General features: G+C 35.2%; 2 protein-coding genes and 1 long non-coding RNA gene across 12 annotated transcripts in view; all 3 read left to right on the forward strand.

Annotated features, from left to right (window-relative positions):
* The first annotated feature begins 19,821 nt into the window (after positions 1-19,821).
* LOC18424292 (O-fucosyltransferase 16) lies at positions 19,822-36,174 on the forward strand. Of its 5 annotated transcripts, none has more exons than XR_016039982.1 (10): positions 19,822-20,649; positions 20,754-20,810; positions 21,019-21,109; positions 25,240-25,316; positions 31,614-31,702; positions 31,788-31,996; positions 33,907-34,088; positions 34,302-34,404; positions 34,718-35,049; positions 35,362-36,174. XR_016039982.1 is itself a non-coding variant. In XM_006828881.4 (10 exons), exons 1-10 carry the CDS (start codon positions 20,467-20,469, stop codon positions 35,825-35,827), a joined length of 1,767 nt encoding a protein of 588 aa, XP_006828944.1. In that variant the 5' UTR covers positions 19,822-20,466; the 3' UTR covers positions 35,828-36,174. The 5 variants fall into 5 exon arrangements, 4 of the variants coding, with proteins under 4 accessions (XP_006828944.1, XP_020517370.1, XP_088701889.1 ...); XM_006828881.4 differs by having other exon boundaries at positions 31,788-31,974; XM_020661711.2 differs by lacking the exon at positions 20,754-20,810 and having other exon boundaries at positions 19,840-20,649; positions 31,788-31,974.
* An 11,439-nt stretch (positions 36,175-47,613) lies between these two features.
* On the forward strand, positions 47,614-48,361 carry LOC148780374 (uncharacterized). Its single transcript, XR_016039983.1, has 3 exons — positions 47,614-47,781; positions 47,943-48,028; positions 48,153-48,361. It is a non-coding gene; the product is annotated as an uncharacterized LOC148780374 (long non-coding RNA).
* An 18,675-nt stretch (positions 48,362-67,036) lies between these two features.
* LOC18424293 (3-phosphoinositide-dependent protein kinase 2) overlaps positions 67,037-72,089 on the forward strand; it is a 20,531-nt gene continuing 15,478 nt past the window's right edge. For 4 of the 6 annotated variants that reach the window (XM_088845766.1, XM_088845768.1, XM_088845765.1 and 1 more), the window contains exon 1: positions 67,037-67,665. Coding sequence is in view for 2 of the 6 variants with exons in the window: in XM_088845765.1 (XP_088701891.1) it covers positions 67,471-67,665 (195 nt within the window). In the remaining 4 variants the exon portion in view is untranslated. Of the gene's footprint in view, positions 67,666-70,594; positions 70,665-72,089 lie in introns of those variants that run through there. The other 2 variants (XM_088845769.1, XM_088845767.1) reach the window with 2 other exon arrangements.

Below are 72,089 nucleotides of genomic sequence, written 5' to 3' on the forward strand. Positions count from 1 at the left end.
AATCCGGATTGGAAATCGGCTAAATCGGTCAGATTAAAGCTTCAAAAAAATTCGAAAAAATTATTAAAATTCATCATAAATATTGTTTTTTAGGAATTCAATAAGAAATGCGGGTACTTCATTAAGAATTTTTTTTCCTTTGCATGAATATACGAATATTGATATATTCTTTCCCTGCAAGAACTACTATTTACCATTTAATTTACATCACACAAAAGGATAAACAAATAATTATCATGGAATAAGTATATCAACATATATGGACTACAATAAAACATACAATTAGTAACATACGATCTAAAAATAAAATGACATACGACGTCGTTCTTCTTCTTGGTTACGCTGGTGCCATTGATTGAATTCGTTTGACAATTCATTGATTTGATCTAAAAACGAATCATCAATATTAGCAGGCGTCTGACTATACCCAAATACCTGAGTATTAGTGTGCTATTGTGTTCCCAATCCAAAATCCCCGAAGTTTGTCCATCCTTCATGCTCACCTACAGTGTCATACTCATCCCTACCATGTTGCTATTGGGACTCGATATGTGAATAATATGGCTGAGATAGGGTGGCATCAGAATCATCATCTCTCTTATTTTCCCTTAGACCCCCTTTCCACTCTCCCTCATTAGGTGTAATATCAGCAACATCTCCGACGAATTGTGGATACGTTAGCTGGCTGCTTCCTCTTTCATGCTGCTCATCACCTTCTTCAAGATCTTCCTCACCGATAGCCTCAATGAACGCTCTCTTGTGCAACACTGGCTCCTCCTCTTCTACTACCCATTTGGTCTGCTGTGTCTGTGACAAATATTGTGTCTACGTCTATCGGCCCATAGTCCTCAAGTTTCCTTCTTATTTGTCGCTTTCGGAGGTTTAAGTTGTAATGAACATAAACTAGTTTATGAACCTTCTTCAAAGCGAGTCGATTCCTCCTAGTAGTGTGCAACCATTGGAACGTACTCCAGTTGCGCTCACAACCAATAACAGAATATGTCTGGGAGAGCACATTGATTGCTATCCTCTTTAAGTGAGGTGCATTAGTACCATATATCTCCTACCATTCTGCTGGATTAAAATGTAAAAAGTATTGTAAGGGCAAGAACAATTCATAAGATTAAATATATGAATGAACAAAATATTAGCTAGGGGATAACCTGGATCCATGTTAGTTTGAGATTTCCTGGCAAGTCTAGTTCCGAAGGATCCTATAGCATCCCTATACATAGCAAGCTAAAACAAATATATTTCGTTTTGGTGCATTATTCCTCACAAATATAACAACTCAATAAAGTTTTACCCAAACATTAAATAATACCTCTTGTATTGCTGCTACTTGGTTTCGATGGTTTCTCTCCAACCTTGCAATAATGTATCTGACCCATTCCATAATCTTGTAGGGATGTTCAGGTGTCAAATAGAAAAATTTTGGGTTGAAGTAGTAACTTAGAAATTATATAGATAGAAAAATGTCATTTACAATTTCATAAAAAAATGATTTAACCTGAAACATTCTAATGATATAAATATATATTTACCAACATAATGAATTGGACGGACGTCCAAATTTGGTGTGCCACCTCCTTTCTATAATCTCAATCACTATGCTAGCAAAACTACATTTCTCTCCAATAGCTGATTTCGCCCTCTCGATACCTTCATAAAGGATACCCATGGTAGTTTTTTTGTCAGCATCCACCATTCTTAACACCGTGACCAAAGGGGCAATGGCCTCTACGACACTGGAACATCGAGACCATAACCTCTTATTTGAGACTATGACATCCACTTTTATACCGATACTGGACTTCGAGAAGCGGTCATGTAACCACTCTTCACAGGTAAACAATCTCTTTAATGCACATTCAGATTCCCGAATGGAGTCCACAACTAAGTAATCGGTCGCAAATCGAGTTATGGCAGGCCTAATTATCTCTTTTTTCTTAGAGTGTTCTCTAAACAGAATTAAAATTTTAGAGTGGTTGTATATAAATCTCGACACCAACCTTGCTTCTTCTAGAGTCTCCTTCACAATTTTAATCTCACCGATCTCCTCTAACATAAGATCGATGCTGTGTGCAGCACACGGGGTCCATACTATATGTTTCGTCTTATCCATCAACTTACCGCCCCCAGAAATACACGTACGCGCATTGTCCGTAATAAACTGGACTACATGTTTATCTCCCACCTCCCCCACTATCTGATCATATAGTCGTACCAAGAAGTTTGCGTCCTTTTTTATCCCTGATACGTCTTTGCTAGACAAAAATGTTGTACCTTTTGGAGAATAGGCCAAGAAGTTTAAAAACTCCTTTTTGCTAACTTTATTTAACCAACCATCACTCATGAGAGTAATGCCTGTCCTTAGCCAACTCTGTTTATATTCTTCAATCTACTTTGTAACTTCCTCTATCTTCATCTAATATTGGCCCACTGAGCTCATATGTCGTCGGGGGTTTTACCCCAGGCCTGGCTTTCTGGATTGCAAATATGGGCTATTGGCTGCATCAAACGGAATCCTTTTATCATATAATCATTTACCAACATATCTCCCCAACATGTTTCTTGTACCTTTAACCATGCATTTTAGGGTCATCTGTTGTGACTTAAGCATTGAGAAAAATGGGTCTATACGATCATGACATGCAATACTGGTATTCCTAGATAAGCTAGGAACTATTTCTTCAACGTTTGATTCTTGTTGACACATACTGCCACCAACCCCTCCATACATATTTGAGCTAGGCCCGCCATACATGCTCGACCTGGGCCCACCATGCATGTCTAAGCAGGGCCCACCATACATGTCTGAGCTAGACCCACCATGCATGTTTGAGCTAGACCCACCATGCATGCCTATGTCATAACCACCGAGCACTCTAAACCCACGTTCCCTCTGATATTGTTCATGTAAACTCATTATTGTGGCCATCTCCAGGTCATTATTATATTGCTCTTCTGGATCATTCATGCTTGATTAGCCTTAAGAAATGTCGCCATCTGTTTTTTTACATTATTAAGGACACTACTGCATGCAGAAACATCTCCTTAAATCCCTGCCAAGTGTTGCTTGAACCTATGTACCTCACTACTTATCACTCTTTGGCAGTAATTACAAATAATTTTGTCTTTTTTGTTGGGATCAAGTCTGACCCCATGTTGCCATGCAGGGTCTTCTGCAGATTTTGACATGATTCAACTATTTTAATATGTAAAAAGTTAAAAATTAACCTGACAGTTCAACAAGAAAAATAATCACCATGTGTAGTGATAATATGTTGAGGTAGTTCATATAATTACATTTGTTGTTACTTGTTATTGCAAAATACTTCTATTGACAATAATATTTTCGTAACATATCAATTACAAACATACAGGATAATATAATAGTAAATGCAAGCTCCAAACATGGCTACAACTCAATTATCAAGAACATACATTTTTTGTATTAAAAATTTAATAATAAAATTGAAAAAATGCAAGATAATATAATTGTCATATATGCCACGATTTTTTTACAATGATATTCACTTTAATTCCTCACGTTAATACAATTTAACAACATGTATTTTTTGCGTTCAAAATTTAAAAAATTGAAAATACATTTTTAATACAAAACTACATTAAAAATATAATACAGTTTTGCATTAGAAATATAATAACATGTTTTTGCATAAATAATCTATCAACATACAATTTTTTCAACAAAAACTTTAACAATAAAAATTAAAACTATGGTTTAATACCTCATGATAATCAAAATCTGGTCACGATTTTCACATCTTTTAGGAAAATCATCATTTTTCAAACAATTTGATCATGGATAAAAAAAAAGGAAAAAAAGTACAGCAAACTCAAACAATAAAAATTAAAAATATGGTTTAATACCTCAAGCTAATCAAAACCTTGTCACGATTTTTACATCTTTTCAAAAAATCACAAATTTTCAAAAAAATTGATCATGGATTATAAAAAATAAAAAAATAAAAATAAATAAAAATAAAAATAATAATAATAATAATTTGTTCATCACAGAGCAACCTTACATCAGCCATTTCAACTAAAAAATCCACCTCCAAACGAATAAATTACATCCAATTGAGTACATGTTTTGATAAACAACACTATAAGGAATCAAAACCCTAAATTATGAACACATTACCATCAATAAATCAAATCAAATTGATTAAATTGAGCAAAAAAAAAAAAAACGCAGTTCTTCACTGACAATAATCATTGAATCTAAAAAATGAAGCTCAAATTGAATAAATCAGATCAAATTGAATACATCTGATTATAAACAAGACTATAATGCTTAATAACCCTAGAAATCTAACATATTATTTGTAATATATCGTGAACAATAGATCGAAAGGCAGAAAAAAAAAAAAAAAAAACAGTAGAATTTTTTTTTTTCACAGACATCACTGTGTTCTTCTAAAAACTCAGGCTATAATTGAGTAAATTAAATAAAATTGAATATGGTAAATGATAGAAGACACGATAAAGATTTAAAACCCTACAAATTTAACTGATTAGTTTTAAAATATGGATTGAAATTGATCAAATGGCGGAAAAGCAGAGTTCTTACATGGTTTTGTGAATCCGTGGCTTCAATCTCCAAATTAATCTGTTTTTCTCAAAGATAATCACAAATTTGTAACAGAAATTTCTAATGAACACATTTACGATCAATATGCCTCAAACTTTTTACAGATTCATGCCCTATTTGGCACAAAACAAAACGAAAAGCGGAAACCCTAAAACCCGCAACTTTCATGATCCAAAAAATTGAAATTTTTTCACCATTTAATGGATGAAAAGGCTGAAAAAAGCTGCATAAAGCCTGAATATTCGATCACATGGCAAAAAAAATAAAAAAACTGATAAAAAAAAGAAAAAAATTGAAGAAACCCGTGAAGAACACTGTGCAGCCCGTGTTCTTCACGAGACTCGCCGATTCGGTACAGTGAATCGGAGATTCACTATACAGAATCGCCCGGTTCTCTCTGGAATCGGGCTATTCCGTGTAAAATACTAGAACCGGCACGGATTGTGCTGATTCTCAAATCGAACCGGACGAGTTTGGTTCGACTCGGCGTTTTTTAAAACATTGGAAGAAACTAATACCAAAGGTGGGCAAGAACTCAATCACATAGATTTAGGTTATTGAATTTCCTGCACAATTGCCATCGTGGTTATAATCTATAATTTATGATGACTTTTTGCATAAATCTTTATTGGGTGTTCCATCATCCTAGAAAAAGAGAGATTCCATAATAGAAAATTTGTAGCAACTCAAGATGCAAAATTTTGGATTGCGTTGGAAGATCCACCTAACCGCAATGAACAGTTCAAAATTCAGATTTAAACTCACAATCAGTAGGGATGGGATAAACTCAAACCAGCACATCTTCCTTCTAACAAAGAAGCATCATTGGATTAGAAGATCAAGTAGTAAGGATTATTAGAGTTGTGGAACAAGTTCATTTGCTCGAACGAGTATCAAATGGCAATAAAAGCCACACTTCAATCTGAACAACAGAGATTGAGAGTAGAAGGACCAAGACTGTGCCAATATCTTACATCAAATGAAACAAAAATCAAAGTCGAACTGCATCAATCATTATGTTATCAAAGAACACCTCACATTTATCTTGGTAGCTGCGCCATTTTGAGTTCTTTATTGACTTTTCCCGATGTCGTTGGTAAAAGGTGTTTCAAATTTGTAAAAATAAATCAAATTTTACAAAACCATCTAAAATTATCCATATGGAACATACACATTAGTAAGACACCATCTAAAATTATCCATAGAGTTCTCCTCAATTAGGTTTTACAAAACTTTTTTAATTACTCCTCCATTAGGTTGCAGTCGGACTAAAGTATTATGGATGGTGCATAACGTGAACAGTGAGGCAGTGCATTTTAAGGGAACATGTTGTTTTTGGCTTTGCTTTTACTATATGCATTTTGACGGTTTGACCCGCTGTCATGGTGGCGTGTTGTTCATGCACGTCGATGTCTCGGGCTCAAAGCCCTGCTTGACTGACTCCGAGGACGGCCCACCTTCTCTATTAGTGGAAGTACCACTACACACTTTGTCTTGGACCTTGCTTGTTGGTCTTTTTCCCAATTTGAGATGTTTGGGACATGCAACTTGTAACCATCTGATTTTTTATTTTTCCATCTCATGCGGATTGCAGGCCCTTTCAGCATTTGTTAAAGGGTTGCCAGCCAGTGGTCTCTTGTGTAGTTTAGGTACGGGTCATACTCATATGGTTAAAGCTTTTTTTTAAGGAAAAAGTTGATACGCGGGCATGCCCCCATATAAACTCGACCCAACTACCGTGAGTGAAAGACTCTCTCTCAATCACCATCTTTTAATCACCACGGTCTAAGTTGGAAGGTGGGTAGCTCGTACTGGCATGTGGGCACATGTCGGCATGGTAGCTGCATCTTTTTTATTATCGTCAGAGTTCCAACTGTGTATCAATGTAAGTAATTGTAAACTGCAGATACAATTACTATAACTATCGAGTGTAAAATTTTGATAGTTTGGGTATATGTCAAAAAGTTTAAAAAACTTGTTTTTGAACTTTGAATGGTTGATGGTTTGGGTATGTGTCAAAAAGTTTAAAAAACTTTTTTTGAACTTTGAACGTAGTTATTAGAAAAGCTTATATGAATTAGCATGAAAAGATTATATGAATTAACATGCACAAGAGCCTGCTGACCCACAAACATCCATCTTAACGTTTCGGAAAGTGCACCGCACCAAAATGTTATATCGACACTGTAAAATAAAATCCCTAAAAAACACATTTTAAATTTAAAACTTCTATTTACTTTTATATATTCATGATCATCTTGGCTTAGGTCACGAATCACTAAAAATCTGGATAAAAATCCATCTTTATGTTGTGTTTTAGAAGGGGGACGCATGTGTATATATGAGTGCTAACTCATAAACCCGTCCATAGAACAAATACAGCCACCCAATTTCAAATCTTATAGTCAAGATTAATTGTAACTTCCATGTACCAAATATAGACGACCTCATTACATATTTTTCTTTTTACTATTCCCCCCAAATGAGGGAATATTAAAAACAGTGTGGGAAAAGTTGTCTCGGGCCAACTACTTAGCCCATGCCCCCAGTCAAGTACTCGCCCAAGTCCAGGTAACTCAGCCCGAGTAGGGCCTCGTACTGTAGCGCCTAAAAATTATTAAAAAATATAAATATAAAAAATCCCAAAAAAGGAAAAATACATTTAAAGTAAATTTTGACAAAACACAATTAATTGGGGTTAAAAAAGGGGCAAAAAATAGATTTAAAAAAATTAGTTTATAACGGGGTTATTTTTGAAATTTTTAGAATATGATAAAATATAAAAATAAGTATTTATAGCCAAATTATTTTTCAATCTTTACCAAAATGATAGAAAATATAAATAAACATATTACACATATATTATTTTTCATAATTTTTTTAAATTCTTTTTGAAGTCCTCAAGGACCTCTAAGTCAAGACAACTTGGGCTCCTCAAAGGCCGAAGTCCTAGTAACCCAGCCGAGGAGAAACTGCACAGTTGACTTTGCAAACGCTGATCGCGAACACTGCAACCTAGAATTGTTCCCATTTACATGGATATAGAGTGCAAATAGCATTTTGATGGGTTTATGTGGCCTTTAAAGGCCTTATGAGTGCTTGTAAAATGAAATGATATAGTCGAACATGTACTCAATGGGAGTGTGGTTCCTCATGGACCATACTAAGTAAACGATGGTTTGCTGATACCGATCTGTGCTTAACAATCTAGGCCAGTCGATTAGGAAAACCCATGTTACCTGGGCATGAAAAAGAAACCGATGAGGGTTGATGGGTTAGCCCTTGATGAGGTCGGAGAACATGCTCTGATGATTGAGCCGAGGGACTGTGTGACCCTTGTATATGATGGTGACCTACTGAGACGGCGGCCAAAACCTCATCCATGTTCCATCACACGGCATGCATATTGATAGATTGTTCGGGAAAGCCAGATATCCACCTTTGGGTGAAGCGTATACATGTGCGAGAGATACCCTTATGTGTCATAAAGCTATGGTCGCATTAGGTCGTAGTGACCTTAACTCGTCTCTAGGGGAGGACTTGTAATCCACAGAATGGGATTGCGACCCCTTGATTCAGCAACCTGACTTTGGTGACCTACTAAGCCCTTGCTTGGACTGTAAGTCATGGGAAATACTGGGTCGGTTCGATAAAGCTAGTATGGTCTGTAGTCCACAGTTGAAGGTGGAGTACCCTGTTATTACATATTGGATTCCTAAAACCATATGGATAATTTTCCCATCATATTAATTTAATTGTGTTCATTTTATTATTAAAATGATTTTAGCTTTATTATTTGAATTTTTATAAATCTCTCAATATTTTATTTGTGAATTTTGAACTTATAAAAATACAGTTATTGTTCTTATAAAGTTATAAAAATTCAAATATATATTTTAAATTATTTTATTCAATTTTAAAACTAATATTTTTTATATAATATTCCATGGGGCCCATAGTGGGCATGGGCCCACCATGTGGCATGTGGGTGGGGGCCAACATGTGCCACAAAAGGTGGTACGCCCCACCCTCTTTGGATTCTCTTATTTGCTTTTAAGATAAGGTTAGTTTGATTTGTGGCATGTGGTCAAATCTTAAAATGAATATATTGATCATGGCTTTATATATTTTGTAGCAAGTTTGTTTTAAAAAGATATGGTCAATTTGAATTGATATGAATCTTATCTTATTTATATTTGGTAGTATTTATCTACTTGATGTTAGTTGACATATCCTTATGGAATATGTGACACGGATCGTGCAATTTTATATAATGCATGATATTTATCTTATTTAAATATATTGATGGGAAAATGGTTTAGGAAAGTGTTCATGCACTTTCCATAATATTGATGGCCGATCTATGGAATGGATGGTTCAGATCTCTCACCCCACAAGTCACCATTGATCGACGGTCTATTGCCAATCGCACAAGAAGAGGCAAGCTAAGGAAAACTCTAAGAAACCCTAATCTTTTTCAAAGCCTATAAAAAGGGATCGTCTCTACCCAAAAATCTGTACCTTATCTCTTGTACCTAATTCCCATCTTTCTCTCTCATATCCCAAAAAGGGGGCACGCACCACTCTCTCATGTTTGATCTCTCTCTCACATTGTAAAAGAACTTAAGGGTTTAGGTTATGGAGTTCTTCTTTCATATCTCTTAAATATGGAATTACAGCTAAGGGTTTTAGGGTTTAGCAAAAAGAAAATCCATCTCTCTCAAACTAGGTTGCTAAGAGAATTCACTTAGGGTTTGAGTTTGTGATCAAAGGGGTTTATGTTCCATTGGTGTGGCTTGGCTGAAATTTGTTTTCCCGGTTCGAGATTAAAGCTAGAACGTTGATCCCACGCCATCGGATGGTGGTGATTCGGTGTGAGGTGTAATAAGCCTGATTGAGGTAATCTCCGACACTATTCTTTTTTTGTTTATTGCAATCCTATCTTTTATTTTCAAGCATAGTGTATTGTTGTTTCAATAACATCAAGTTGTTAAGATCTTGGTTTTATTGTTATGTTGATTTTATTTTGAATTTTATCTTATTATAATAAAGACCACCTGCAAGTGATCTTTTGCCAAAAAAAAAGGGGTGAAAAAAAAATAAAAATGTATTCCCCAGTAAAAGATCACATAGGTCTTTCTTTCATTGGTATTAGAGCTATTGATACTTAATGTCATTAGTTATCTTTTCTCTTTATTGAGTTTAGATGAAGTTTGAAAATGAGATATAAGAAAGCTAATGACGTTTGTGGTCAAGAAATACACTCACGATTAAGAATTATTGAAATACTCCAACACCGAAAAGGCACTCTACAGAATAAGTATTTTGGGCTATTTTGGAGTAGTGATATGAATAAGACAATGATGTATTTTTCTATTACATACTTAAGTGATATTTTGTGTCTTTAAGAGTACGATCTACTTGAAAAATTTCAGTAAGAGATCCTAAGGGAATTGATAGTTATGGAATCATCAATGAAGGGTGTCAGTTCGACCCTTAAAAATCCAGGAACTGTCCATTGAGTTATGTGATTTTTTCCACCAATCATATGATTTTATTTCTTGCTGAAATTTTACTGTAACTTACAAAATTGAGGCTACTTTCAAGCAAAAAACGTTCATCAAGAAATTCCTTGTGGTTTGAAAGATATTTGGTGCGCAAGTGTTGTTTTCTGCAACGAAAACTACTTTCATGACTTGGAAGTCATGATTTTATTTCTATACTTAACAAAATGTTTTATGGTCCACACTAATTTTTAGATTTCCATTCTGAGTCTATTTTCTAATAAAATTTATTTGAAAGAGAAATATCTACGGGAATAGAGGAATAAAAATTTTGGATTGAAGAAAGGTCATCTTGAATTTTCTGCCATTTGGTATGTTAGTCATTGAAGACATGAATATCTATATTTATGAAGCCTACTTAACATAATGATATAAAGCTTGTGAAAATATATGTGTTACTATTATGTGTCTAAGTTCAAACAAAATTGGTTTGAAAGAGAAACTTCATGATGGTAGAGAGAAAAGACAATTTTACTAGATAGTGTTCATCTTAGAATTCTGTAGTAGGATTTATTTTGTGACGTGAATGTCACTTATTTATTTCTCCAAAGGAAAGTATTATTTGGGATTCAAACTATAATGTTATGATTTGATTTTGAGTCTAGTTTTCAACACAAAATATTTCAAGAAGAAATTATTTGAGAATTGAGAGAAACAATTTTTTATTGAGAGGTGCTCAATCTGATTTTCTGCTGAAAAAATTGCATTGTGACCTAAATGTCACTGAAACGAAGACTCATTATATGGTATGATTTAAGAATGGAACTAATCATTATTTATATTTTTGAGTCTATTTCAATACTCAAAAGGATTCGGAGATAAACTTTTTTTGAGTTGACAGATATCATATTTTTATCATGAGATGCTCATGTTCTATGCTGCAGTAAATTAAAAGATATGGCATGTTAAGGCACATTCTTGAATTCCCAATTATGGAGACTTTTAAGACTCATTTTAAAAGGCTTTATAGTGTGCCGTGAGTATGGTTTATTATAGTACAACTTCAGAGAGATGTAATACAGAGTTAGCAAGATAAGAGACTATATGTAAAGAGTATTCAATCTGGAAATAGCGGAAATAAGAAGAAATACAATACTTATAAAAGCATCTTAGTTTCTTCGAAATAAAGGGATATATATAGAGACTTGGTGGTAGCATAGAATCGCTAAAGATCAGTGGGAGAATCGAAATTGTGATATTTGAAATAATGGGATGAAGAATATATTTTTTTCAAGGTGTAAGACAAGAGAATCCAAGTGCCGAATAGATGGACACTTCGTGACATATGAAACCGATGACTAATATATTCTCCATCAGTTGCGTGCACTTTCAAAATCACAAAGCTTGTCAAACAAGTAAAACCAATGAATCAATAAAGCCCAAGTACCACACTACATGGTTTTGAGGTATGAAATCTATCCCACATTATATGATAAGGTCATATAGGGAAAGAGGATTCAATAACTTTGTTTAATGTGATTTAGTTATATTTTGGCTAATTATTTTATGAATATGTATGGAGTGTATGGACATTAAGTGATAAGTGCTAACAAATTTGATAGTACCGATTTTGAATATCTTGTGTTTTTGTACCTTCTTGTGCTTGAGTATGAACTTCTTAAGGTAGTGATACACATGAAGATGTGATTTGATCAAAGGCTTTGAGCGCTAAGGATGAAACACGAGAGATGAGGGGTGGCTCATTCAAATATGTAAGCACAAAAAGAGTGTTCTGAGGGAACTTGGTATTGGTGACCATTCTCTCAATAATGTCTATAATATAATGTGTTGTATGTGATGATGATCTCTTGATAAATTCTCCATAATTGTCAAAAATGAAGTATTTTATCAAAGCTTTAATAGACATTATTTAGTCATGCTTTATTTTGGATAAAATTATAAGATGGTATATATGATTTGTTTTTGTGGCCATGAACTGATCTTGGTGGGAAATTAAAGGTGAAGGCGGTAAAATGATTTATGAAGGCTAAGCATGTATTTTAAAATTAAATTGGATGATTTGAAAAAAAAAACCTAAGTCTATGAATATGGTTTTGAGAAAAACATATAGTCTTGCAAAGTCTATTAAGTATTTATGAAAATCATTTTAAACTGTCATACTATTATATAACTATTGTTTGTGGATGCATATATATATATATACACACCAAGTCATTTTTTTTTAAAATAAAAAATAAAAGCATTGTGTTTTGAAGGTATTTATAAATGTGGGAGAAAAACTATCATGTATTTTTTTTTTAAATACCTATATGCTTTGACCCATGTTTCTAATTATTTAGAATCCTCATTTACATAAGACTTTGAGCCATAGGGAATGTTGTAGGAATGCCATCATGCTGGGTTTCCCTAACACATGTTGTGTTGATTAGATAACTTGATTTGTATGAATTTACTACCAAGAAGTCTTGTTTGGTTGAACTTTTGTGGTTTATGATGGTTTTCGCATATTGTGAAACCAACGGGTATGGAATTACATATTGCATGAGACTTGATATACTACCTCATGATATATGCATAAGAATGTTGAGCATGTATATGTTATATGTGCAATAATTGAGTGGGAGCTGCTACGGCCCCACGTTTTTTTAGCTGCTTGGATATTTAGATATACAGGTGCAAGCTATCTCACAGATCTAGATGATGCGAAGTATATATTTGGATATGTGTTCATGCTTGGAGGGGATGCAGTTCATTGGAAATCGAAGAAACACGATATGACGAAATTGTCCACCATGAAGGCAGAGTACGTGGCGTGTTGTTTGGTGATCGAGGAGGCCGTATGGATTAAGAAATTTCTTAATCGACTTGACTTTTACCTTGTGCGTTGTGAGGCAGTAAGAATTTTATGCGACAGCACGGTGACGATATGCGTGTCAAAGGAGCCACGATTCCATAAGAACTCCAAGCATATCAAGTCATGTTTTTATCACCTGAGGAATGAGGTAAGATTGAGAAAGATCGAGATCCAGATAAATTAAATATTCCAGTGAGAGCACCTGCTAGTATTTGACATGCCAAATGCAACAACCGACTATAATGTTGTTCACCCATAAAACCTAAATGTTTAGTGCTTGTTGTATGGCTACAAAAGGGAGCAGCATATTTGAAGAACTCTTTTGAGCCTATGAACATATGACTCTATGTGATGAGAGTACATGATGGTTTTTTGCGACAACAAGTCCATGATTCGCGATGCGATATGAAAGATGAGCTACAACCATTTTTTAGATGAGATTCGAGCAACAAAGAGAAAAATGTGTTGCCTCTATAAATCCTTTTGTGAAAGAATTGATGGCGGAAGCCATGATTAATGTATTGATAGAATAAATAAATATGCTTGAGAGAGATTGTAATTGGGAGAGAGAGATGGGAATGATAGAAAGTGAGAATGTAAGGCCTTCAAAAGCCAAGTGATATATGTTGGGTTTATGTGGCCTTTAAAGGCCTTATGAGTGCTTGTAAAATGAAATGATATAGTGGAACATGTACTCGATGGGAATGTGGTCCCTCGTGGACCATACTAAGTAAACGATAATTTGTTGATACTGATCTGTGCTTAACGGTATAGGCCAGTCGATTGGAGAAAACCCATGTTACCTGGGTATGAAGAAGAAACCGATGAGGGTTTATGGGTTAGCCTTGGATGAGGTCGGAGAACATGCTCGAATGAGTGAGCCGAGGGACTATGTGGCCCTTGTGTGCGATGGTGGCCTACTGAGACGGCGGCTAAAACCTTATCCATGTTCCATCACACGACATGTATATTGATAGATTGTTTGAGAAAGCCAGATATCCACCTTTGGGTGAAGCGTATACATGTGCGAGAGATACCCTTATGTGCCATAGAGCTGTAATCGCATCAGGTCATGGTGACCTTAACGCCTATCTAGGGGAGGACCTGTAATCCACAGATTGGGATTGCGACCCCTTGATTCATCGACCTGACTTTGGTGACCCACTAATGAGCATTACTTAGACTGTGGGTCATGGGAAACACTGGGTCGGTTCGATAAAGCTAGTGTGGTCTGTAGTCCACAGTTGAAGGTGTAGTACCATGTTATTACATATTGGATTCCTAAAACCATATAAATCCTTTTTCCATCATATTAATTTACTTGTGTTCATTTTATTATTGAAATGATTTTAGTTTTATTATTTGAATTTTTATGAATCTCTCAATATTTATTTGTGAATTTTGGACTTATAAAAATACAGTTATTGTTCTTACAAAGTTATAAAAATTCAAATATATATTTTAAATTTTTTTATTCAATTTTTAAAATAATATTTTATTTATAATATTTCATGGGGGCCCATAATGGGCATGGGCCCACCATGTGGCATGTGGGTGGGGCCCACATGTGCCACAAAAGGTGGCGCCCCACCCTCTTTGGATTCTCTTGTTTGCTTTTAAGATAATGTTAGTTTGATTTATGGCATGTGGTCAAATCTTGGAAGGGATATATTGGCCATGGCTTTATTTATTTTGCAGCAAGTTTGTTTTAAAGAGATATGGTCAATTTGAATTGATATGGATTTTATCTTATTTATATTTCGTAGTATTTATCTACTTGATATTATTTGGCATATCCTTATGAAAAATGTGACATGGATCGTGCAATTTTATAGAATGCATGATATTTATTTTATTTAAATATATTGACGGAAAAATAGTTTAGGAAAGTGTTCATGCACCTTTCATAATGTTGATGACCCTTCTATGGAATGGATGGCTCAGATCTCTCATCCCACAAGTCACCATTGATTGACGGTTTATGTTCAATTTCACAAGAAGAGACAAGCTAAAGAAAACCCTAAGAAACCTTAATCTTATTGAATCCTGTAAAAAGGGATTGTCTCTACCCAAAAATCTCTACATCTTATCTCTTGTACCTAATTCTCATCTTTCTCTCTCATATCCCAAAAAGGGGGCACGCACCACTCTCTCATGTTTGATTGCTCTCTCACATTGTGAAAGAACCTAAGGGTTTAGGTTATGGAGTTCTTCTCTCCTATATCTTAAATATGAGATTACAACTAAGGGTTTTAGGGTTTAGCAAAAAGAGAATCCATCTCTCTCAAACTAGGTTGCTAAGAGAATTCATATAGGGTTTGAGTATGTGATCAACGGGGTTCATGTTTCATTGCTGTGGCTGGGGCGAAATTTGCTTTCTCGGTTCGAGATTAAAGCTAGACTGTTGATCCCACGCCATCGGATGGTGGTGACTCGGTGTGGGGTGTAATAAGCCTGGTTGAGGTAATCTCCGGCACTTTTTTTTTTTCTTGCAATCTTATATTTTATTTTCAAGCATAGTACATAATTGTTTCAATGGCATCAAGTTGTTTAGATATTGGTTTTATTGTTATGTTGATTTTATTTTGAAATTTATCTTATTATAATAAATACCACCTGTAAGGGATCTTTTGCCAAAAAAAAGGGGTAAAAAAATAAAATAAAATAAAAATGTATTACGTGGTAAAAGATTACATAGGTCTTTCTTTCACATTCCACAAATTTCATTGTTCAATGTAAAAAGTAAAGTGACTCAATGGCCACTGAAAGGAAATTTTATCAAACTTAGTGACACACCCTTAGCCGTCAGATTTCACATAAAAGAGATAGATGATTGTGATCTTCTTGCACTGAAAAATGGCGATACCATATTATTGAGTTATGTCTTTGACATCTAAACGGTCCCGAACATAATATTTAGACCTTAACATCTAAAACCACTGATATCAGGATTGCACCAGTGCCTCAACTGGTCAAGGGGTTGGTCCAATGAAAATCAGTCCAATCGTCGACATGCCAAACTTTTTCAATATAAAAAGTTTAGAAAATTTACCAAAATTTTTAAAAATTCATTTAGAATTAGAAAAATGCAAGGTAACAAATGAAAAAAATAGTGGAATAAGTTCTTTTTCAAAAAACATTATAGCAAAATTTTTTAAACTAACTTGAATAATTAAACATTTCATTTTAAAGTTTTATATAAAATATTGTAAATAATTAAGCATTGCATTTTATTTAATTAAACATCATATTTTATTTAACTATAACGTTAACTACTTAAATATATTTTTCTAAACATTTACCTAGGGAATCTGCACAAACACCAGGGGGTGGAGAGAGAGAGTACAATAAAAAAAGTTATTTTTTTTACAATTTTGACTTTTTTTAATTAATATATAGTTTCTTTAATATCACAATTTTTTACATGAAAAAAAAAAGAAGAATGAAAGAACGTAATCTTGTAAAAAATTTGTGATAAATTTGAAAAAGAGATGGAATTTAAGCTCAGCTTTCCATACGGGTTGATCTAGTAGAACCGGCATAACTAGCAATTGAAATAATTCAACCGGTCAAATGCCGATTTTGAGCATCGATGTAAATCCCGGTTCAGTACTTGCATCAAACCGGGCAAAGTTTCGGTCGCCTGTTCTTCTAGTCGGATTTTAAAAAATTTGTTGAATAAGTTTTTAAGCTCAGACTCACTTATTACACTATCTAATAGCATTCCTTTACATCAGGTTAATATGACACTATCTAATGGATCTAGTACTGTTTTGCAAAATAATATTGTCATGATCTAAGGAAGTTTACAACTACAAGCTAACTACAAAAAAAAGTATTGTATTTGATTTGTTCACTTTTGATTTATTTGATCCACCACTTCATAACACGAAGTCACCACCCATATTAAATCTCATCAATAGAAATATTACGTGAACAGGAAAAGGTCAAATCCAAACAAAATGAAAAGGGTAAAAGGACAAAAAGAAAAAGAAAAAGTAAAAGAGGAGAAAATAAGTCCTGCCTCTGATTTGGAATACGTATAAAAATGGTGCTTCCAATGTGGATCCTTCCTAAAATATTACTTGGGAAGTGATTGCACGTCCCCAGTTCCTATCTAGAATAGCATTAAACAATTAATGAGCACATATACTATGCTGCTGTATTTGCTCAGAACACTTATTTAAGTTAAGTTTTTTAATCTCAAATTTTGGGAACCACATAATAATTACTAGATGGATATTTCTTAAATAAAAATTTTTAATTTTGCGGATTGTGACACTTAGATCTGGCTCTTCGAAAATTATATAGTCTCTATTCAATCTTAAGGCGTAAGTTTTTTTTTCTAGTACATATGAGTTTATTTTGGAAATAATTTTTTATGAAATTATTCTATGGGATGTCGAAGTTATATCCCAGAAATTTGAGATCCAAAAAGTATCCTTAGCATGTACTTTGCCCGAGGGAGTATATAGATAGTATACTCTGACATGAGTAGAAAATCTTTTGGCATAACTAATAGCATGCAATAAATAACAATTTGTTTTCAATGACTATCCTAGGCAAGTGAAATTGCCTTTTTTGGTGTACCCTATGAGATTAAGAAGAGAAATAAAAGAACAAAACCAATGAGGAAAAAATAAGGTATGTTTTGTACTTGCATAATCTTATCTTTACCCTTTTTGACTACTAGATATCAACCAACATTCTCTTTCATGGTTAATGCTGTGGAAAAATGATACTGCATAATTGCACATGGGGTAAAGAAGGATTTTGATCAATTTCTATAACAAAGGGGCAAACATGAACACATATTAAGTGTCCTAATCTGGCACACCTAATCCAACTAAACAAATTGAGATTAAATAATTAAGAGAACTGTTGGTTGGTTGACATTTTCTATTTTATAGCAACAATGACAGGGTTACGGTCTCTTCTAAGTTGATCCTCAAGGTAGTTGCATATAAATGGTGATAGAGAAAAGGGTGAGCCTTGTATAAGGCTGAGGCCCTAAACAATAAAAAAAAAGGCGCACATCTAAAGTATTTAAAGATGATTTTTTAGTGGCAAAAATCTTTGTGATGGCCTAAAAATTTATTTTTCATCTCTAACTATAAAATTCAAAGTTTCAAAAATAGTATAGGTCGAAAAAATCTAAAAACACTTGAAAATATTGAAAATTGACGGCCTAGATAATGCATTACAAAATGCACTATCTTTCAAACTTGAAATCTATTTTTTTTCACATCTATACATCTCGAGATTGAGATGATTGATTTAAGGGTTTTTCAACATTGATGCAATCTCTTCTAGTGAATTCTTTAGGTGCGTCTTAATTTGATTATTTGGGGCCTCGATCTTATATAAACTTTTCCCTAAAGAAAATGAATGAGAATCATGTAGATGATGATGTTGGTTTTTCTTTGTCTCCCATGGCCAAAATACGCTTCCCTCTCACGAAACCTAACGATTCCACACGTCATTAATCCTGGCTTTTGAACTTGGGAATCGTCAGAGTCAGCTCCAACTCAGCGGGTAGGCAGTTCTGGTTTGAACTTTGAATAATCTCAAAATAGCCCAATTTCTTATCCTTTTTTTTTTTTGGCATTGTATAATGAAATGTTTTTTTTTTGGTGTATCAATGGGGAGAGGGCCCTTAATCTTGATCAGAGTTGAGCTTAGAACATAGCGTTGTCATTCGTGGCTAACCAATTAAGCCTAGGCTCTTTTTGTGTAATGATCTAACTTAAGAATCGTTTTAACTTGATATGTTGATAATGAATGAGTCCCTCAGCGATTCAATGCCCGATTACAATTTTTGAAACCTGGATCTTAGTCGTATGTCATACGAAAGAAAGGTAGAAGAAAGTCATGGTTTACACTGGAAAATCTAGTCGAGAAAGCCTAAGAAAGCATGCTAGTCGAAGTGAGTACAACAAAAAATATTATCATTTTGTTATTCAATGTGGATTTTATAATTAGATTGTCTATAAAGAGACCGTTTATCTTTTATACATGGAGGTCACAATCATTTCCACTCATTAGATGTTAAATTGGATGGTTTGAGTTACGTTACAAAGTCCGAGATTTTTTTTTTTTTTTTGAAACTTTATGTTTATTCAATGACACTTTTACAATTATTGATTTTGAAATTCAAAAGACAATAATGATTGTGACCTCCATGTATAAAAAAATAAATGATCTTTTTGTAAGCAATCAAAATAATTAACACTATGTAAATTTGTAATTTTTCAACAATAATATATCAAAGTTCAACGAATAAAAAAAACAATATATCCTCATTTTATAAGGTATTATTATTATCAATTCAAGTGTATGTGCCTCTTCAAATTTAGTAATAAGTAGTAAGGGTGGTAATGGACCCGATCAGACTCGAGACCCGATAGGTAGACCCGACCTTGGGTTTGGGTATGTGTTTAAATTTTGGATCTGAAAAATTGGGACCTTAATACTATTCCAGTCCGGATCCGAGTCCAGCTGAATTGGACCCGGTGCCATCCCTAATAAATAGCTATAAAATTGCTGATGTTCACGTGCTTTTCCATTCAATAATTTCAAATTCAAATGTATGTGGTTCAGGTTTGTACTGGTGCTGGTTCTCGCACCGATTTTAAAAGAAATTTGATTGAAAAAAAAAAACAATATTAATATAATTTTTTATTTATATTAATTGGCAGAATTAAGCTTAAGCTTGTCCCACTTTTGTAATTTTATAAAAGAGCGAGAGTAATTATGTCATTCTCTCTCCTAGTGATTGTTTCCAACAACAAAATCGATACGGAATTTCAAGCCATGCGAGATAGGCGTTGACAACATCAGTTGATTAAGCAACAAGTTAGAGAGAGAGAAAATAAAAAATCGCGGGAGTGAGACAGCGCTTATAAAACCGAGCGAGAGAGAAGGGAAGAGAGAGAAAGTGGCTGCTTACAACGTGGAAGAGATCGTATAAAATTGAGGCAGAAGAGAGAGAAAGCGGAACGGCTTATTAACTCGAGCTGGAGGAGAAGTTTATAAAATTGAAAGACGAAGAGAGAGAAATGGAGCTTATCAAATCGCTCAGTTGTTAGAGAGAGATAGGGAGAATGCTCATGTGTTAGAGAGAATTGCTCATGTTAGAGAGAAAGAGAGAATTGCTCAGGTGATAGAGAGAGAATCGCTCAGGTGAGAGAGAGAGCCATTTTGGATGCCTTCGGTCTCCTGAATTAAGAGTTGTTTATAATCTTATAGCATTAACATACTGTATTTTGCGGCTTCTTCGAGGAAAAAAATGGTGGATCTGGGGTGGTTGATAAGAGAGGTTTATCGTGTTAAGGGGGGCAATGGCGGTGATTTCTGCTTTTTGCAGAAGCCGGTGGAGAGAGTGATGGGGCCGTGGCGTTGATGCCATAGCTTTCCTATGTGTGTGTGAGAGAGAGAGCTTTTGCAGAGGAGCTGAGCAAGTTGTAATGGCGCACGCACCTTGGTCTCAGAGGCGTCGCCCTAGCGTTCGAGCTGTTGTTATGCCCGCCATCCCTACTCTGTCTTTCCTCTGTGTCCTTGTTCTCATCATGTTGGTTCTCTTCTCTCTCTTTGCTGGTTTCATCAATCTGGAACGACTTCCCCATTCATCTTCTCTCCAGAACTCTCTGGTAATTCACAATCCCTCTCTCTCTCTCTCTCTCTCTCTCTCCTCCCCTCAACCCCCCCAAAAAAAGACCACCTTTCTTATTCATATTTGCTTTTGGCATTTCAGGCGAGAAATAATGTATTCCCCTCAAATGCTGTGGAGGATAAATCGGGTCTTGTTCCAGTAAGCCCCTGTGTCACCACCATTGGTTTTATCGGCTCTTTGATTTCCTTCATGCTTTACCATTTTTCTCAATTTTAAATTATTAATTTTGTTTCCTTGTTTGATAATTTTGTTTTCTTTGTTCTATTCTCTATTTTGTTTTGATTGAATTAGAAGACTGCCATCTCCTAATCTCAACTGATTTAAACTTCCTTGTTTGTTGCTGTAGAGTGGAGGTCATAGCAGGAAGAACGATCTCTGGGTTTCGAGTCTCTCGAAGTTTTACTATGGATGCAGCAGTTCGAGTAATAAATTTTCATGTAAATATTACCTCTTCTCATATTTTTCTCATTTCATTTCCCATTTTTTAATAAATTTATACATATACCGCATTTTTCTCACTTGAAATGCATACTTGATTTCTAGTTTCTGGATTTATTTAGGTCAGCGGATAGGAAAATTAATAATTGATTGGGTTTGTAGGGATTCTGCCATTATTGGATTCATGTGCCAATTATAGTTTGGACTGCACTGTTCAAGTTTGTTGGAATTGTTGAGATGATTTGGATGCCAAAAGACTCGATGGAGATGGATGACATGGACGTGTTGAGTGATACTATTTAATGCTGAAATTAAATTATTTGATTTGGACTAATACCTAGTATTTCTCTAGAAGCTTTTAAGATTTTGGTACTTGTGATCACTTCATTTCCTGTCTGGAACATTATTTTTATAGCTCACTAAGTCTCCATTCCAGCTAAGTGTTATGCACCATTTTGTTTTGTTGAAGAGGAAGAGGTTGATAATGAGGATGAACAGCGAGTCAGTGGCAATTGGTGTCTTTAAAAATGAGACGTCCTGGGGGTGTTTATGTGGTTGTTGATGGTAGTTCATGGTTGTATAGGACAGAGGAAATGGATGCCAGTTTATGCTACCTATGTGGTTGTGGTCTTTGTTAATGGCTGTTTAGCTGGATAAGACATGATGTCTGGGTGGCGATTTCCAATATAACTAGGTTGAAAAAGAGGGTGGTAGTGTCTTGAACTGGATTTTACTTCCAAAATGAGGCTTGCATGTGCCATCAATCCTACCAATTTGTTGACGGTAATAGGTGATTGGCTCTTCATCTACTGATTGGGAGGAGAACTTCTTAGACATTTGACTGTAAGTGCACCTAAACTGATACAAGAGTTTAAGAGCATCTATCATAAACAAACAAAAAAAAAAAAAAGAAAAAAAAGAAAAAAAGAAGAGAGAAATTGACCTACTTTTATATCGGATCATTGACCCTTATGTGGAGATCAAACCAAGCATTTAGTAGCGTTCACCTTTTAGATTTGAAGAGCCCTGGGGTTAAAGAGTTGGTAAAGATTTGTCATAGGATGATCAAGTATATGGGCTTTTCCTGAAGTGGTTGCTTACCTAACATATACTTAAAGAATGTATGCAAATGTTTGAATATGTGGGAAACTTACATGGTTTTGGAGGGGTACGAATATTAATAGGTGAAAGAACTAGTGTTTGGGAGGAGAATGATGGAAATAGCAGTAATAACATCCGAGCTGGATGCAGAAATCTCTTGAATCATGCAATTTGAATCAAATGAATTTTTTTTTTGAACTGCCAATTCTATTTTGATGGAGGTGATCGTAACACTATTCTTCCATAGGTTTGTCTAAGTTAGGCAAACACAAATTCTTTGATTACAATCAAAGTGGAAAAATATGAGGTTTGTTACACATACGTAGGGAGGGTGCTATTGTAATTTCATTTGGAAGTTGTATAGTGCCATAGCAGGTCCTTGGCCAATGATGCATAATTTTGGTGACAAGTTGATCTGAATGAAATGTGCAAGTATGAATCGCGTGAATCGATAAAGGATAGGATCAGCTAATACACTCGCAATTGAAGAAGTCTAAGCATTATGTGTGGCTGTAGTTGATAGTCGAATGGCTGTAGTTGATAGTCGAATATCTACTACTTATAGTACTTCTGCAAGCGTTTACTCATTTGATAAAAGAGACAAATTGTTGATTTGACAGTTGTGGATATGTTGTGGCTCTGTTCTGAGGGCGATATGCATATGAAGCAATTTGGCCCTTTTGTTACAAGTCACTATCACAAAGACAGCCTCTTTTGGAGAAACAGGACTCTTTATTTCCTATGGATCCCACAAATGATATTAACTGAGGATAAATTATCAAATGGTTAGTGTCCTTGAGAGATTCCTGTTAACTTTGTTCAAGTTGATAAACAGGCTGATTTAATTTGTTGCTATACTTTCTTCAAGTGTTTCCATGCCCACCCTAAAATTGTAATGAGTCAGATTGTGTCCAACCAAACGCCCCATTTTATAAGCAATTTGTCATTTTAGTTGAGCTTGACAATTGTGTCTACATGCTTCACTGTGTATATTTTATAACCAATCTGACCAAATATTATAGTTCTTACCATTCAATCATAATATGTATGTCCTTTTTATTTAATAAAAAAATAAATCTCTTGAAAACAAAAAATGATTATGGTTCCATAATACATAATGAAGATAACTGGGGCACTGTTACTGTCAGTTGTTATGGTCACTTATCAGCAACATGCTCAATACCATGAAAACCCCAATAAAACTAAGTTGCTAGGTCTGAGTTTGAATTTTTAAACAAGTTTTAGTAATATGTATAAAAGGACACAATTTCTATGAGTCTGCGTAGAAATGAGTCACCTCATTAAAATCTATTTTTGAGATGGATTGTTGGACCTAATTTTTAAGGACATGTAATCTCTAACATGAAGATCATGAATATGAAAAAATAAATGAATTTTGAAAATTAAAAATTTGTTATAATTCTATTAAGAAAACATTTGAACTGTTAGTTTCAATTGTTTTTAGATGGACCACCTATGTGCATCCATCTTTAAGATGGATGCTTTATACCTCTGGGACCGCAAATGTAGAAATGCGGTCCCCGCTGCATGAAACAATTTTCCTTTATAAAATCTTGAAAAGTTCAACATTTAGAATGAAAAAATATTTTGAATCTATGATTTCCAAATTTAAATTAGTTCAATCTTGGGAGAGGGGTCACGCAGACCTGGACTTCTATTTTGGACCACCCAAAATATGGGCTCTATTCAAAACTTGAAAGATTAAGGACTATATACCTTCAATTTTTAAAAAATTCACAGCTATTTGTGGTTTGTTCAAAATTCCAAAAAGGAGTAGAAAAATCTAATTGGATGCAGACATACTTGACCACCAAATATTAGAGCAAACGGCGATTTCTAGATAGGTGGGGACATTGGTTTTTAATAGTCATTTTCTTCTTAATATTTTTTGCTTGGATCTAAACATTCGAACAAGAAGAGAAGATGATCTAGTGATTTCTTTCTATATCTTAAGTCCCCAATTGCAAATCTGAAATATAAATGAAGTACACTAATTGAAGGTAAAGTATAAACCTTTGGGAAAGCAACTGATTAAGGACCTTTCTGATATGAGGATCTATACTGAAAGCCTGAGCTTCACAGAACTATGGAGAACAACACTTTCGATTTAACGCTGAATATTTGCCACATGGTTTATAGCAAAAGCAATCCTTTAAAGAGGTTTTGGCATCGTGTGTATATATATATATATATATACACACACACACACACACACACACGCTACAATACATAAGAAGGGAATTAAACTGCAGTTCAGGTAAACTAATCAAGCCCTAGACAGAGTGCTAAAAATTCCCTTAAGGCGATGTCGTATAAATGTTGAAAAATATGATGATGATCATCATCATTTGAGCCTTATCCCAACTATTTGGGGTCCCCTACACGAATCAATAATTCTTCTCAATATAACATCTATACAGCTCTTGCAAGCAATTGGAAAATAGAACCTCATTTGCGTTGAAGCAAGGAACCCAAATTGGCCATCCCTTTTTTTTTTGTTTAGGTTTTTTAAAATTTTGGGTCCATCATTGGCCATTCCCAATGTTCTCTACATTACTTCCTATACTGTTTCCTGTTGGGTAAGATAGGACGGAAGTATAATGTGAATGTACCAAAATAGTAAATATGCTGTCTAGCATGCTCTCTCAACTAAATATACTCATTTGTATTATATGTTGTGCCAAGGCAAAAAGATTATTTGAGTTTTCAAATCATGTTGGTTTGTATTGCATAATTAATCCTGTACAGTTATTCTTTATTTTTTTTTTGAAGTTTTTATAGTTATTCTTTATTATTTTGGTAATTGAGTTTTAGGTTATCTGTGATGGGAAATTCAATAAGTAAACGCTGGATTTTGGATGAGGACTTGCTTCTCCTGTAGCTCCTTGTTGTTGATATATGATTATTAGTTTTATCGATTTTCTCAGGCAATGTATGCTGTAAACTATTTGTATGAAGTGATTTTAGATGCTTTGTCTGTTTTTCTTATGCATGCTTCAACTTACAGCTGTTGAAGCGAACACACGTCCAAATCGTTACTTACTGATTGCGACTAGTGGAGGCTTAAATCAACAACGGACAGGAGTGAGTCAATTTACCCTTAGGATGCTATCTTATTGTCAAGGATGCGTTTTTCCTTCATCTCAATTTAAGTGTGAAATAATGACAATGATATTCTTGCAGCAAGATTATTAGCTGTGGCTTCTAAACTTGGTAAAGAATACTTGATAATTTGATAAATTAATATAGAAGCAACTTAAGGAGTTCTATTTCACATCCTTTGTTGATGTGCTGAACCACTTTATCTTTGCATTATTGTATCTTAATTTTGTGTTTGATAATGAACTATTTTCACCGATTTTATACTTTCTTTACATCTTTCATCTGTTGTATAATAAATTTCTGTAGTTTTCACGAAATTTGCTCCAAGGTTGCCCTCCAAGAAATTGTAGGCTTCTTGTATCACGTTTTATCCTTGCCAATTCGGAAAGCTTTGTAAATCACGTAAAGAGTATGACAGTTGTGATATGTAATCACATTTGTAATACATAGCTGGACATGCGTCTTTGTTGGATTTCTTTAGTCTTTCTGAAAGGCTTTTGCAGTGCTCTTCAGTGGATTATATTTTCTTTTTTGGGCTGAAAGGATGCCTATGAGATGGTGGGCTGGGAGCTCTGAATTCCCATGCAGTTCCTAAAGACCGCATGCTTTATGTATGATGACGTCCGTCATGCTCTTCTCTAATGTGGAGATTCAGTGGGTACATATCAAGTAAAGTTTTAGCTGCTGAGGATAGGTAAACTGTTGTCTGTTGGAGGGGTAGATTTTTGGTAGGAAGCTTGGAAATGGAGCTGTTAGGTTTAACAGGAGGTTTTGACAGATGAGTGTGAGAAATGAGGGCTACGGACGCAGTTGCCTTCAAGTGCGGCATTTCTTGTTTTGTGTATTATTGATAAGGATTATGTTATAAATGGTAGAATGTGTCCATTTTTGGCACAGACTGATCTATTACCAAGATTTCTGAGGAACCCCCTTTGTCTTCAACTTTGCATGACTGACTGCATAATTGAATGGAATTTCCATGCTTCAACTTAGCCTTTCCAATTTGTTGTGAAATATTTGAATATGTTATCAACCCCTCAATCTTTTTTCATCTAAAATGAGTCAAATGTCTTAACAACAAATTTATGATTGGTAGATCTCCATTTTTGTGCTTGTAAAGCCCCATATTAAATTAGTGTTGACCTTCCATAAGAGCCCGAAACGAATTTCCAAACAAGTTTAGTACCTTCTCTTCATGAAAGAAATTGAAGCATGACTTGAATATTCATCAGCATTCAAATAATAAGGAGAGCACAACCGAATGTAGGAATTTGAGCTTTAAGCCATGCATACCTGAGGGTTGCATCAAGAGGTTGAGATGCCCTTATGATGAGGAAAACTTAAAATTAGTTGCTTTTTGCATTAGATCCGACCTCTGAGTTCATACATGAGACAAGCAACAATTTGACTAGTTGATCTCATGCACCTACATATTTGGAGGTCAAGGCTTAAAACTCAAAACTAGGCTTGGCCTCTTAGGACTCAGTATGGTCCCCTTGGATGAAGAGACTCGCTTAGTCACCAATCAATTTGGCAAGATGAACCCCCACTAGTTATTGGAATTGCTAAGGTGTGGAGTCTGCACTCTACAATGCCCATTGGTCTCATGTAATATGTCAAAATATTGCCTGGTTGACTAATTATTATATATCATTCCCTTTAATCCTAGTAGGCACTAGATTTTTCTTGGCATATTCTTCCAATTGATCTCTGAATCAGAAATTAATTCCAGATAATACTTAGTAAAATCATAGATTAAAAAGTATTATCTTTGGCTTACAAATTCTCGCTCCAGCCCGCAAGGCAACTTTTGAGTCTCCGCACTAGCTTTACGCGAGCAGTTTGGCTAGGATAGTGTTGGTAGGAAAGATTAACAAAAGCACATTAACATGGCATGTAATAAAGTTAAATTTAAAATTATAAGTTTCAACAAACTTCTCTCTCAAAAATTTAACAATTCGAAATATGTACATATTCAAATGATGTCATGGTGTATTTTTTAGTTCCCCTGATAATCAATTATTTCTCGTATTCTTTTGTTGAATATACCCTTCGCTTGGACTTCTTGCTTCCCACGGTCCATTACATCAGAAAGAGAATTGACTCCCAGCTTCTTATCCTAGTATATGAGTCTAAGCACCTTAAAAAGAGAACCACGGCTCTTATCACTTGCTAACTTTTACCCTAAAAGTCCCACCCCTACATCCCTCATTGATGCAGATCTGGAGACTTTTGAACTCTGACCTAATCTTGGAAACAAATTATTTTATGTTAAGCTAGCTGCCCCATAACTATGGTTACGAACTATTCATATTCAATAACGAAATAATTGATCTCTATGGTGGGTCTCCTCATTATGAATTTCCTCATGGTGTCTAAGATGAAAGTGAAAGATTGTTCATAGACAATCTTTCGCAGATTGTTTTTCTTTACTCGTCTCTTTAATTCTTAAAGCTACATATTGTGTGTTGCACACTGTCCAAAGCAGATGATGGTTGGCTTTTGTTCAAAAGCCAATGCTGAAGTTTTTGTGGTTGTTTGCTTCATCAAGTAACTGTCTAGAATCTGGGTTGTTTTTACTCATCAGGCATCTTAAACTACACCATCTAGCAATTTGAATGTGATCCTTGGAAATTTAAAATGCCAATGATAATTCATACTCCATAGTTCTAAGAACCATGATCCATTATGGATTACATATGATTGACATATTCTTCTTTTCTCATCTCTCAGTGCATCTGATCTTCACAACATTGATATTAACCAGGGGCTCACAGTGTGAGTAGCAAATTAAACCATCTAAAGTGGTTGTTTAGAGCCCTTTCCCACCTCTTCTATTGTGATGAATCATGTTGTTCTAATTCTGAATATTACCTCAGACTGGTATATTTGAGTCATTGTTTTATGCAATGTAAGGGAAAACAAAATCTCAAGTATCAAGGTTGATCAATGGCACACTGCTTCCTCGGGAATTTACATGTGATGGCTAAGGAAGATTGTAACCTTCTTGTACAAAAAATAAAGTCTTATTGTATCATCATCATCATCACTATCTCAGCGTTATCCCAACTATTTGGGATCAGCTATATGAATCCTATTCCCCCATTCCACTCTATCAAGGGTCACCACCTCAGTCCGACCATAGATCATCATATCTCTTCTTACTACTTCCATCCATGTCCTTTGGGGCCTACCTTTTACCCTTCTAGAGCCTTCCACTTGAACCAAATTGTCCCTCTTGACCAGTGTTGTTTTAGGTCGACCCTGAGCATGGCAAATCCACCTAAATCTACTTTCCCTTATCGCCTAAGTTCCCTCTGATGCGTCTGAATGGTATCCTTTCTTGTCTTGCCACTCATCCATCTCAATATCCACCTAAAAACATCTGAATGCTATCATTGGCCGAAGGCTGGAAGAATCTTATGGAAGGCTGTTGTTGCAGCAATTTTATGGGTTATTTGGTTAGAAAGGAATGCCAGAATCTTCCAAGGTCGCAAAAAAGAAGTTCTAGCTCTCTTCCACAAGATTACTTCTTTAGTAATCTTTTGGGCCTCCAACCATAGGGCCTTCTCTGGGATACTGGCTAACACCTTCCCATCTCCAACGGGAAAACATTCTCCATCTCCAACCACAAAAGACCCAAAGACCCAACAACTGGTTGGCCCCTCCAGAAGGCACCATCAAACTTAACTTTGATGGAACCCAATCTCAGCAGGAGCTGGTGGAGTTTTCCTCGACCATCAACGCAACATCTTGTTAACTTATTCCAAGCACTTAGGCCATGAAGATTCTCAGTTCGCTGAAGCCATGGCTTTGCTGTTGGGAATCAAACGCTTTAACCGTACTTGGGGAGCACAACTTTGTGTAGAAAGAGACATGCAAAATATTATTTCCTAGGCAGCTGGGACCACACCACCTCCGTGGTACCTATCCTCTATTTTCGATGAGATTGCTTACATTTAGAGGGATATGGGCGTCTCATGGCAGCATACTTAGAGGACGTCGGACGAGCTCGCCGATCTTCTGGTAAAAGACGGAGCTAGGGCTCTAGCAGAAGATCCCGTCTAGTCGAGTACTTTTTGGGTTGCAGTTGTTCATTGGAAGGTGCCGGTCCATTTCTTGCTCTGAACCACTTTCACTCTTGCTGTAATTCAATAGTATCCGCCGGTCCATCTCCTTTGTTGCTCTGGACCATAGTGGGCGCACCTTTGTTTACTCACGATCTAGTACATCTCTTGTAAACGAGCAATCCTATAAGCCCCAATTTCTCCTTCTGTATTATGTTACTCCACAACAATACAAAAATTAACTTTATAAACAAAAGAATCCTCATCTCAATCTCAGCTACACATTCGATGAATATGTTGTTTCTTGACTGATCAACACTCTATCCCATAAAGCATGGCTGGTCTTATAGCCATCTTATAGAGTTTCCCCTTCTATTTCATTGGTATGCGACGATCACATTAGACTCCGGAAGTATATCTCCACTTCGTCCACCCAGCTCTTATGCACAATATCTTCCTCAATCTCTACATTCTCATGGATTATCGACCCAAGCTATCAAAAATAATCTCTTTTAAGAACTTTTTGGGCCATCTCTCTTAAACAATTCCTTGTTTCTGCTCTTGTATTGCTAAACTTGTATACCATATATTATGTCATAGTCCGACTAATTTTAAAACCTTTTGATTCTAGAGCATCCCTCCAAAATTCCAACTTTGCATTGACTTCATGTCTAGTCTCATCAATCAAAGGCAAAGCTAGGTCATCCGCAAATAACATATACTACGGTACCTCACCTTGTAGATGTCTAGTTAACTCGTCCACAATCAACACAGATATATGAGCTCAATGCTTACCCTTGATTTAGGCCTACTATCACGGAAGACTCACTTGTCATTCCACTAGTTGTCCTTACACTAGTTAGTGCTCTCTTGTACATATCTCTCTCACCATGTTAATATAACATCTAGAGACCCTTTCTTTTCCGATACCCACCAAATTGAATCTCTAGGTACCTTGTCGTATGCTTTCTTTAAATCAATAAATAACATGTGGAGGTCTTTTCTCTTCTTTCTAAACTTCTCAATCAATTGTCTACGTAGGAAAACAATGTCAATTGTTAACCTACTTGGCATAAAACCAAATTTATTTTTTGATACACTCGTTTTATGTCATAGTCGTTACTCAATAACTCTCTCTCACTGCTTCATAATATAACATTGTTTCAGGACTCAAGAAAAATATATGGCAAAAAGTTTACACTTGTTGCCAACTTAACACGTGCCTCCTCCTTTCTCCAGGCTTGGGACCGGCCGTGGCGGAGTTAAATAGCCTTTTTGTATATTTTCCCTATAACCTCACTATCCCTTAGCTCCTATGTAAAGGAAGTTTCCTGCAAGCACATGTACCTTCCATGGGACCTACACTTCTGCTAGAACCTGTGCCTCCTTTTGGTTGATTGCCACCTTGCGCATCCTGCTCTCTCTGGAATGCATGCTTCTGGCCCTTGATAGTGGAACTTGAATCTATCAGCACTAGATTACATTCATAACATTGTTTTATGAGTTCTACTTGTTTGTCGATCTTTCATCATCCATGAAACTTAATTGTATTCTCCATCTCCTTTTCTGGCCTCATTCACTTTATGACACCCAAAGATATCTTTGGTGGGTTTTAGTTCCTTGCTCCTTTCCTAATTAGAAACACCAACCTTGTCTTTCCTGGTGGAATCTATCCTTTTGCATGTCATGAGGAAAATATTTATTAGCTCATCTTGGCTTTTCCTGTGACCTGCATAAGCAGACCAGTAAAAAGGGCTGCATAGAGGGACTGATAAAAGAGAATAAACGGACTAGGCTGAGAGGTGTGACCCAAAATGGGTAAACTTCCTCAAATTCAACATTGCTTATGTGTTATGCAAATAATATATAAAAAAACAAAAATGTTATCTACTTATTGATGGTTCACCTCCCAAAATTATGTTTGAGGAATGTATGCATTGGTTCAACATGGTTACCCATCTTGCTGCATCATTCATCTTCTTCAATTTCTTGACTTGTTTAGGCAACTTTTAATCTCTTTGCAATGAAATAACATTCGATGCAATATTTAATGTTTTTGGGGAAGTGTTGGGACCTTCAAACCATTTCTGGTTGTGAACCCAGAAGAAGCCATAAACCCTAGTTTATTTTGCATTCTTCTTATTTGGTTATCTGGCTATGGATATAATTCAGTTAATATTGCCCAACTGAAAGAGATCCATAATTGCTGCAGATAACTGATGCAGTAGTTGCTGCTCGAATATTAAATGCTACTCTTGTTGTTCCAAAGTTGGATCAGAAGTCATTCTGGAAGGATTCTAGGTTTGTCTTTAGTTTCATGTGGTTTTGAGCATTTGGAGTAGTAGCATGCCTGTTATAATGGTTTTGATTAATTTTGCATATGCAGCGATTTTGGCGAAATCTTTGATGTGGATTGGTTCATATCTTTGCTGTCAAATGATGTGAGGATCATCAAGCAGCTCCCGATGACGGGTAAAAAGCCAGTTGCAAACCCATATTCAATGCGGGTCCCAAGGAAGTGCACTCCAAGGTGCTATCACAATCGTGTTCTACCGGTGCTTTTGAAAAAACATGTGAGTGCTTTTGAAAAAACATGTAAGTGCGTTGAAAATGAATGCATATCTTATGATAGAGCACAGATTTATGGAACATAACTGATGGGTCCACAGGACCTTTTCTCTTCGGGAAATTTTTTTAAATATCCCTTACAATTTGCGATGTCTAAAAAATGTGCCCATTTTTCATAGTTTGTGCTCATATCCTCTTTTTTCAACTTTTTTTCTAATTTACCCAAAATACCCCTAGTGTGGAACATGAAGGAACTCAAGTTCTGATTCACGGTCTTTTCTCTTTTCCTTTTTTTTTAGTCAGATATTGGTTCAAAACTTCCAAGTTTAAAACCTGGCAGTTATTTTGAGGTGATAGAACTGTTCAGAAGTTGAAGTTCTGAAACTTGCTACTTGTATTTTTTATTTATTTTTTCTTTTAGTGATAGATCTGAACTTCTGAACCATGTAAAAGTAAAGCCTTCCAAAACAATGAGTATAGTGTGCTCCTGTGGGAGCACTATATGAAGTCAGTTCCTTGAATTTAAGACTTCTTGAGATCGAAAATCCAAAATTTTCCACTATGAAAATAATCATATGGGATTCTAAATTGGATTTCAAAATTTAAAAAGAAATAATTTGCTCAAGGTACCATGTGTATAATGTGCACCTGAAGGAGGAAAATGCACTGAAAATTTTAGAAAAAGGAAATTTGCATTTAATGAGATGATGTCAGCTCATCAAATGCACCCATTAGATGCATGGAAGTCCACCTACTTTATGTTAACTCTATTTAGTATATTGTGCTCCTGCAGCTGCGCACTATACACATTCATCTGGAAAATGCAATTTCTTTTGGGAAATTTTGGAATCCTCTTTAGAATCCTAGATGATTATTTTCAAAAAGAAAAATTTGGATAGTCAATTTCAATAAGTTTATTTATTTGAGGGACAAACTTCACAATTTGTTCCCTGGGAGAACACTATACTCCCTAATTTGTTTCAAACCTTAACTAGCGCGCCTGTTCGAAACTTATGGGTCTGAAATCTGAACCAGTATATCACTCAAAAAAAAGAACAAAAAATAGAACCAGTATGGAACTTCAGGTTCCGAACCGGTCTATCACTGAAAAAAATACAAGTGGCCCTGTTTATAACTTGAAGCTCCAGAACAATATGATGCCCGTTCGGAACTTGAAGTTTTGAACCGAGGGTATTTTGAAAAAGTTGAAAAATCTCAAAAACTATGGACAGAAGCAACAAATACATGAAAAACAGGGTATTTTTTATATACCAAAAATTATTAGGGATATTTGTGAAATTTGCCCTTTTTCCTTTATGGATCTGTGTGGTGTTAAAAGGAAAAGATGTTATCTAAAAGTTTATCTGAATGTTGTAGAATATTTTATTTGATTTTATGCTAATTTAGTACATAAATAACTAAAAGATCATAGAATAGTAGTTTTCTGTGTAGTTTCTTTTTACCTTTTCTACTCTTTTCTTTCATTTGGTGCCATAACTGATATACTGTGATTCAGGTTGAAGTTATCTGGCTTCTTGTTACCTTGTCATTTTTATCAGTTAGTTTGTGCTTCTTTTTGTGGCTCTATGCTGTTGGAGATTTAGGTCATTTTCTTGATATGGCCTATGACTTATTTTCTGTCATGGAATCTATTAAAGCCAGTCTGACTGTTGTAGATGTTTATGACCTTTTTAGTTCTCCCCTCTCCTTTGTTTCTTGTCTTTAAGTCATTATGTAATTACCTCTTTCTTTCGTGGTTACTAAATTTCCATGTCATTTCTAGTGAATAAATTTATCTCCTGTGGTTTCTTTCCATTGGAAGAAGTTGAAATTCACGGAGAATATTGCATGTTTGCATTGAGTACTCTTTTTTTACTAGGATGCATTTCATGGTGAAATATATGCTGACATTCTAGTTCTTTTTTATGTCAATACAGGCGGTTCAACTCACTAAGTTCGACTACAGACTGGCGAACAAATTAGACAGTGACCTGCAGAAGTTGAGATGTAGAGTCAATTATCATGCTCTGAGATTTACAGAGTCAATTTCAGAAATGGGTCGCACTGTAGTCCAGAGAATGCAGGAGAAAAACAAACAGTTTATCGCCCTTCACCTAAGGTAAGTTGAAGAGTGAGCACATCGTGAAAGGATTTTTACTTCTGTTAATTTGTTGCTTGCAAAATAATTAGTTGAAAGGCTCATGTGGAAGATACGACCTTATATAAAAGTTCCACATTTGATAGTCATTTTTTTTTGGAAATATAGTTTTTCGTAAAGGCAGATATTGTGGGAATAGTTTGGGGTATTTATATAATCGGATGCCTATTACAGGTTCGAGCCTGATATGCTTGCTTTTTCGGGATGCTATTATGGTGGGGGTGAAAAGGAAAGGAGAGAATTAGGTGCAATACGCAAGAGGTGGAAAACTTTGCATGTAAGTCAATGAGCTTTATTGTATAATGGGGATTAAGATGAAAGTATCCAATGGACTATGGAAACCATAGGCCATTGGGTCCGCACTATCCGATGTATTAATGGAAGGTGATGGAGGGAGAATGCGACTTGGCAGAACAAGTGATCACCAGTCTGATGGGTCACATTCCTTTCATCACGTTCCATTTCATTGTAAATTGATAACTATTATGGACTATGTTTTTGCATTGTCCATTGTATTATATTTCATTTTCCTAGGTGTTTGTCCTACATCTGGTTATTTTGTGGTCTCTGTGTTATTTAAATTTGTGCAGACAAGAAACCCAGATAAGGAAAGGAGGCATGGAAAGTGCCCCCTCACTCCGCAAGAGGTGGGACTCATGCTGAGGGCATTGGGTTTTGGAAATGATGTTCACATCTATGTTGCATCTGGTGAAGTATATGGTGGTGAGGATACTTTAGCTCCTCTAAAAGAGTTCTTTCCAAATTTTTACTCAAAAGAGAGATTGCTCAGCAAAGAGGAGTTGATGCCATTTTCATCATTTTCTTCTCGCATGGCTGCCCTCGATTACATTGTTTGTGATGAAAGCAATGTCTTTGTGACTAACAACAACGGGAACATGGCTAGAATGTTAGCTGGCCGTAGGTACAATGTTTCTCCCTTCCCCTCTTTTTCTAAGTTTTGCAAGGACAAAGATCCTTAGTGCATGAGGGAAGTATTCCCCTACCAGAAACCACAGTTTATTTATGTTGTGAAGATCGATGAAATGATAAAATTAATAGCGAGGGAGTGGGCCAAATTTGGATCATGACCTGTTTTGGTGATTCTGGTCTTTCCATTCCTTCATCAGACAGTCATAAGCCCAATAGTAACTTCCATAGCCTATTGGATGGTATTATACTTTGTAAATAGAAAAGCTGGTGACTTATTTTTACTCGGCTCATTTACTGATTGCAGGAGATACTTTGGACACAAGCGTACAATTCGGCCAAATGCTAGAAAACTGTATTCTTTGTTCATAAACCGTGCTAATATGACCTGGGAGGCCTTTGCCTCGAGGGTTCGAACTAGCCAAAAAGGTTTCATGGGAGAACCTAATGAAGTTAGGCCAGGTAGGGGTGAATTCCATGAGAACCCTTCAACTTGTATATGTGAACGGTCGGAGGCGAAGAAGATGGCGATTTTCAATCAAAGACTCGGCAAGATAGGTACCAGTAAAAGTGGAAAAACAAATATGAGCAAAGGTGTCGAACAAGAAGTGGACATGCAAGTTGCAGATGATGAAGAAGAGATGTCTGATTTGGACTACACTGATGAAGACGTCACACTTAGAGAAAAAGGAGAGTATAATGGAACAAATTCAGATTACGACATCTTTTTCAAGTCAGATGAACCGGAGTTGGAAGATATACTCTCTGATTAGTGATCTGGCGTCTTCTTTAACAAGCGTTCTTGCACTAAATCCATTCTTTCATCATTTTTTTGTTAGGCTTAATTTGAGAAGCCTTAGTGGCATTTTGTTTCTCTGACCACTGTCTCAGTGCTATGCTCTTGTAGATATGCCTCAGCAACACTGTACAGCGGCTCTATTTCTTTAAAGCCCCACCAAAAATATCAAGCAACATTGACTGGAGTTGCTGATCATTGTGCCGATATAAAATGCGCATACTTGTTTGTGCAGTCCTTTTCTTACATGGTTTCTCCATGTGCACATTTTGCAATGTAAGTTGGCAATTTTGTAATTGCATTTGGTGAGGATTTTATTTTTAATGCATGATTGCAGTCGACCATTTTTTGCTTTCAGCAATGGAAGTTTGAATTCACTGTGACAGATAACATGGTTGAGTTTATATTCAGCTCCACATCGATCTTAAAGCCCTAGCTGTTTCATTCGTAGAAAAAGTTATACACCCTTCAAAAACTTCTTTACTTATTTATGCTGTGTGATTTCTTGCAAATTCAATACCTGGAAAATGAGATTTAGTAAATTCATGCAAGTTGGGTGCGGTACATGAGGAATGGTGGTGTGTTGTAAGCACTAGGTTGTTGTGGTTCATAAGAAATGTTTTAGCTTTTTGCCCGCTTGTTTGCTCCATGTTTCCTATGTTTTTATTTTCATTGTTTATGTATTTTATGTGTCCTATTAAGATTAGGAATCTTCTATTCTTATAACCTTTTGTATCCTTAATTGAACAAAGAAAGAACTAGGATTTGTGAATGCTGATGGGCTTCTGACTTCCTGGGTCTTGAATCTCCCTTAACATAAGAAAAAATACTTTAGACTTGATTCTCAAAGCCACATTGTCAGTTTGCACATTACCGTACTCAAAATTGAAGTTTAAGAAAGCGTTTGCATAAGGGTGTTAGGGAGATGGGAAAATAAGAAAAAATACTTTTAGACTTGATTATCAAAGCCACTTTGTCGGTTTGCACATTACCATACTCAAAAATGAAGTTTAAGAAATCGTTTGTGTTGGCAAATAAGGGTGTTAGGGAGATGGGAAAATAAGATGCCGCCTGTGGAAACGCCTCCATACATGCAAGTCTGCATGCATTGATTGTGTTTGTGTATGTTTGCATGGAGGTGTGCGTATATGTATTTTTAAGTATGCATGTATTTGCACATGGTGTATACATGTATTGGTGAGTAAAGCAACTGTTGGTGTACAAGGCGAGCAATTGAGTTTCCTGAAGCTGTCGGGCATCATCAAAGTCTAGATGTTAACATTAGAGGGCTGGGTGTTCTGTTCCTTGAACAATTGAGTTTTCTGCGATTGTTGGGTGAAGTCTCGATTGAAATGTCGACAATGGAGGGGTGGGTTGTGTTGTACTTCTGCTCAAAATTCATCAATTTGTTCACATACTATCCTTAAATTTCAAATCACAAAGAATGGTGCAAAGTCCAAGCCCAGATAACTACAACAGAGGGCTGAGTTGTGCTGTTTCTAGAGAAATTGAGTTTTCTGCAGTTGCTGGGCAACATTTCAGTCCAAATATCTGCAACTGAGGGCTCAGATGTGTCGTTCCACGGTCTGAAGTGTGCCATTTCGCTCCTACTCTATCCCCAAATTGGAAAACTGGATCCTGGTCATGTTAGAAAGTAGGTTCTTCTGAGAAAAGGAGGGTGAAAACCCTCTTAATTAGTAACCAAGCTGAAAAGGTTGCATGCAGCTTTCCAAACCAGAAATTCTCAATCTTTGGTGACTAAAAATCTCACGAAAATCTCTTGGAATTGAAAAAAAAAAAAAAACCATGTGCCAAATGAGGACATCATTCAGTGTGTAATAACCATTTGATGAGGGTGCTTATCTATTTTGAGTAATTCAGCTGTAGGATTTGAAGCATGGAGTAGTGTTGAACAACTTAACCAATTAGAGGGTGGCCTTTCCATTTCCTGACATGATTTGAGGTTGTTCTAATAAAGATCGGATATGAATATCAATGTACAGTGACCGTTTTTTTTAAAACTCATCATCATGATACAATGGGATAGAGGAGCAAACGAATTTTACTAGGTCAATGCACAAGGGTAGTTAGTGTCAATTTTTTTGAGAATGAGAAAAAATAATTCAAAAGAGATAGAAATTAGGAAAAAGTTTATATAAGGTTGCAACCCTATGCTGTTGAAGTAAGGTGCACCCAGTGTTTTAAAAAACGCCGAGTCGAACCGGACTCGCCCGGTTCGACTCGGAAATCGTGAAAAGGGGACCGAATCGCCTAAAAAATCGGAAATCTTCCGGTTCTAGAGAGAACCGGACGATTTTGTACAGTGAATTGCCGATTCACTGTACGGAATCGGCGAGTCCGAACAGTGAATCGGCGAGTCCATACGGAATTTATTTATTTATTTATTTTTTTTTTTTGTAATCCATGATAGATTTTTTTGTAATACTTGATCGATTTTTTTGTAATCCATGATCGAATTGTTTTTGTTTTTTTGTAATCCATGATCGAATTTTTTGGTTTTTTGTAACCCATAATAGAATTTTTTGTAATCCATGATCGAAATGTTTGTTTTCTTTTCTTGTAATCCATGATCGATTTTTTTGTTTTTTGTTTTTTTTTTGTAACCCATGATAGAATTTTTTGTAATCCATGATCGAATGTTTTGTAATACATGATCGAAATGTTTGTTTTTTTTTTGTAATCCATGATCGAAATGTTTGTTTTTTTTTTTGTAATCCATGATTGAATTTTTTGTTTTTTGCTTTTTTTGTAACCCATGATAGAGTTTTTTGTAATCCATGATTGAATTTTTTGTAATCCATGATCGAACTGTTTTTTTCTTTTTTTGTAATCCACGATTGAATTTTTTGTTTTTTTTTGTTTGTTTTTTTTTGTAATCCATGATCGAATTTTATGTAATCCATGATCGAATTTTATGTAATCCATGATTGAATTTTTTGAAAATTTGTGATTTTTTTTTTTAATCCATGATCGAATTTTTTTTTGTAATTCATGATAGAATTTTTTGAAAATTTTTGATTTTTTTTTTAATCCATGATCGATTTTTTTGAAAATTTGTTATTTTTTTTTTTAATCCATATTATTCAAATAGAAAATGAGAGAGATGATGATTCTGAGGCCACCCTATCCCAGCCATATTATTCACATATCGAGTCCCAACAGCAACAGTGTAGGGATGAGCACGAAATACTGTAAATTAAATGCTGAATGGCGGTTCATGCAGGGAAAGAACATATCAATATTCGCATATTCATTCAAAAACATGAAAATTCTTAATGGAGTACCCTCATTTTTTATTGAATTCTTAAAAAACAATATTTATAAGGAATTTTAATAATTGTTTCGAATTTTTTTTAAGCTTTATTCTGACCGATTCACCCGATTCCCGATCCGGATCGCCGATTCGCCGATCCGGATCGGTTTTTTGGAAGCCCGATCCGGGTCATCAATCCATTTTTTAAACCATTGGGTGCACCTAAAGAGTGTTCCGGCATGGGAGAAACCTCACTGATCATCTCGACCTAGAGATGAATGGACATAAAGAAAAAAAAGGAATTCCAAATCCAAAAAAAAGTATATTTTACAAAAAATTATTTGGACCGTCTATTTTCAAGATTTGCAAGTGTTTATTGATCCACTCGATGTGTATTATTTTTTAAAATCTATATTTTATAACTGAGGTTAAAAAGAGATTTTTTTTTAGCCATTGTAGGATTTTTGATACGAAAGTAGCATCTCTAAGTATATTTTATAGGTATGCCTTACTTCTACAGTAAATTTTATAGGTACGCCTTACTTCTACTGTATAAGAAGACAACCTTATACAAACCTCGGCCTTGCCAAAATGGAGGTCGAACAATAATTCCTTAGGATCAAGCTTATCCTTGACAAGTTTGTTTTTATTTCTCGGAGTATTTTAGGACTTCAAATTTTGGGGATGGATCCTCTTCAACCAATACGCTTTTCAACCCAAAAAAAAAATCCAAATTGTGATCCACAGGCCTAAAAGAAAATCATGCATCAGATTGTATAAAAACCGCCCAAACTTTGAAGGGTGAGATCCAAGTGTTAAAAAAAGTAAGAAGTTCAAATTCTTTCTTGTGAATATAATAATCTAGTGAGTATTAGGTGCTTCCCAAAGTTTTGAATAAAAAAAATGTCTCCCTAAGCCTAACAAGAACATAGCATACACGCACTCTTCTTTTTTTTTTGGTCGTTATTACATGTGGAAGAGTATTCTCGACATTATGGACGAAATATTTTCTTTTTGGCGGAAAGCTCTTTCTAGAGAGTTCATCTGCTCCATGGGAAAGAGCTTCCCTACTTAAATTGGCATCAATATTATCATAAAAAAATACATCCAAATGCAATGGGCACGTCTCTCTCAAGCATTACACTTTCTTGTGGAACAAATGGCCTTGGAAATCCCACAAAAAAATTACGTTGACATATTTGAGGAACTTTTTTCTGTCACTATCTATTGCACTCATTGTAAAATCAAACGGAGAGGGGATATGAGTAGCTCAAAATTGCAATATTTTATGACATGAAAAAAAAAGATTGAGATGACAACGGGGAACCGTTTGTATAACCTTATAGATTTTATTCTTTAACAAAACAGATTACGAGGTTAAGCCAAATTTATTAAAAACTGCTTAAATTTTTATTGGATTCCCTCTTCGTGATTTTTTCCAAACCTTTCTTCTCTGATCTTCAACTATACTGATTTTTTTTTCTCTTCTCTCTTCTCACCATTCTCCAAACCTTCTCACTTTGAGTCACACTCACAAAAGCCTCTCACTCTGAGTCACACTTACAAAAGCCTTCTCACTCTGAGTCACACTTACAAAAGCCTCTCTCTGCTTCTCTTTTCGCATCTTTCTCCAAATCTTCCCACTCTGAGTCACACTTACAAAAGCCTCTCTCCCACTCTCAAGCAAGTCTCATATTCCTTTGAGTCGCATTTACAAAAGCCTCTCTCCCACTCTCAAGCAGGTCTCACATTTCTTTCCTTCTCTCCAATTAAACTATTAGTTTAATAAAGATCTCATCTCAATACTAGTTCTCTCTCTAAAAACACGAACCATTATATCTTTCTCTATCTAGAAAGCCGTGCCCCTAATTTCACAGAGCTCTCCCTATCATTTCGATAGGGGTTGCTCTTCGGAGAGAAGTTGTACTCCTAGATTTCATTCTCTTACTCTCTCTAGAAATTCAGTGTTTTGCTCGATATCGATATCTCCAGGAACTATGTAGAAATTCAGGGTTTTACTCGATATCTCTAGGAACTAGGAGCTATCCCTATCATTTCGACGCGGTTGCCCTTTGGAGAGAAGTTGTACACCTAGATTCCATTCTCTTACTTTCTTTAGAAATAGTAGAAATTCAGGTTTTACTCGATATCTCTAGGAACTAGGAACCAGGAACCGTGATTCTTCGGTCTTGAGAGTGGAGTTTTTCTATGTAACATAGATTTTCTCTATCTAAATTTAATGGAGTGGTTTTTTGACTATGAAGAGGAGATGTTTTAACCGTGATTCTTCGGGTCTTGAGAGTAGAGTTTTTCTCTATAACATAAAGTTTTTCCATGGTCCATCTAAATTTAATAGAAGGGTTTTTGAGTATGCAGAGGGAGATGTTTTACGATTTCAAAACATTACCAGAGTAACTGAGATTCCTCGGGTGGATTTTTTTTATGTAACATAGAGTTTCTCCATGGTCCATCTAAATTTAATGGAGGGTTTTCTGAGTATGCAGAGGGAGAGGTTGTAACCAGAGGTTGGTAAATGATCTTCTCACCTTTTTTGCCCCTCAAATTACTCTCTTTCATAATAGACATCTTTTGCCCATCCATCAAGTTACTCTCTCTCATGATAATATTTAACTTCTCCCTATTCTCTCTCTTATAATAGACCTCTTTTGCCCATCCATCAAGTTTCTCTCTCATAATAATATCTCTCATAATAATATTGAACTTCTCCTTGCTTTCTGGGTTCTTCTTAGGGTTTTTCTCATTCTCTCTTGTACATTTATAAACTGTAGATCTAGAGATGGAGGAATAAATATAATGAAATTGTGTAAATTGGGTTTGGGATTTCTTAATTGATTTCTTTAAAATTTCATATTTAAAGTTATTTTTCTACCATTTTCGACTGCTCTATGGAGAACAAGAATATGCACAAAAAATAAAATTGCAACGCTTCTAGACATACATATCTGGCAAATAAATTTTTCTTTTCATATTTTAATAGACATCTAAACAGTTTACCAACATAATAAAATAAAACGATAATGTTTCTCGGACCAACATAATAAAATAAAACGATAATGTTTCTCGAAAAAAAATTGCATTTTTTTTCAATGTGAATATTTTTTTCTTTGACATCCAAACTGGACCTAGATTTTGTTTAAATGTTTTTGGCCCAGTTTGATGTCAAAGAAAAAAATATTCACATTGAAAAAAAATACAATTTTTTTCCTCCTCAATTGAGGAACTTCGCCGTTTTCTTTTATTACGTTAGAAATATTGTCGTTTTATTTTATTATATTGATAGACTGTTTGGATGTCTATTAAAATATGAGAAGAAAATTTTATTTGACAGATATGTATGTTTGGATTCGTTGCAATTTTTTTTTTTGCATATTCTTGATCTCCATAGAGTAGTCGAAAATGGCAGAAAAATAACTCAAAATATGAAATATATGAAATTTTAAAAAAATCGATAAGAAATCCCAAGCCCAATTTACACAATTTCAGAATTTAATTATATTGATTTCTCTCAGGATTTCTCTCTCTAGATCTACAATTTATTCCTATAAATGTAGGAGAAAGAGAGAAGAAACCTGAGAAGAGAAGCACCTAGAAAGCATGAGCAAAGAGAAGCTCAATAAGCAGGAGCAAGGAGAAGAGAGAGAAACTTGATGGATAGGCTAGAGACGTCCTTTACGAACCTTCATCTACCAGAAACCTTCTTCTGCAAATATTTTAAGGTCATAAAATATCTCCCTGTGCATACTCAGAAAACCACTCTATTAAATTTAAATAGAGAAACTCTATGTTACAAAGAGAACATCCACTTTGAAGACTCGAAGAATTACTGTTGTTAAACATATCGAGCAAAACCTTCAATTTCTAGAGAGAGCAACCCTGTTTAAATGATATGGACGTGGCTTTCTAGAGAGAGATGAAATATTCATTCTTTTAGAGAGAGAAAAAGTGGAACTAGTACTGGGAGATGGGATCTGCATAGTTGAAGATGAGAGAAAGAAAGAGAGAGAAAAAGTGGAACTAGTACTGGGAGATGGGATCTGCATAGTTGAAGATGAGAGAAAGAAAGAGCTATGCGACCTGCTTTAGAGTGGGAGAAAGGCTTTTGTAAGTGCGACTCAGAGCGGGAAGAGAGAAAGAAAGAGCTATGAGACCTACTTGAGAGAGGCTTTTGTAGTGCGACTCAGAGCGGGAAGAGAGAAAGAAAGAGCTATAAGATCTGCTTGAGAATGGGAGAGAGGCTTTTGTAAGTGCGGCTCAGAGACGGAAGGTTTGGGAAAAAGACGTGCTTGAGAGTGGGAGATAGGCTTTTGTAAGTGCGACTCAGAGCGAGAAGGTTTGGGGGAAAGGCGTGAAGAGGGAAGGAAAAAAACTCTGCATAGTTAAAGATAAGAGAAGAAAAGGGCAGTGAGACCTGCTTGAGAGTGGGAGAGAGGCTTTGACTAGAAGGTCAGGAAGGTTCTTTCTTGAGAGTAGGAGAGAGGCTTTTGTAAGTGCGACTCAGAGCGGGAAGGTTTGGGGGAAAAGCACGAAGAGAAAAAAGAGCTGTGAGACCTGCTTGAGAGTGGGAGAGAGGCTTTTGTAAGTACGACTGGAAGGTCGGGAAGGTTCATGCTTGAGAGTGGGAGTAAGGCTTTTGTAAGTGCGACTCAGAGTGGGAAGGTTTGGGAGAAAGGCACGGGAAGCGAAAAAAAAATCTGCATAGTTGAAGATGAGAGAAGAAAAGAGCTATGAGACCTACTTGAGAGTGGGAGAAATGCTTTTGCGTAGAAACGAAAAACAATCCACGAAAACAAGAAAGAAGAAATAAACACAAAAGAAATGAACAACCAACCACAACACAAAGGTATATGTGGTTCGGCAACATGCCTACTTCCATGAGAGATGAAAACTTCTTTATTGGCAATAGAAAATATGGTTACATTAGCTCTCTTCCTCACGCCTCTCTGTCATCTCTGATTACAAAGAGATCTGCGTTTTTCCCTTAACCCTAAAAGCAAAAACCTATCGCAACAATATATATCGAGTCCCAGATAGATTGTACAAATTACCGAAATATCCCATGTACATATATATATCGAATCCAAGATACATCGAATCCCATGTACATATATTCGAAATTTTCCTCATGGTCGTAGGGGTCAAGTCAACCGAGTCTACTTGACCAGACACTCCTCCGAGCCTCAAGCCCTTCGGGCTTTTAACGACCCACCAGAGTCGTTATTTTGACTCCACCTTGGCATATTTATGTTCCTCATAATACATGACATTAATCCTCAACAAATTTCCACCTTGGCTTGAATTCTGTCGAGCCACCCTGAAGATAACCTAAAGATGTCTTCATCTTCATACCTCATAAAGGTACCTGACTGCACCCCCACCTGTCATGGGGTGCTTCCCTCACTCTCAATAATGAGTGACATTAAGCAAGTTCAAGCAAAGCTTGAACTTCTCGATAGTGACCGACTATGTAAATATATCTGCATGGTTGTCATTCTTATGAGTTTTCTTCAGGTGAATGACTCCTTCTGACACAAGCTCCATGATCTTGTGGCATCTCACACCAATGTGTTTTGTCCTTGTATGAAACACTTGATTCTTTGCAAGATTTATGACACTCTGACTATCACAATGCAGCACAATACCTTCGTGCTATACCCCCAACTCACGAGTCAAACCAGTCGATCAGATCGCCTCTTTTGCAGCCTCAACTGCTGCCATGTACTCTGTCTCTGTCGTAGACAAGGCAATCGTGGGTTGAAGCATTGTCTTTCATGAAATAGGTCCACCCGCTAGTGTGAATACATACCATGTAATATACATTCACTTGTCTAAATCACCAACATAGTTGAAATTGACATATCCCACAAATTCTGTAAAGTTTATCTTCTTGCTGAACATAATTTCGAGATCTGACGTCCCGCTCAGAAAATCCACTTGATTGCATTTCAGTGCTCCTTGCCAGGATTACTCATGTATCGACTAACAACACTGACAACATGAGATAAATCCGGCATGCTACAAATCATAACATACATGAGGCTTTCGACTGCGCTAACATAGGGCACTAGAGACATCTGCTCTATCTCCTCATCCGTAGTGGGATACTGCCGTTTAAATAACTTAAAATGACTCGCCAATAGAGTACTAATTGACTTGGTAGTTTCTATGTTGAAACACTCCATCACTTTTTCAACATACATTTTCTGAGTTACCTAGAGTTTACTTGCACTTCTATCTCTATGAATCTTCATACAAAGAATCCTATTAGCAGCCCTTAGATCCTTCATATCTAATTCAGAATTTAACATAGACTTGAGAGAGATTATGTCATATGCATTATTGGCAGTAATGAGCATATCATCAACATAAAGCATTAAGAGAATAAGAGAATTATCATCAAGAACTTCAAAATAAATACAACAATCATACTAACTTCTTGAATAACCAATCCGCACCATAAAAGAGTCGAAGTGCTTGTACCATTGCTTAATACCATAAAGCGATCTCTTAAGCAAGCAAACTTTATCTTCCTTTCCATGCACCTTGAAGCATTCAGGTTGCTCCACAAAGATTTGTTCCTCTAGATCACCATGAAGAAACACTGTCCTCACATTAACAATTTCCTTTTATGAAGTGCCATCATACCTCGTTCACTCATATGCCTTAAACGCATATGCCACAATTTTGTGTCATCTGTGATGGATTCTACATCTGTGGTTACAGAAGCTCCACATGTAACTGTATTCCCTATCAACCTGTATAGGTTTCCAGCCATCTGACCTTTCATGACAACCATAGATCCCTTACTAACCTTGAAGACTCTACTTGTTATTGTATACTTACAACCATTCGAGTCAAGGGCCCCCAAGGATATTAAGTTTTTTTTTCATAGTGGGATATGCCTCACATTTGATAAGATTCGTACTATCCCATCAAACATCTTGAATTTGATAGTTCTTATTCCAATGGTCTTACATACCACATCATTCCCCATTAGAACAGACCCACCACTATATGATTTCTAAGTTTCAAACCAGTTTCTATTTGAACACATATGAAAAGAACATTCATAATCTAAAATCGAAGAATCAATATATTGATTCTTACTTGAAAATATAGAGAGAAGATCACCATCATCTCTGTCAGAGCTATTAGCCATGCTAGCTTGATCAGATGATTTTCCTTTTCTATTCTCGTTATATCATCATTTCTTTTCATGCAATCTCTCTTCATATGACCTTCATTTTAGTAGTAATAGCAAATAAATTTGTCTTTCCCCTTCGATTTTGACCGACTTCTGCTTCCAGATCTCATTTGATTTGATCTGCCCCTTTCATGATTCTCTTTGTGTTTTCCAAAGAAACATTCTCCTTGAGATTTAATACTACTAGTCTTCTTTCTTGTCTCGTTTGACATAAGAGTAGCAGTGATTTCATCCGTTTCAAGAGTCTCCTTCTCGTACAATAGAGTCGTAACCAGGTGATCGTATGATCCTGAAAGCGAAGCTAACAGAAGTAAGGCATTGTCTTCATCCTCGATTTCAATCTCAAGGCTTGCTAACTGGCTTATGATCTGGTTGAACTCGCTGAGATGTTCAAGTAGATCCGTGCCTTCTTCTATCTGAAGATAATACAACTGTTTCTTAAAAAACAACTTGTTCGTCAAAGATTTCATCATGTAGATACTCTTGAGTTTTGTCCAAACTTTCAGAGCAGTTTTGAGGTCCACCACATAACGCAAGGCGTCATCTGATAGATTCAGACAAATCGCGCTTATCGCCTTTTCCTCCATCTCTTGCTACTCTTCATCGTCTATCTTTGCTAGTTTTTTCGATTTCCCTAGACCTTGCTGTATCATAAGATCCTTTATCTTTCATCGCCAAAGAGTGAAGTTATTATTTCCATTGAACCTCTCAATATCACACTTGACGCTTGAGCCCTTTCTTGTCATCGTGGTAGCAAACCCCATAACGCGGAATAACATGTACCAATTTGTAGAAACGAAAAATAATCCACGAAAATGAGAAAGAAGAAACAAACACAACAAAAAGAAACAACCAACCATAACGTAAAGATATACATGGTTCAGCAACGTGCCTACGTCCACGGGCGATGAGAGCTTCTTTACTAGCATTAGAGAATAGGTTTACAATAGCTCTTTTCCTCACGCCTCTCTGTTCTCTCTAATTACAAAGAGATCTGTGTTTGTCCCTTAACCATAAAAACTATTTCTTTCTTCGCTCTCTAAACCCAGACCAGAATTATTTCCACCTCACCCCAATCTTACGTTATATACATCACTAATCCTTGGTGATTATGGAGGGGCGATTCATTAAATGTCATCAAATGGTGCAAAAAAGAGTAGAGGCTTCTTTGATTTCTATCATATATTTTTTGTGAATTTTTTGATCTTGTCATTAGAAGGGAAACCCAGTGCCATGATATATAGAGCCGATACATTCACTGGTTATTCTCTTGCAATGTTAAACTGATTTCAGTTCCATCTCAGTCTGTCTTTTTGGTAGATTGATTTTTCCTTTCTGTTCTACAGTCTATAATGATGGCACCCTATGCATGGATATCATTCAGGATGCATGGTCCCCCTGTCATAACATTTGTACAATATTAACATCAATTCAGGTCAATAAGCTTTCTCTCTCTCTCTCTCTCTCTCTCTCTCTCTCTCTCTCTCTCTCTCTCCCCCCCCGTGTTTGTACGCCCTGCCTTGGGTTCTGTGTTTTCTTTTGCTGACATTAGCTGCTTCTATAGTCTCTTCTTGCTGACAGTAGCTGCTTCTGTAGTCACTTCTCACCGATCCAAACCCGGCAAGTCTTGCAAATCCTGAAGCTGCACAACTGTACCAGCATGATATTCAGTCTTATAACAGGTAAACCTTACCATTTCTGAGTTTGTTCTTTTCTTATTCCTCAACTTTCTGAAAACTTTTTATAAAAAGTAATCCTTATATCTGTATTAACAAAGTTATACAAGTTTATAATTTTTTTGTGCAGGAAAATTCGGCGTTGTGCTCGTCGATCCATTGTTCCTAAGGGCTTAAATGCAAGCACCCCACCATTTTAATCTAATGGAAAGAGAGATTAGTGAGGTAACATGTACCAATACTGATCTTGCACATGGGATACAACGGATGCATTCACCTTGTTATTCCCACATAAACCTTTACGGTCACATTCAAAAAGGCAGCTCTTCCTTTCGGATCCATTGAATAATTAAAATTTTCACATGCAGTACATGATCCTTGAATATGTTATCCGTTGGATTGCATACGTGACCAAGTCACATTTTCCTTGCTCTCTTGGCTTGCAAGCCTCTAGAATTCCCGGGTCTTGCTTCTGCTAGAATGCAACATTTTTTTTTGTAGTGCCTTAAAAAATTCCACCAATTTTCCTCAATTCGGGAGTGGTTTAGATAACCTCTTACCTATATTTTGATGCTGCTAGGTTTTTACGTTTTATTTACTTTCTTTAGGAGATTCAATCAGATTTAGATTTTATGATCTTTTAAGTTAAGGTATTTGTGTCTTTTTAGTTGTTCAAAATTGATGGAATAGAGTTGGAAGTTTGATTTTAAGTGGTTGAAGGTTTGGAATTTAATTGTCGTTAGGGTTTCTTAAGGAGCAAGATGGGTTGATGGGCTGGCCATGTGTGGCGCAAATGGATGTTGAGATGGACGAATGGTAAGACAAGAAGGGGTAGAATTCAAAATGAATACATTCGGGGTGTGGCACCAATAGGCAATAAGATGAGAGAGAGTAGACATAGGTGGGCTGGCCATGTGTGACGCAGACCCAATACAGCACCTATTAGGAGGTGCGAGTTCGTTCAAGTGGAAGGCTCAAAAAGGGCAAGAAGTAGGCCCAAAAGGACATGGTTGGAAGTAGTAACAATAGATATGGGGACTCATGGCCTCACTGAGGGTATGACCCTTAGTAGAGTAGAATGGCGGACCAGGATTCGTGTATCCGACCGTAATTAGTTGGAAAAAAGCTTTGATGATGATGATGATGAATAGGGGTTTTAGATGTTTTTCTTGTATAAATATGTAAGTATTGGGAAAGGAAAATGAAGAGGATCCAGAGATAGGTTATAATCTCTCACCTTTTATTTTTTGATTTTTGTGATTTTTTTTTTTTCTTGCTCCATATTTGTTGCACATTTGGTATTAGAGCTTTAGAGGATCAATGCATCACAATGGCACCAAAGCCCACTCATATGATTGAGGAAAGCATGGAGTTTGTGAATCTGAGCATAAATAAAGTCATGGCAGATATTTGAGTCCAAACCCGCTAAATTAGAGAGAATAGAGAAATAAATCAGCGGTTGTAATGGTAAGAAAATACCGACCTCAAGAAAGGTTAACATAATCCACAATATATCCTTAGTGAAATTTCAATTATGAGATCAATTGAGCTCCATTACCAAATCCAATAGTTGATCTTATGCATAATGAGCAAATTTGCAGGCAAGAAACATGACTTATGGAGCACACCCCAGATCTTGGTATTAAGGTCAAAACCTCCCTGAGTTTCATTGTAAGCTCCTAATAGAGGGTTTTATTGATTGGTTGAGTGTGATTCAAATTTTTTTTGAACGGAGTGAATTGCTGGAGTGTAAAGCGAAATTTGTTGTAACCAAGCTAAACTTGTATGTTGTGGCTTGGTGGAACAAGCTTAACAATCTTGACTTTGTAATTGAAAGGCAACAATTTCTGATTCGCGAAGGACGAAAAAGAAGTTGAAAGAAAATTTTCTTCATGTGCATGATGAGAAAATTTTCTTTCAAGACTTCCAAAATCTCTAATAGAATGAGAATAAAGTAGAGGACTATACAACATAATTTTATAGACTCCTGGCTTGAAAGAACCTCTACGTGACTGAAAGACAAATGGTTGCTTGTTATGTTAATGGACTCCAACCAACCGTTAGGGATGAGTTTTTTCTACACTGGCCATGGACCTTAAGTGGGGGCTTTTCAAATTAATTTACAAGTTGATGTAGATCAAGATTTGGTTGCTACAAAATTTTAACTTTATTTTTGTTAATTTTATTTTTAGAGATGTGGGTAAACTTTTTATTTTTTTTATGGTTAGAATTGGATTAGTCTGGGTTTTTAGGTTACTTTGATATAGTCCTTTTTTTCTTGGGTCAAGTCCACATCTTTAAATTTTGAAGGGGGGTGGTATAGTGTACCACCACAAGAAGAGCACCTATGTGCATCAGATTTGTGGATAATATGTTATAAAATTAATTATTTAATAGTAAAATACACAAAACTTGCCCATTGAGGTCATTGAGGTTGGATCCTTGGTCTCCAGTGGGGGTGTCCTTTAACACTAAAAAATGATGTGTAAAGAGATGTCTAAATGTTTATATGTATTATTATTTTTAATTATAATAATTTTTGTACGAACATGTCCTGCCGTACTGATTTTTTTAAATGAAATCCAAGTACTAGACGCTCCTAGTATGATTAGACACCTACACTCACGTTGGTATCTATGTAACACTGGCTGGGATTTAATTGTGGCTAGGGTTTCATGACCATACCTAAATTCAGATTTTAACTTGGCTTTCTTTTGTGAAGCTACACCATATGATCTCCATTATAGGACTGTGGATGTCCTTCTTTCCAACCAGGCTTTACAAGTGAAAGCCTGAGCGACATATGTTTTGTCATAATGTGTGTTACTTCATTCAATGTATATCTCATTTATTTATCAAATTTTGGCTTTTGATACTTTTGATTCGTGTATGAAAAAAATCTCCGATCTGAATTGTTCGTAGCTAATCCATTCTTTGTAGGAAATGGTGTTTGTTATAGAATATATAATATAATGGCTTCTTTTTATTTCAAATCACTTGAAAGGCTTCTGTGGTAGGAGGGATGAGGAAGTAGTGTGATGCCGATAGTTCAAAGGCCCTCAATGCACATTTTTTTTTAATAAACATCATATTTTTAGAGGTTCAAAAGTTAAAATTTTATAGAAACCTTTTTCATGAGGTCCAAATGACTTCTCCTATGGGATTTAAACATCATATTTCTCCTATGGGATTTGAGTGCTGAACCTTGGCTTCAAGGTCACAAATGCTCCCAAAAAGTCTATGCATGCTAGGTGATTTGAAATGGACAAGTTATTGTATGTAATGTTAATATTTTGGATTTATTTTCCTTACAAAAAAATTGGCAGATTGTTGATGCCGGATCGGCCGATCCGGATTAGGATCGGGGCCGGAGGATCCGCCAACCAAGTCCTTTTATTTAAACACTGTTTTTGATTAAGGAATTACAGTTTTGGATTTTTGCAAAGAGGTTATTATAGGTGCTACCCCAAATCAACATATTAAATAAATTTCTTTATTTGGCAAGATGATAAACATATTTCACGGATGGATTTTTGCAAAGAGGTTATTATAGGTGCTGCCCCAAATCAACATATTAAATAAATTTCTTTATTTGGCAAGATGATAAACATATTTCACGGATGTCCCAGAATTTTGGCTTTGTCTGTGATGCATGAGTTATCTTTTTCTCTTCACTTCTAAACTTGACTGGCCATGCTATAATTTTATTGGCCCCAACACCCAGTTTGGGAATGTCATCTATATTAAATTATATGAGATCTGCTTGCTTAGGTTTTTTACCTCTCCGAATTCTGAACATTCTGCCTAGGAACCTGAAAAAATATCCACCGCTGTCTTGAACAGATTGATAAGAATTTCCTGTGGTCTTGGGCTTGACAGTCCTTAGATGCACTGGATTATGTAGAATGTGCAATTTTCCATCCTTTTCATTATTGCCATAGCTTCCATATTTTCCTAATTATTCACTCTTTCTACTCTCTTTCCCTTTCATATTCCTTCATACAATATGAAAAATGATTTGAGTTGTCATTCAATAGTCTGGGGAAAACATCGAAGTTAATATATTCTCCAATACACGTGGTAATATTTTGGATGATGTTGTTGATTAGATTCTTATTAAAATTGTTTAGCATGTTTTGTTTTTGTCTTTTTAGGCGACTTTACTATCATTTATCTTTTTGCAATCAATAAGATTCACTATGTGAATTTCTCCCTCCATGTTTACTGCACTAAAGAAAGTGGAGACGGATAAATTTTGATTGTAAATAATTTTAGTACAATTTTGATGTTTATTACAAAGCACAATTTTTTGGTGGACTAACTCAGTCCCTAAGCTATGTATAGAGAAATTTCTAAATGACTATTTCAACTAACTCTTAAAAAAAAAAATAATGCCCAATCCTTCTAGTAATCCTACCTATTTCTCCCTTTGAGAGGGAGAGAACTATATTGTGGATAGAGAGAATGAAGTTTTGTGTAAATTATTGTATTAATTGTTTATGTAATACTCACGTTTAGATAACATTATATCCAACAGATATTTTAATAAGTAAAAAAAATTGGCCTTTCTTGGTTAACATGCATGCATTCTATTCTAATCAATATTTGTTGGTTTCATACACATCTTGCCCTAAAGACCTATATACATCTTTTTCACAACTTCAAATATATACATTCCGGGCTGGCTTGGGTCATGGACCCTTGGCCGAAGCTAGGCCTGGCCTGACCACCAGGGCTTGCCCAGGCCAGTGGGTCAAATATTGTGGCTCAGGCTAAGCTGGTTCGGCCAACCCACTCTTAAGAGTAAGAAGATACTTGAAACAGGGCCTCAGCAATGCCACCCATCCACAAAGGTGGCATCCAAATATCCATCAAATTTTTGGAGTGCGACTTAGTTTAGAACAGTGTTAGGAAGTCTGACTTGCTCGGCCCAGGCCCGAACCGAGTTGGGCCGTGTTATGACCAAGCCAATACGTGTTAAAAAACAAAATAAATATAAAAAATCCCAAAATGAGGTTTAAAATGTATTGCAAAAATGGATTTTGAAAAAATCAATTTGTGATTGTGGTATTTAGAAATAATCTAAAATGAAGGGAAAAATATAAAAAAGAGTATTATTCATAGCCAAAACACTTTCCAATCTTTATCAAAATAATAGAAAACATGAAAAACCATATTACAAATAAATTTTTTACATTTGTGATTTTTATAATTTTTTTATTTTCTATTTTTTTAAGATCCCGAGTAGGACCACCCAACTCAAAACTACCCATGTGGCAAGCCCGAGTTAATTGGGCAAGTCCAAGTTGGCTCGCCCGAGTTTTCGAAGACTTGTTTGGAAGAATGCAAAAATTATCTCTGGACTAGAGGTAATAGTACTTTATATACCATACTCCCATTTCTATTCCTCAAATTTTGTTTGGCTTATGTGTGATTAACACTTATGACAACAAACTAGGTAATTCGGTTGAACAAGAAATTGAAAAGTTAGGGACCAAACCAATCGAGAGGCATCCATGATTGTCCAATGTTAAAACCCTCAAATTGGTCATTTCAATCTCGAGATGTATGAACACTGACTAAACCAAAAAAAAAAATTCAAATCATGAAAATAGTGCATATTGTAATACAGTATTTGAACCATCTCTTTTTTTTAAAAAAAATAAATATGATCCATCTGCATTATTTTTTGAGGTTTAAATTTCATAATTTGGGATGATAATGGATTTTAATGTCATTCGCAAGATTTTTTAGCACTCTATGTTTTGGCATAGTTTTGAGGTGCGCCTTACTTCAATAGGATAAGGTTGACATGTTATATAATTCTCACCCATGTTATAAAGGCTAGACAAGCTATTATTCAATCGGAATAGTTGCTCTAGTTTAAATTGGTTAGGTTGTTTGTACATTTCAATTAGTGTAGTTAATGAAATCATTTGGTCCTTCTTGGTAAAGAGAAAAGAAAGAAAGGAAATGTATAATGCGCTCCACATGGTCACGGTAATAAAATGATGATCACAAGGTTTGAAGGGTGATCAATGGTTTTAGGAAAAGAATATGGGGTTAATTGGTTAGCGCTTGACAATTTTCAACGCTACGTCCTAGGCTTAATTTCTATTAAGGGTAGGGGCCCTCTCTCCATTGACTCACCCCTCAAAAAAAAAGTCAATGGTTTGAAGGGCAGAGGGATAGCGAGGCATATAATTGGATTGATGACACGTCTACCATAACTACGTAGGACAGTGTTTTTTTTACCCAAATTTTCAACAATAATTGTTTTTTTTCTAAAAATAAATTTCCAACAATAGTTACTTTTGCTATCTTGAAATACAAGGCAACCTGGTGCATTAAAGACTCACCATTTTAGTGAATTAAACAAGCAAGCTATCTTAGAGACCTTTTGTTTTCAGGTATCCCGATGACTAGTTTGCTGGGTATAACTTTTTGCATACTAATTTTAGTCAGTAGCAGGCAAATATAGTTGGATGCGGTTAGCATGCGGCCAACCCACATATTGTAGAAATGCGTGCTTGGCAATAAATATACTTTTAAAATATATTTTGATCTTAATTTTTATAGAATATATAATTTTTAATATAGAGATTATGAATATGAAAAATAAATAAATTTTGAAAATTATAAATAATAATTATATTAAAAAAAACATTTTGAACCGTTAATTACAATTGATTTTAGATGGACCACCTATTTGCATCCATCTTTAAGATGGATGTCCAGCCTGCATGAAACAATTGTTCAATATAGTTTTGATGTAACGCAATAGTGTGCCTGAAATAGGAATGTCCATCCTTCTTAGTGATCTTCAAAGCCACCACAATCTGAAAATTTCAGCCCCATTTCACCCGCACCCACTATTTTTCCACACCCAATATACAATCCTAATTATCCAACAAGTAGTTACCAAAGGCAACAGTCTCATCCTTGCTGTAAACTAACGGTACAAACAGATTTAACCAGAGCCAATAACCATATTTAGTATCATTAGAATCTACTCTTATAAGCTCTTTGTTCTTTGTGGATGGCATCCCATGTGGCTCCTAAAGTTAGATGCGTCTTGAAGTTGTGTAGGTGCCTCTTTATTGCTAGAATCGTATCTTTTTTTGGCTTTATGGTAGGGCTCACTCCTATCATGTATCTTGGGAAGTTTGTTTTTATATACTTTATCATCATGAAAGGTTTTTTTATCAACTATTTAGGGTTGGCTACAAAATTGGCTCTACAAATTTTGGTGCACATTATGCTTCGTAGCCTCAATGAAGGTATAAGTTGTCATATCTTTTCTCATTACTTTTAAGATGTCATTTTGGACCTGCCCCTTGTTCTTTTTTAGCTTTCTACTTGAACCAAGTCACATATCCTAATAGGTATTGTACTGGATTTTACGCTACACATGAAATGCTCACCTAAGTCTATTTTATCTCATCTTATCACCTATTGGAACCATACCTAAGTTCTCCCAAAGCTATTCATTTCGAACTCTATCCCTTGTTGTCTTGTTACTCATCTGTCTCAACATCCGTATCCTATCTCAACTACACTCTTTTTATGGTATGTTGTTTATTGACCGCCCAACATTCCATCTTATAAAACAAAGCTGGTCCTTCAGATAACCTATAGAACTTCCCTTCATTGGTATGCGGCGATCCTATAACACTCTGATTTCTCTTTAGATAATTAGTTTATTTAATTGGGTATATAAATATCTTGTAAAGAGTGAGAGAAAAGATTCCTAATCAAGTCATAACCATTGTTTTAATAAATAGTGGGTGTACTATTAGGTGGGGATGGGGATTCATAAATAACAATGGTGTACGCCCAATGGTGGCAATTAAATTATACAATAAAAAAATTATAAAAAATAATGATTGGGTGCCCACCACCCCTATCCTTAATAAAAAAATTCTAAATTTATTTGCCCAAAACAATTTAAGCCAAAGAGAAAACTGCTGAGATTTAAGGCAGAGAGAGAATAAGGCTGGGAAAAAGAGAGGGTATCGTTTGGGCTACAAAGAGAAAGAGACGGTCTCATTTAGAGAGAGAGAGAGAGAGATATATATAGGTGAGGGAGACGAGTGGATCATTTAGAGAGAGGAAAAGAGGTAGGCGAGGGAGATGAGTGGACCAATGTTCGCAAAATAGAACCGAAACGATTAACTGGCCATGGGCGTAGAAGCGGTTTAACCGGCCTAACAGGTAAACCGGCCAATTCAACCCCTCTAACCATGCAAGTCCCGGGCGATCACAAAAATGTTGAAAAAAATAAAAAATATACAAAAAAATCTACTAAAATATGAAAAGCATATAAAGAATTATTAAAACAAAACACATTCAAATGAAGTTGAAAATTAATAAAAAAAACTATATATTTTAATGAATCGATTTGTGCCTAGGGGTATTTTAAATTTTTTTTGAAAAAGATAGGAAAATATAAAAGTGAGCATTAATGACCAAAATAATTTTTAATCTTTACCATAATATAGAATGTTAAAAAATACGTTACAAATCAAATTCTTTATTTTTGGAAATTTATATACATTTGTTTTGAATTTTTTTTTTTTAAAATACCGGTTGATCACCAAAACCATTCAAAACCGGAACATGCTAGTGGACGGTCCTGATCTAACCGGGCGATTAGTGGTTAGATAGCCCAGTTTTGCAAACACCGAAGTGGACACATGAGAGAGAGAGAGAGAGAGAGAGAGAGAGAGAGAGAGAGAGTCAATTACGTGGAGTACCGCTCGCACAATTTTTAGAATCCCAAAATTTCAAATCTGAGTTGAATTTTTTAACAAACTGTTATTAAAATATATCTTGATATGATTTGACCCCATCAAACATGGTCTGATAACTTCCATAATAAAAATTATATTAGATTTTGTAATTTCTTGAAATATCATGATGTTAGTATGTTATTAAACATACACTTATTTAATTTAATTGGTGGAAAATTAGTTTAGAAAATCGAGGATGAATGTTCTAACACTTTCCACATGATCTTAATTGCCAATCTATGGAATGAAGGGCTCATGTCTCTCACCCCACAAATCACTCAATATTAATGGTGCATGTTTAATCTCACTTAAGAGCAAACCATACGAAAACCCTAACCCCCTTCAACCACTACATAAAAGGAGTGCCCTCTCACATATATCTCACACATCTAATATTTCTCTCTCTCATATGATTTAGAGTGACACGCCACCCCTAGTAGAGAAGGTATTTCTCTCACATGTTCTCATCTCTCACATGGACTAAATGGTTAAAGGTTTAGTAATGAGATGCTATATCTCTCAACTAGGTTATCAAGGGGTAAGCCTTAATTTGAGATTAATCTTTCTATTATGAGTTCTTGTTTCATTGAAGGGTTTGGCCTATTTGGTTTTTCATGTTTGAGATCGAATGTTGACTATTGATCCCACATCATTGGAAGGTGGTGATTCGATGTGGGGTGTAATAAGCAATAGATCTGTAAGGTGGGAAGCTTCAGTCAAATCGGTTTAGTGGCATCAAGTTGTAGATACTAGATTTGTTTTCTTTATTTCGTTTCAAGTTAATTTATTGTAATGGACTACTTTATGAATGATCTAAACCAGAAAAGAAAAGAAAAAGAGATAGAAAAATAATTTAAAATATATATATATATATATATATATATATATATATATATATATATATATATATATATATATATATATATATATATATATATATATATACCGGCTAGATCACATAAGTACAACTTTCAGGGCTGCCTTGCCATGGGAGATGTGGAAATAAAGAAACAGACGGATATCAAAATTGGGAATGACCCAATAAAGAAAATGCAAGGGCTGCCTTGCTATGGAGACATTGAAAAACAAAAATAGATAAGGGAGGGTAATGGGTTGGGTCGACCTACCAACCCAACAGCTCGATTGAACTTGGGTCTGGATTTGGGTCTTATTTCTAGACTTGATGGGTCGGACCTGGGTCTAGAGGAAGGGACCTGACATCAAATTGGGTCGCGTCGGGTCTAGGTATAGGTTGACCGCGTAGTTAGCAAGTCGGGGGAAGATTAATATATCGGCTCACCATAAAATCGGAAATAAATCGTTTTTATGTTAAAAAGTTAGATGAAAAAATTGGGTAAAAAATACGGATTGGCAAAAATACTTTATGTAAAAATATCACAAATATATAGGACTAGGCTCAAAAAATCGGAGTGAAAAAAACGGACATGTTTAAAATAAAATTAAGTAGAAATTAAAACAAAAATTAAGTTGAAATAAAAAATAAATGGTAAGTTGCTGATAAATATACGATATGAATGTTCTCATTAAATGCTTTAACAAACATCTAGTACATAACTAAAAAAAAAAAAGACAATATGAGATAAGTAGAATTGAGTTGGATATATTCATTTCTCTCTTCCTATGGTGACCGTCCCTTTATAACCATAGTTAAGAAATGGGAAGATGTACTTATTTTTTGGTTAGACGAGCAACAAACACAGTAGACCAAGAAGAAACACAGAACAAGAAGACGAGCATTACGCAAAGTGAGAGAGAAGCAAACACAAAATCTTCCATAAAGAAACGTAGAGTGAGAGAGAGAACATGCATAAAGAAACACAGAGTGAGAGAGAGAACATGCATAAAGAAACGCAGAGTGAGAGAGAGAACATGCATAGGCAATAGAGAAACAAGATGGACATAAAATCTCAAAGAAGTTGAAGAACATGGTGGATATAAACCTTAATCTAAGATTTCCAGTCGTGAATTAGGTTTGGGGATTGAGCCCTAATCTAGTTTTTTTTGTTTGTTTGTTTGTTTGTTTGTTAAACTTTTGTTTAAGGGATTTGCTAATCCAAGATTTCCATTCATGAATTTGGTTTGGGGATTGAGCTCTAATCTGGATTTTTTTTTTTTTTTTTTTTTAAGCTTTTGTTTTAGGGATTTAAGATGTTGCACAAATTGTGATAATCTGGGTCTTTGAGCCCTAATTTGGATAGATTTTTTGGTGGAATTTTGCCAAGTCAAAATTTGGGGATTTTTTATTAAATGGTTTTTATGGTATTTTATTCTAATTTGATTCAATGGATTTGAGCATAAACCCTAAGAATATACTTGGGGATACAAATTTATTTTTTAGGGTGTTTTTTTTTGTTGGAAATAATATACTTTTTAGAAAGCATGGAAATAACAATTACATAAAGCAGGATAAAAGTTTTCATCTTTTAGAAAAAAAATACAGGTAAAAAAGGCAAAGTTTTTTTGGACCGATTTTTTCATAAAGATCAATAACGTATGTTTTAAACGTTTACGTGAAAAACCGCGTATTTTTGCCTATCTTTTCAAAAAGTCGCATTTAAACGTTTTTAAAAAAAACTCCGTATTTTTTAAAAAGTCGCGTTTTAAATGCCGACTTGCTAACTATGGGTTGACCCGAGCCTATTCGAATATTTTAGATATACTATTTATTTTAGGGCCCGTTATAATAATGTTTTATATTATATTGTGTACTATTATTTTACGAATATTTTTTTATACGCTATATGATATAATTTTTCATCTGTTATATAATATCTTATAGCTAGAAGCACACTTGGATTCTTAAGGAAAATGTTTCTTTGTCTTTATCTTTGACCATAGTTTTTCGTTGTTGAAAGATAGAGGCGTGAGTGAGAGAGAGAAAGTTATGAAACATAGGCAGTGATTGACCTGACCGGGTCAGGCTCCAACATGGATCTTATTGTCGGGTTGGTTCTAGGTCGAAGCTAATTTGGTATGAATATATTAAAATAAATTACATATAAATAATACTAATTATGTAGTATAAAATGTGTAAAATAATTATATATATGGGGCAATGATTTCATGCATAAGTATTGTTTATATATATATATATATAGCAATGATTACAATAAAATTGATTATGAGGATGAAGAGAATGTGCACGCAAAATTTGGGGCCATACAAATGCCTAAAAACATAGTTTTTTAGACTTGTGGTTGCATTATACTATGATGCAACCGTTCTATAATCATTTCTTATATATATATATATATATATATATATATATATATATATATATATATATATATATATATATATATATATATATATATATATATATATATATATATATATATATATATATATATATATATGAGTAATGATCGTATAGGACCCTCCCCCACTTATGTGTGTAGGACCTTAAAGGATCACCATTAAATTTGGCATGGATCCTTAAAAAAATTATCACATGAGCATGAAACTTGACTTTTTTACATATCCATGTCAAATATAATGGTGATCTTTTGGGGTCTTACGCACATGGGTGAGAGAGGATCCTATAGGTTCATTTCTCATATATATATATATATATATATATATTCAAATTTGATCCGACCTAGTGGCTTAGGTCTGGGTTCAATTGTTGTGATCCCACCCAGATCCACTGAGTTTAGGTTAAGTCAGGGTCTAACTTAGACCTAGTCGGGTTGACCCGAACCTGGACCGAACCCAACCCATTCCCACCCCTAGAAACATAATAATGTTTTGAAGGGAGGTGTCATCATATTGACAAGATCAAAAGATAGATTGCGTTATTGGTGTATGCAAAAAAGTAACATTCTCTACAATTTGATGGCTGTATTGGAGGGACTTAAACTTCGCAATCAAACCATTCAAACCATCACAGTGTCATAGTTAAGGGGGTTCAGTGAATGTTGTTAAATGGTGCCTCCGAGCACAGATCTTGTGGTATCTAATCATTATGTTGAATGAAGTTAGAGATCAATGTGAGGGAGGAGCGATGGATAATGTTCGTGTATGGAAAACAAGAAAAACGCTTGTATAAAGTGTCAAATGTATACTATAGAAGTGTTGACGCACCTCAAAAACCCAAAGGAAAAGGTAGTTTCAACTTTGGAAATCTAATGGATAATCTCGACCTCGAGATATTATCATCATCGTCATTGTCTTTTTTCTAATTAATTGGAGTCAGCTACACGAATCTTGGTCCCCATTTTGCTCTATTAATGGTCATATTCTCACATCTTTTCTCACTACTTCCAACTATTTTTCCTTAGGCCTACCCGTGGCCCTTTTTTAACATTTTAGTTGAACTAGCTCGCATGTCCTAACAGGTATTCTATTGGGTCTGCATCACACATAGCCAGCCCACCTAAATCTATTATCTCTCGTCTTATCGATTATTGATGTTACACTTAAATTTTCCTGAATGGATTCATTTTGAATTCCACCCATTTTTGTCTTGCCACTCATCCATATCAACATCATCATCTTTGCTATATTTATTATATGAATATATTATTTTTAACAACCCAACATTTCGTCCCATAAAGCAGAGCTGGTCTCACATCTATCCTGTAGAACTTGCCTTTCAGCTTCATTGGTATGAAGAGATCACATAAAATTCGAGTTGTATATCGCCACTTCACACATGTAGCTCTAATTCTACATACGAAATCTTTTTTAATCTCTTTATTTTTTTGGATTATCGACTCAAGATATCAAAACCGTGGTCTTTTTGATATTTTTCTGACCATCAATTTTAATTACTTCCTCATCTCTGCATATATTATTACTAAACTTGCATTTTATATACTATTATTTATCTGGCTAATTTTAAAACTTTTAGATTCTAGAGCATCCCTCCAAAGTTCTAACTTTGTGTTGACTCTTTTTCGGGTCTCATTGATCAAAACTATGTTATCTGTGAACGGCATACACCATGGTACCTCGTTATGTAGGTGCCTAGTTAAATCGACCATAACTAAGACAATGAGGTATGAGCTCAATGCTGACTTTTGATGTAGACCTATTGTCACTGAAAACTCACTCGTTTCTCCATTAGTTGTTCGATCTTGAGATATACGAATACGAAAAAGGAAAAGACTCCAAATATAGAAAAAATACATATTGTAACACATTATTTAAACCGTCAATTTCAAGATTTCAAATATTCATAGATTTGCTTGATTCGTGCTAGTTTTGGAGCTTTAAATTTCAATTAGAAACATATTTTTAGGACGTTGTAAGAATTTCCAACATTGGAACAACATCTTCCAACATGATTTCGAAGTTTTCCTTATTTTGATTGTTTAAAGTGAGCTCCTTATATAAGCTCCACCCTATAGAAAATAATGTTGAAAAAGATAATTTAGCTAAACTAGGTGCAAATGGTCATGATCTACTTGTAAGTAGATTTTGAGTTTTGTATTTTGATATCATTCAGCCTCAATGCATCTTAAAAAACAGAATAAAGTTGACACATATTGACATTAAAAGAAGGTTGTGGTTTCTATAAGGTTGAGGCCCTAAACAATCGAAGTCATGCGTACCTCTAAATAGTATCAAAAGGTGATTTTTTAAAAGCAAAATCTTTGTGATGGTCTAAAAATATATTTTCATATCCAATTATAAAATTTAAAGCTTCAAAAAATAATGTTGATCGAGTAGATCTATAAATACTTGAAAATATTAAAAATTGACGGATCAGATAATGCATTAAAAGATATACTATTTCCTAAACATTACAAGATATACTATTTTCATAAGGTAGCAGATTATTTGTAAGGTTCCCCTCATACGTGGTTATTCCCTTCTCTTACTTCTGGTCCTCTTATTAGAATTTGGTAGGAGATCGAAGCTTTTGTAACGCTTACAACCACAGTGAGATTTCCTGGTGTGGATCCATTCTTCTAATGGGCTTTAAAATAAATTTTCTTTTCAAGATTAAATGTTAGTTTGTTCTTATATTAATCTAAAGCTAAATAATATATTATTTTTAAAATATATTTTGGTATTGTCTTGTTTTGGACATATTCATACATCTAGACGTTAAAATGATCACTTAGAGGTTTTTTCAACATCAAAACAACCTTTTTCCAATAGATTTTTGAGGTATACCTTAATTCTACATTTTAAGACTGCAAGCTTATATAAAATTTTGCTTGAGAAAAATGAATAAGAGACCTGCTCTTACGTAGTTGGACATTTATTTTATTGGAGAAAGGAATATTTAAAGAAAAAAAGTTTATAGAAGGTTGAGGCCCTAAATAATCGAACAAAGATGCACCTCAAAAATCAACCATAAAAAGTTGTTTTGAAAAACTCTCAAATCCAATCATCTCCACCTTAGATACATGGACAATAAAAAAGAGGAATTTAAGTCTCGATAATAATGCATTATTTAGACCGTCAATTTTCAAGATTCTCAAACTGTTCATAGAGATAAAAATAAATTTTCACTTGATCTACACTTATTTTTGAAGCTTTAACTTTTATAATTAGAGATAAAAATAAATTTTCAGGCTATTATAAAGATTATCAACATTAAAATTACAACTTTTGACACTATTTTAAGGTGTATCTTACTTTAATTGTTTAGGGCATTAGCTTTATACTTTGATTGTATACTGTAAGACCATTTGTTTTTAGTACAAGGATGTCATAATCACTTATAGCCATTAGATGTAAAATCTAATAGATGAAAGTATCTCATAATATTCGAAAAATTTTGTTTGGGACATTATGTCTAAACAATAACACGTCCTTAACCTCTTAATTTTAAATCTAACAATCAATATATCTTTTTTAAAATGCATATATTGGAAAAATAATAATTTTGTGGATTGAAGACGAGGAAAAAAATTGAGCATCGAAAAAAGTGAGAGAGAAATGTAATGCGTTACCGAAAAACAACCCAACATCTCTGAATGGATTCATTTTGAATTCCACCCATTCTTGTCTTGCTACTCATCCATATCAACATCATCATCTCTGCTACATTCATTATATAAATATATTATCTTTTAACAACCCAACATTTCGTCCCCAAAGAGCAGAGCTGGTCTCACATCTATCCTATAGAACATGCCCTTTAGCTTCATTGGTATGAAGCGATCACATAAAAATCTAGTTGCATATCGCTACTTCACACATGTAGCTCTAATTCTATATACGAAATCTTTCTTAATCTCTCTATTTTTTTGGATTATCGACTCAAGATATCGAAACCGTGGTCTTTTTGATATTTTTCTGGCTGTCAATTTTAACTACTTCCTCGTCTCTGCATATATTATTACTAAACTTGCATTTTATATACTATTATTTATCTGGCTAATTTTAAAACTTTTAGATTCTAGAGCATCCCTCCAAAGTTCTAACTTCGTGTTGACTTCTTTTCGGGTCTCATTGATCAAAACTATGTTATCTGTGAACGACATACACCATGATACCTCGTTATGTAGGTGCCTAGTTAAATCGACCTTAACTAAGACAATGAGGTATGAGCTCAATGCTGACTTTTGATGTAGACCTATTGTCACTGAAAACTCACTCGTTTCTCCATTAATTGTTCGATCTTGAGATATATGAATACGAAAATGGAAAAGACTTTAAGTATAGAAAAAATACATATTGTAACACATTATTTAAACCATCAATTTCAAGATTTCAAATATTCATAGATTTGCTTGATTCGTGCTAGTTTTGAAGCTTTAAATTTCAATTAGAAACATATTTTTAGGACGTTGTAAGAATTTCCAACATTGGAACAACATCTTCCAACATGATTTCGAAGTTTTCCTTATTTTGATTGTTTAAAGTGAGCTCCTTATATAAGCTCCACCCTATAGAAAATAATGTTGAAAAAGATAATTTAGCTAAACTAGGTGCAAATGGTCATGATCTACTTGTAAGTAGATTTTGAGTTTTGTATTTTGATATTATTCAACCTCAATGCATCTTAAAAAAACGAATAAAGTCGACACATATTGACATTAAAAGAAGGTTGTGGTTTCTATAAGGTTGAGGCCCTAAACAATCGAAGTCATGCGTACTTCTAAATAGTATCAAAAGATGATTTTTTAAAAAGCAAAATCTTTGTGATGGTCTAAAAATATATTTTCATATCCAATTATAAAATTTAAAGCTTCAAAAAATAATGTTGATCGAGTAGATCTATAAATACTTGAAAATATTAAAAATTGACGGACCATATAATGCATTAAAAGATATACTATTTCCTAAACATTACAAGATATACTATTTTCCTAAGGTAGCAGATTATTTGCACGGGTCCCCTCATACGTGGTTGTTCCCTTCTCTTACTTCTGGTCCTCTTATTAGAATTTGGAAGGAGATCGAAGCTTTTGTAACGCTTACAACCACAGTGAGATTTCCTGGTGTGGATCCATTCTTCTAATGGGCTTCAAAATAAATTTTCTTTTCAAGATTAAATGTTAGTTTGTTCTTATATTAATCTAAAGCTAAATAATATATTATTTTTAAAATGTATTTTGGTATTGTCTTGTTTTGGATATATTCATACATCTCGACATTAAGATGATCAATTAGAGGTTTTTTCAACATTAAAACAACCTTTTGCCAATAGATTTTTACCTTAATTCTACATTTTAAGACTGCAAGCTTATATAAAATTTTGCTTGAGAAAATGAATAAGAGACCTGCTGTTACGTAGTTGGACATTTAATTTATTGGAGAAAGGAATATTTAAAGAAAAAAAGTTTATAGAAGGTTGAGGCCCTAAACAATCGAACAAAGATGCACCTCAAAAATCAACCATAAAAAGCTTTTTTGAAAAACTCTCAAATCCAATCATCTCCACCTTAGATACATGGACATTAAAACAGAGGAATTTAAGTCTCGATAATAATGCATTATTTAGATCGTCAATTTTCAAGATTCTCAAACTGTTCATAGAGATAAAAATAAATTTTCACTTGATCTACACTTATTTTTGAAGCTTTAACTTTTATAATTAGAGATAAAAATAAATTTTCAGGCTATTATAAAGATTTTCGACATTAAAATTACAACTTTTGACACTATTTGAAGGTGTGTCTTACTTTAATTATTTAGGGCATTAGCTTTATACTTTGATTGTATAATATAATACCATTTGTTTTTAGTACAAGGATGTCATAATCACTTATAGCCATTAGATGTAAAATCTAATAGATGAAAGTATCTCATAATATTCAAGAAATTTTGTTTGGGACATTATGTCTAAACAGTAACACGTCCTTAACCATTTAATTTTAAATCTAATAATCAATATATATTTTTTAAAATGTATATATTGGAAAAATAATAATTTTGTGGATTGAAGACCAGGAAAAAAATTGAGCATTGAAAAAAGTGAGAGAGAAATTTAATGTGTTACGGAAAAACAATGGTGTGTTACATATGGAAAACATTGCAAAGAAAGATATTGTTAGAGGCAATCCCTTAGAGAGAGCATACAAGAGAGTTACTGGGTAGAGAAGAAGTAAAAAGAGAAAGTAGAGACTAATAGGGATGGCAACGGGTTGAGTCCAGTTATATCTGGCTTCATCAAGGATTTGGACTCGGATCCGAACCGTCAGGTACAAAAGTTGAATCTATATCCATATCTATTGGGTCCCAGGTCTATCTCGTCGGGTCTCATGTCTGGTCGGGTCTATTGCTACCCTCACTAAGAGTTTCTTTTTTTATTTGTACCTTTTTTACATCATATACTCAGGTAACAAGCTTACGGCATCCACCGTTAGATTTCAAGCAATCTGAATTGTGGTTTAACAGTTAAAGATGACTGTAAATTCTTATTGTATACAATCTTTAATACACCTAAACGAATGGGGCTTGAAGTATGTGGTTTAATAGTTAAAAATGACTACAAATTCTTATTGTATATAATTTTTAATACAACCAAACGAATAGGGCTTCAAGTATTTTATCTCCAATGGTTTACGAGCATGGTAAGGTCCATATGGACCCAAATTTCAACCCAAATACTATTTGGATCCAGATTTTAAGCCCGGACCCAAATTTCAACCCAAATACTATTTGGATCCAGATTTTAAGCCCGGCCCCTATCCAAATATTGGACCTAAACCCTTGTGTTGGGTACACTATTCGGGTACGAGTCGGGTCCGGGTCCATGTTCACCCTTAATAGGGAGAGAAGTAGAGAGGAAAGAATCGAGAGAGAAGTGGCTCACTCATAGGGTGGCAGTGTTCCAATGATAGGAGTGTGGGCGCGCGCTTTTTGGCCGGGTCAAGGCTCCTTGCGATCCCCCCCGCCATGATTGCACGCCCATGTGCTCTCCATCCCTATATCTCTCTCTCTCCATCTCTCTTCTGCAACTCCTCTTTCTCTCTCTACTCTCGCACAAAACAAACGAGGACCGCTTTCTTTCTCTCTCCCTTCAGCTGTATATCTGCCTCTTCTCTGCTCTCTTTCCTTTTTTGTTCTTTTTTATTCCGGCTTTTTCAGGGCTCGCCTTTTCCTGTTCCTGTTCTTTGACCAAAGTCCGCAGTCGAATCTCAGTTGAAATGAATGAATGAAAGTAGGGTTTAGGGGGAGGGATGATGTTGATCGCCTGCTGCGGCATAAGAAGAAGACGAAGAAGACACCATGGAGAAGGACTTTCAATCCAAGCTCACTCTGCAACATCGGAGAGATGCCTCCTCCTCTTCTTGTAACAGTGTTGGTAATAGCAATAATGGCGTTCAAAGGTCTAGGAGTTTTACTTTCAGAGCTCCTCAGGAGCATTTCAGAATCGATGAATTCGAGCTTGGCAAGTTGTATGGCGTCGGATCTTATTCTAAGGTAATTATCCCTTATTCCCTCTGCTTTGTTTCTGGTTTTAATTTTCATCGTTTAGGTTTGAAGCCTCGGTCTTGTTCAAATTTAGGTTTTCTTCTTCAACATTCCTATTTTCATTTTTTTCTCTGTTTTTTTTTATTGCGAGGTTGGGGGGGGGGGGGGGGGGGTTTCTTATTTTATGCTTTTCTTAGGGCTGTTTTCTCTTCTAAAATTTCCTTTTCTCCATGGTTTTTTTGCTTGTTTGATTTTTTTTTTTTTGCATTGCACTGTATTGTTGTATAATTTTGGGATTTTGGGGAATTGCGCTTTGGTTTGATCACAAACGTGGAAAACCCTAAATATGTTCAGACAAAAGTGGAAAACCCTAAGTATGTTCAGCCATCAGATGTACCCAGCAAATAGTAACAGCTTCTGAAATATTGTGCTTGCTTTTTCTTTGTATCAATTTTTGATACACAACTGGTTCTCCCCAAAAGTTGTATATCTTTGATCTACTAGTCTAGTTGTGGGTTTTGAAGCTTGGCATCAACTTCCTCATGACTTGGGGATATTGAGCTGGGTATCGGATATGATTGTTTAACATACAGTTGGAATTATGGAATGAATTGAGACGATATTTATCAGAAGTACCCATCAGGTTAGTTGGTCTTCACATATTTAAATATCGGGGCTCCTTTATCAAGTGAAGCTAAGCTAAACTAAAGCCTAACCTCGTAACCTCTAACCATACCGAGGAGGGGAGCGCCTCAGGATGCTTTACCTCGCGTAACTGGCCAAATTCAATGCAGCTTCACTTTATTGAGCTTCTTAAGTGTTTCGATTGGGAATCTGCATATCAGTTCCTTCTTACTAGTCTTTGACGAAATTTTAAAAGACCTAAAATTTAATACTTCATGTTAATGGACTCAAACTCATACTAACTAGAGTGATCAAAATCTTCTTCGTTTAACCATTAGAAAAAGATCACTCATTACTTTGTTTTCCATAAGAAAAAATGACTAGTGTTTAGTATTTCATATCCTTACCTTGCTTTATAGAGTTCAAAATTCGTTGGAAATGAAAGATAACACTTAGCCAGTATTACCATCTTGCCTTGGCTGCGCCTAGGGCCCTTGTTGGATCCCCAGACAGTGGCTCTCTCCACTTCAACTTTAAGTTCCTAATTTCCATTCAGAATACATGGTCCTTCACAACAGCACAATCCATTCCCAAATCAATTGAGTCTGAATCAACTGGCTTTTGTACTCTAGGTTCACCCATGTCCCACAAAAGGAAATTTTTGTGTAGTGGCACAAAGCATTTCATGCAGCTAGTGTTCGTACTCGAGACGAATCGCAAATGATTCATGTTACGTATCAAGATATTGAATTTTAGAATGATATCTTTTTCACTTATGTGTAGCCCAGCCTTGAGTTTTGCAAAAGCATACTAGGTCATTGAGCTTCGTATGCTCCAATCTATTCCTTTTCTTTCTATGTCTGAATTCAGTTGCACTCTAATTGAGTTTGTGCCACTTGCATTGCTAGTCTGGCTAAGAATATCAATGGCTATTCTTTGTAAATTTGGAGCCCTACCCCTAAATTTGTTCAGCATTAGATGTTCCAAGCCAATAGTAACAACTTCAATGGGAAAATGAAAATCAGCTTGCCATCGTAGAAACATATAAGAATAAAATGAAACTACAACGAAAAAGAGTTCTTTGTAAATAAAACATGGGATAACATTTGGAACACAAATGCTAAAAATTAAATTCGTATTGTAAAATGAATGTTCCACTTTTCCTCCCAATATTGTTAGCTTTCTTGATTAAATTTTGATCATAAGGTGTTGGTCCTGATTTGATGCTTCATGATGGTTTTTCTGTCTGGAAATGCCTTAATTCATCACATGGTTCATTAGGAGCAGCCATTTATATATCAAGAGATCTGGTTATTTATTAATTGTGGTTGAAATTTTGTAATCATGTTACATATTATTGAATAAGCAAGAAAAATAAATGTTTTCCTAGAGTTCAGTCTTTGGAATTGTTAGTTTTTTAATGGATTAGGTGGTTGGATCAAGAGGGTGTTCCTTTCCTTGATTTGCATACACAAAGGATGCATAGGGGCTTCCCCGGAGGTCACCCATCCTTTTACTGTTCTTTCCTAAGCACAATTACCTCTAAAGTTGTCCCTGGTTGAAAATTTGTTGGATCTATGTACAATAGAGAAGATATGAAGATCTGGTCAATTAAATGGTTGGAAAACTAGTACATATCTATATTCATCCTATTTAAGTAAAAAGCAGCCGCCTAGAATACCATCCTGCTGCTTCAAAATGAGGCAATCAAAATCTGCCTGGGATGGGTTCACCTTTAGTAGGATGGCTTAGAAGCCTGCCCAGCTGCATTGGCCTAGGCTCCACTACAGCTTTCTCCACCTGTGGGATAAAAAATATCACAGTTGGAGGGCATTTTTTTTCATCCCCCAGCAGTGGGGCGAAGCCTTTGGAGGTGTTCTAATCCTCCCAAATCTCTGAGTATAAAAGATGAATTTTATTTGGATTAAACTTTTATGGGCATTGGTGGAGATTTAAATTTCGAACCCAATCTTTTGTGTTTCACTACCCACTTATATGGGTGCTTTTGTTGCACTTATTGTTCAATCCACTTGATAAAGGGTTACCCAGCCAAACTTTACGGTGGCATATCCTCGAACAATGGATTTTATCACTACTAATAATTAAGAATTTAAAAGCATATACCTGGTGCCTATTTATTTTTCAAACAAAAGAAAGAAAAAAAGAAGAGAAAACCATGTGCCTATTATTCTGGCGGATGATTCTTTAATATGGGTGTGTGTTTCAAATGTCGATGTGATAATAATTTGTAATAAATGTCATGTTAATGCTCTCCAACTTTTTAATGCCTTTTCTCTAAATAATGATGGACAAGTTATTTACAGGCTGGAAAATAATTTGTGGAATTACCACATTGTCCTAAATTATCATGATTTTACCCCCAGGTACTATATTTTCATGTTTTTTAATTCCAAGCTTGCCTCCAGTTCAATTTCGAATTGCTTACATTTTTGTCTTTTATTTTTGTGAATATTATGGCAGTTCAATGCCCAAGATATCGGACTGCCTCATCTATAGGTGATTCGCTATTGGGAACGTCAGACTATTCAGGAAATATCGGACTGCTCAATACTTAGATTTTATGTATGGACTGGTTTTATGTCTCCAATATTGAAGGGATTTGAAGTAAAAAAATGGGGCGGTCCATTATCTCCAACATCGAATAGCCTATTATTCCCTTTTCTTTAAATGCAATGGTGGGTAATAAGAAAGTAACAAACTGTATGCCATGACATTTCTCCAAAAAAAAAACAAAACAAACTATGCCATGATATGGGGGTTGACCATATGGCGATACACATACAAAGTGATGTGTTCGGCATATTAAAAAAGGAGATAAGGAGTTGTCCAATGTTGGAGATATTGGACCAGCTTCATTTTTTTAAAAATATGATTTAATGTTGAAGACATCGGACTAGTCCATATGTAAAAAAGAAATACATCTAAGTATGGGTCATTCCGACGCTTCCAATATCGGACCCCAAAAATGAGGCATTTTGATATCCAAGGCATTGAACTGCTTGAGGATTCAAAAAAAAAAGAAAAGAAAAAGATTTTTATGTTTGCAACATCAAACTGGGGAAAAAGTGGAATAAAAAAGACTATGAAAATGTAGGACTTGGATGTGAAATTTTGAAAACTTAGGACCGTGTGGTAATTCTGCAATTTTTCCATTAACAATTTGTAATGTTTCTAACGGACGAGTTGAAATAAAGTCATTGTTGTTGTTATTCATGTCTGAGCCTAAAGGATTTGGCAACTATACAGTACCCTAAAAACTTTAGTGCTTTTATGGCAAGTTATGTTGAATTTATCTCTATTGGCTTGTATTAGTGCGAGACAGACCTTTTTTGGCCTAAAAATGATGATAGATGTGCTTGGAAATTGGTAGGGAAGGGCCTACTTCAAACTGTTTTTGTGTCTTTTAATAGGCAATTGAGATATAGCTGGATATTTATGTGAGGAATGTTTGTTTGCGGTTGATGGTTCAACACTTGCATTCAAACCGTACTTGGATGGAAAATTGGAAACTAATCTCTTTACGGGGACTAGATGAGAAGTTTCTGTTAGACGTGGATGTTTCATCAGTTGCATGCCGCTATCCACTTCATTTCTTTACAGGAATTTAGTCATGTTCATACTTTGAAACATCATGAAGGCAATTCAACTGTGGTGAATTGATGCTTTAGTAATGCTTTAGTAGAATTTTCATGCAGACACAAGGAGGTTATTGTTCTCATCCCTCCTTGTAAGTCAATAAGTATTGAAATTTGGAGGAGAAGGTCCACATAACGGTGCATATTTCATTG

This window comes from Amborella trichopoda, chromosome 9, assembly GCF_054954075.1.
Source record: "Amborella trichopoda isolate Santa Cruz 75 chromosome 9, AtrichopodaSantaCruz75HAP2 v2.0, whole genome shotgun sequence".
NCBI classification, from domain to species: Eukaryota; Viridiplantae; Streptophyta; class Magnoliopsida; order Amborellales; family Amborellaceae; genus Amborella; species Amborella trichopoda.

Bases quoted from the DNA above. Each gene is read 5' to 3' on its own strand.
- LOC18424292 (XM_006828881.4), top strand. From the start codon at position 20,467: ATGGCGCACGCACCTTGGTCTCAGAGGCGTCGCCCTAGCGTTCGAGCT. The intron at 21,110-25,239 runs GTAAATATTACC...TTCAACTTACAG, and splicing joins TTCGAGTAATAAATTTTCAT to CTGTTGAAGCGAACACACGT. The intron at 25,317-31,613 runs GTGAGTCAATTT...TAATTGCTGCAG, and splicing joins TAAATCAACAACGGACAGGA to ATAACTGATGCAGTAGTTGC.